The sequence below is a fragment of the Leguminivora glycinivorella genome, chromosome 26, assembly GCF_023078275.1.
Source record: "Leguminivora glycinivorella isolate SPB_JAAS2020 chromosome 26, LegGlyc_1.1, whole genome shotgun sequence".
Classification (NCBI taxonomy): Eukaryota; Metazoa; Arthropoda; class Insecta; order Lepidoptera; family Tortricidae; genus Leguminivora; species Leguminivora glycinivorella.
The window spans coordinates 9,518,775-9,577,065 of record NC_062996.1 but is presented as its reverse complement, the minus strand read 5'-3'; the positions used below and the strand labels follow the sequence as shown (position 1 = coordinate 9,577,065).

Genomic DNA, 58,291 nt, shown 5'->3' with positions numbered 1-58,291 from the left:
AATCAATCAAAATCAATCAATCAATTTCCAGGGCACAAAATTTTCCACATTAAAATTTATTTCAGGCTAAGTAATCAATCTACTCAACAGTCACACCATGTGGAGATTTATGAGAGATGTTAGGCTAAAGTTAATTTACACAATTTTTGAATTATTTTAAGAATTTAAACGTGTGATAATTTTCGCCGACTTTATTTTTGTGTGTACCCTTGTGGTGACGGGTTAAGAATTTCACCACCCCCTTTTTTCCCGTGGGTGTCGTAGATTGTGGGACATGGGCTAAATTGTAGCGTAGGCGAGCGCTGGCAACCTGTCACTGCAATGTTACAATTTCGTTTACTTTCAACCCCTTATTTTGCCAAGAGTGGCACTGAAACTTTTGTAGTTTCGTGTGCTCTGCCTACCCTTTTATGGGATACAGACGTGATTGTATGTATCTATTTTTGTGAAAGTAGAAGAAATGTTTTATGCCGAGAAGCTATGCGCAATGGTGACGTCACATCTGTCAGTATCGAGCCGCATTTTGTGTATGAGAAATCGCTCTTTAGTCGTACGCATGATTTCTTTCCGATGCGTAAGCGTCTTCATTTTCTCATACATAAAATGCGGCTCGATTCTGATAGATGTGACTTTACCCTAACTTTTAACATTTGACTTGTTTAGCTTAGGAACGTCTACCATCTCCAATTCTCCTTTAACTGCTCTAAGGTTAACTGGAAGAAATCCCTTAATGGGATAAGTTCGCCTTTGTACAAATGATGTGTGTGTTCTTTTTTTCTTTACTGTGTGTGTTCTTACCTTTGTACAATAAAGTGTATTACTACGACTACTACTTGCAAGACTGCACGTGTTATTTTTGGCATCTCCACTATCTTCTTTACTCCGTGGCGAAGACTGAAACGATTCACTTTTCAAGTGAACTTTTGTGCCAAGTTTCATTAAACTCTAGTTATTCTTCCAATGTAGATTACGAATTATAACTGCCCACATTCTGCAGGTAAACAGAGAGAACCAGAGACTAAGAAATAGTGAAGACTGACAACCATGTCTCCGTGTGACTCATTATTGTGGTAGGGGGCGCTGTTTTCAATTGTATGAAATTTCGTTAGTGATGCAAACTTATTTCCACATCGATAATAAATGTGGCCTAGCGGTAAGAGCGTGCGACTTTAGATCCGGAGGTCGCGGGTTCGAACCCCGGCTGGCCAGGCAGCCAGCGCGCGCGCAGCACGGAGGTTGGTAGTTCCGTCGTATACACTAGAAGTTTTGTAAGAAGGTTGAAACTCTTGTATATTTACTAGCAACTGGTTTAACTAAAGAAGAGTTTTCCGAATATTCCTATATTTAAAAAGTGGGTCGTTATGTATTTAAGAAGGGATGTTTACCGAGTGGCTGCAAAGTAATAAAAATACAAGTCTATTGACCCTTACAGGGATATAAAATAAAAGTTTTCACCACACCAACTGGTAAAGGCTTTCTTTGCTATTTGAAAACAGATAGCAAAATTGCATTTTATCCACAAGGGGGCAAAGTAATTTCATACAAATTTTAACTCGATGTCTTAATCTGGCTGCTAGATTTTACCTATAAATGATGATTTTGAATCGTAAATATTGAATAAATTGATGGATTTGATTTATTTTGATGTTTTATAGTTAGTATTTTGTTCGTATCGCTGTGGTGAAAAACCTTGTGTTTTACTCGATGGCAAAGTTTGTTTAACCTCGTGCCTCGAAACCATCGCAACGCTCAAGATTCCACTTTTTGAACCACTCGCTACGCTCGCGGTTCAATATTGGAATCTTTCGCTTGCTCAGGTATCAATATTGGCAGATTGGCACGTGCGGTTAAACAACAACTTTGCCCCCTTGTAAAACTAATAACTATTTCCCCTTACCTCACTAGCTCGGAAACACGTGTTTTGTCCTTTAATACCAGCGTGTAAAAACGCATTTTATCCACTAGTGGATATAGTAATTTGACCTTGAATATAGTAAAATTTTCTGCTTTAAAACTGATAAAAGTGGATGTATTTAGACTATTTAATGATGAAGATGATTTACCACCTGTGGAATTACTGGAAGCAGTGATAAACGCGTTTATTGTGTTGTAATTTCCTCGCTATAGTGAGGGGAAAAGTTTTGTGTTATACACGGGTGCAAATGTATTTTACTTCACGAGTGTTAAAAAACTCGCAAGTTCAATTCCACACTCGGTGTTAAAATACAACTTTGCACCCTTGTATAACAAATAACTATTATAACGTCAGCGTTAAACGCAACGAGAAACGCAATGGTGTTAAGTGTGTGCAACTACTAAAATTAATGTGTTATTGTTTGTACCAGGCGGCATAACCGAAGCACATTATAATAAAGAGTACTATCGTAGCTCAGGGTGGCTAGCCGAATGGCACAATCGCTCACGAAACGCTCACGAAACGAAGCGCTAGTAGATATCTATCTCTATCGCGCTTGCGTATTGGCGCGACAGAGCCAGCGGCGTATCGCTTTCGTTTGGCGTCGGAGAAATGCCATTCGGCTACGGGGCCAGGCCTTGTAGCCGAATGGCATTTCTGTGATGCCAAACCCCACCGAAACGCCGCAGAAATGTAATCTGGCTGTGACGCGCCAATGCGCAAGAGAGCATTTCTTTTTTTTTTGCCACTTTTAGGAAATATGATATTTTTTTGAAAATTTGTGCTATTTCTACTCAGAATCACTAGCTTTTTCAATCGTAGTAGTAAAAAAAATTGTACTATACGTTTTTTTTCTTATTTTGTTACCATTTTCCGTACATGTTATGTGGGGTAACAAAAGAGGAAAGTAACAAAAGTGTATGGAAATTTTGGGACACTTTTTGTCTCCCAGTGAGATTGAAAGTACTCGTGATTCTGAGTACAATTGACCTAAAATTCCCTAAAAAAAAAAAAAAAAAAAAAAAAAAAAAAAAAAAAAATTGCAGAAAAAAGATGCTCAAGAGCGATAGAGATAGATAGCTATAAAAGAGATATTATTGTGAGCGTTTGTGTATTTGGCTACGCACACAGGTAACAAGAACGCGTAGACAAGAAGTCAATCGTTCACGCTACGCGGAATATCGTAGTTGGTTATGGTCAGTCAGCTTGAAATTATGGGGCACTTTACACCTGAGTATTATTATGAATGTTATTGGTATTTTTAAGTACCTGTCACGGTGTTGATAGGAAACTATATTTATCTTTTGACGACCAGTCTGGCTCACGCCGTGGCTTGCGTGGGCGACGGTCGCGCGATGGTCGCGCGACGGCGATGCGACGCATACGAAATCAAACCTTTTCGATATGGAAGTATGAGACGCGACGGTGACGGTCGCGCGACCGTCGGTAGTGACCCTGCCTGCTGAGCCGCGGTCCTGGGTTCGAATCCCGGTAAGGGCATTTATTTGTGTGATGTGAACAGATATTTGTTCTTGAGTCATGGATGTTTTCTATGTATATAAGTATGTATTTATCTATTTAAGTATGTATATCGTCGCTTAGCACCCATAGTACAAGCTTTGCTTAGTTTGAGGCTAAGTTGATCTGTGTAACGCCGTGTCTTGCGTGGGCGTCGGTCGCGCGACCGTCGCGCGACTGTCGCCATCGCATCGTCTACTTCCATATTGATAAGGTTTGATTTCGTATGCGTCGCATCGCCGTCGCGCGACCATCGCGCGACCGTCGCCCACGCAAGCCACGGCGTAAGGTGTCCCCAATATTTATTATTTATTATCTTATTTATAGCAATTTATAATAAGAAAAGTTATTTGTTATTCGCTTCTCTTAAATGTATTAACCTATAAATAATCGAAGGCTAATACGTTCAGTCTAAGAACGGAATCCAAAAAAGGTATGTGACGTACGTTCGTACAGATAGACACACGAGTGATCCTATAAGGGCTCTCTTTTAGGGTTCCTTACCAATAAGACCGCAAGGCCTTACCTGTTTAAGGCCTTACAGAAGACCGCAGCCAAATAGCACTAGACCCTACTCATAGTGTTGTGTTCCTGCCGGTGAGTAAGGCTGCCAGAGCTCAAAGAGGGTGCGGTGTGCTGATGACGGGAGGACTTACGGAACTAACTTGTTCCTTCTATTGTCCTTTGAGTCGTCGGCAACCCGAACCCTCCTTAGAACTTGTTCACTCCTTTTTGCTGCGTACTTAACACAGCAAAAGGGAATGAACAAGTTTCTAATAGGGTGGCAACGCGCATGTGACACTGTTTGAGTTGCAGGCGTCCATAGGTTACGGTGACCGCTTTTCATCAGGCGGGCCGTATGCTTGTTTGCCACCGACGTAGTATAAAAAAAAAAGGTACAGTCAGCTGCAGAGAAAAGTAGACCCACTTGCATACTAATTTGTATGCAGGGGGATCTACTTTTCTCTGCAGCTGACTGTACGAAAGTAACCCGACTCTGCCCGTCTGTCTGTCTGACCGTCACATACTACTACTAAATATCACAAGAACGACGAGTATCTGTTTGAAATTTGGAATAGTTGTAAACATTATCTAACTTCTACGAATAGCGTTTATTTTATTTTCCCCTCACTAGCTCGGAAACACGTGTTTTGTCCTTTAATACCAGCGGGTAAAAACGCATTTTATCCACTAGTGGGTAAAGTAATTTGACCTTGAATAAAGTCAAATTAACTGCTTTAAAATTGATAAAAGTAGGTGAATCTAGTAATAAAGATGATTTACCACCTGTGGAACTACTGGAAGCAGTGATAAACGCATTTTTTGCGTTGTAGTTTCCTCGCTATAGTGAGGGGAAAAGTTTTGTGTTACACTTGGGTGCAAATGTATTTTACTTCTCGTGTGTTAAAAAACTCGCAAGTTCAGGATTCTATTCTCGAACCACTCGCTTCGCTCGTGGTTCAACTATAGAATCCTTTCACTTGCTCGTTTTTCAATTCCACACTCGGCGTTAAAAAACAAAAACCTAAAAACAAACAGGGAAATGTTTCCTGAAATATTTATATCCAATTTTACCAGCAGATTTAATAATCGTAAATAATATTTGGGTGAAATTTGAACCTGAGTTTTGTGGGGTGTACGGGAAGTTTGAAGTTTTTTGTTTGTTTTATTTTCTAAGGTTTTCGGATGATGTTACGTATAAATATATAATTTTAGGCCACTTACTGTTTTTCAAATGTAAGTTTTGATCAATAATAGTACATTACGATACAAGTGCGTAAAAAAGGAAGTTCGAATTTCCTTTTCGCACGTGTATTGTACGACGTTTTTCAGTACAGATGAGCCTCCGAAGTTTCGACCTGACATATTTATAATGAACCACTTCTCGCACTAGTGCGTAAAAAAAACACCATCTGTACTGAAAATAAATATTATAGACAGATTAAACCGATATACAATACTTAAACTCATAGAAAACATCCATGACTCAGGACAGGAACAAATACGTCATCTCATCATACAATGCCCTTGCTGGAATTTGAACTCAGAACCATCCGCTTACAGGGTCACTACTCATTACCAACTACGAAAGACCGATCGCTGATCAAGATATACCTTTTGTTTAATTTGGCACGCACGTTTTTAAAAACTCCATAATTCATCAAAATTGTTGAAAACTACTTTTTTTTTATGAGGAACAGGTAAACCAAGACCACAATCTCACCTGATGGAAAGTGCCGATGCAGACTAGGATGAAGCATGTTTACCCAAAAAATGTCTATTCACTCTTGATTTAAAAAGATCCAAATTATAGTGGGTTGGAAATAGACATGCAGGAAGTGAGTTCCACTCCTTAGCCGTTCGCATGATAAAGCTAGATGCAAATCGTTTAGTGCGAATCAGTGGTAAAGAAACGACGTAAGGGTGAAACGCAAGTCCGCGCCTAGTCCCGCGTTGACAGAAAGGAGACGGGGGATTAGATTGTGTAAGTCCATCGCACACTCCCCAAAATGTATCCTGTAGAAAACCGATAAGCATGCCACCTTCCTACGATGACTATCATCTTTTTGGAGGATTTATTCAAAATATTTGAACCTATTTTTTTTTTAATTAATCTTTTATATAAGTAGTTCTAAGTAGTTAGGTTTAGAATTTAATCACTTTTGCGGTGAGTGCACCAGAAGCTAGGAAAATGCTATTTTCTTAAACGGGATCATTAGTTTGAAATTTATTTAATGGTCATAATAATGAGGTTGCACGCTCGTGTTAGTCATCATTATCATCAGATTTTTATCACCAACTACTGAGCAGTATGTCAGACATTTAGGGCCTTTTTACCGTCCGTCCATACCTCAAAATAAAAACCGGCCAAGAGCGTGTCGGGCCACGCTCAGTGTAGGGTTCCGTAGTTTTCCGTATTTTTCTCAAAAATTACTGAACCTATCAAGTTCAAAACAATTTTCCTAGAAAGTCTTTATAAAGTTCTACATTTGTGATTTTTTTCATATTTTTTAAACATATGGTTCAAAAGTTAGAGGGGGGGGACGCATTTTTTTTTCCTTTAGGAGCGATTATTTCCGAAAATATTAATAGTATCAAAAAACGATCTTAAGAAACCTTTATTTATTTTTAAATACCTATCCAAAGATATATCACACGTAGGGGTTAGATTGAAAAAAAAATATCAGCCCCCACTTTACATGTAGGGGGGGTACCCTAATAAAACATTTTTTTCCAATTTTTATTTTTGCACTTTGTTGGCGTGTCTGATATACATATTGGTACCACATGTCAGCTTTCTAGTGCTAACGGTTACTGAGATTATCCGCGGACGGACGGACGGACGGACAGACAGACATGGCGAAACTATAAGGGTTCCTAGTTGACTACGGAACCCTAAAAACGGAACACTTACAGTCAAAGCCGATTCTTTCCCAATCATCATCATCATAGAAGAATTTAAAAAATAAACACAAGAGATCAAAGTAAAAATGTATTTAGTTTTGATTATTATAATTTATTGCAAATTACAAATTGAGTCTTACATTTAAATGACATATTTATGAAACTAAGCAAAAAATTTGCTCAGTCAACATAATGAAAACACTTTAGCATAGAAAACGACATAGACACTTTCTTAGTTTGCAAAATATTTTTGTATTCTGAGAAAATAAAAATAATACTTTCAATTTGTAGAGGTTAATAATTTCAAATCGATAGCATAAGTAGTTCTCGAGATATTTAGGAATGTGACAGACGGACCGACAGACAGACGGACAAAACGGCACCATAAGGGTTCCTTTTGTACCTTTTTGGTACGGAACCCTAAGGGAGAAGGTGCGACTTAGTTTTTAACGTGTCATTTATAATCATTATGGATCTGTCAGTTACAAATCAAGCCAAAAATAATAATATACTTATAAGTTACAACTGTAAAAACATTAAACGTAGTGCAGATTGTGTGCGGTCATTATGTAAAACAGCTGATGTGATAGCACTACAGGAAACTTGGCTGATGCCGCATGACCTAGCGTTTCTTGGCAGCATTGACACAGACTTTAACTATACGGGTAAATCAGCAATAGATATGACGTCGGGTATCATTCGCGGTCGTCCTCATGGTGGTGTGGCGTTACTATGGCGTAGTAGTGTACTCCGGAACGTATCAGTGATTAAGTGCTGTAGTGATCGAATCTGTGCGATAAGAGCGGTAACGGCGGGTCTGAGTGAAATCTTAATAATGTGTGTGTATATGCCTACAGACCAGTGGGACAACTTGCCTTTGTTTACACAATGTTTGGGCGAATTGTATGCGTTAGTACAGGACAGTGGTATTGAATCTGTGTATATACTGGGTGACTTAAATGCGCATCCCACAGCGCCCTTCGGAGTGGAGCTACTCAATTTTTGTAGTGAAAATGAATGGGTCTGTGCAGACCTTATGAAATTAGGTATCTCGTCCGATACTTATACTTATGTAAGCGAAGCGCACGGCTGTGAGAGATGGCTCGACCACTGTATAGTGAGTAAATCAGCCTGTAAGACTATTAAAAATATTGAAATATTGTATGACGTATATTGGTCGGACCATTTCCCATTGAGAGTTGAGTGTGATTTGGGTCATATTAAAAGTAAAATACAGATAAGCACTGACAGTTGTAATAATGGGGTTATTTGGGGACAAAGAAGCCCCGCGGAAATAGAAACTTATACAAGTATATGTAATAATAAACTAAAATTAATAGATTTTCCATCTGAGTTTCAATTGTGTGCCGATAAATTTTGTAAAAATGACTCACATAAGAATAATATAGAAATATATTACAAAAATATTATTAATTGTCTAAGACAGGCATCTATTGAGGCATGTACTAAGAAACCTGTAAGTGGAGTGAATAGAAACAGGTGTCTGCGGGGCTGGAATAGGCATGTGTCGGCTGCGCATAAGCAGGCTAGATTAGATTTTCGCACATATATCTTACATAATAAACCTAGGAGCGGCCCCATTTATGAGGCTATGTGCCATAGTAGAAGAATTTTTAAATCTAGACTTAAGTTTTGTCAAGCCAATCAGGAACAAATTGACATGGATATTCTTGCCTCGCAGCATGCGTCTAAGCAGTTCAGTAAGTTTTGGAAAAGCACAAAAAAGTTAAATGGTAAGATATCTTTGCCGGTTAATGTTGAAGGTATTTCTGATCCTGTAAATATTGCTAATATGTTTGGGCAGTGTTTTAAAGTAGACTCACCCCTAAATTCATGTGCTATGTTTAATCCAGTAGACACTACAATGACTCCTGTCTTTGAAATAACTCCTACCATGGTGGGTAGCGCTATTAAGGGCATGAAAAGGGGTAAGTCTCCTGGACATGATGGGCTAAGTATAGAACATCTGCAACACGCAGGTCCGCATTTGAATAGAGTATTGGCTATGTTTTTCACCTTTTGTTTACGCCACTCATACTTACCTTGCGACCTTATGAAAACTGTTGTGATACCGCTGATAAAAGACTCGACAGGGGACATTTCAGATAAAGCGAACTATCGCCCCATCTCGCTTGCTACAGTTGTTGCGAAAGTGTTAGATAAAATACTGGATGTGCATCTTAGTCAACATATAAACCTGTGTGATGCACAGTTTGGATTTCAGGAAGGTTTAGGTACTGAGAGTGCCATTCTAACACTGAAGCATACTGTTGATTACTATATCAAGAGAAAATCGCCAATATACGCATGCTTCCTAGACTTGTCCAAAGCATTTGATCTTGTGTCCTACGATCTGCTTTGGGACAAGTTGGGGGCTACGGGCGTAGCACCTGAGGTGGTCAGTCTCTTTTCATATTGGTACAGTAATCAAAAAAACAAGGTTAGGTGGGCAAATGTCTATTCTGACGAGTTTTCACTCAGCTGTGGGGTCAGACAGGGCGGTTTGACATCTCCAAGATTATTTAACTTGTATATTGATCAGCTGATTGGCGAGCTGAGTAGCACATATATCGGTTGCCGGCTAGATAATATAAGTGTTAATAATATAAGCTATGCGGACGATATGGTGCTGCTGAGTCCGTCGTTCTATGGATTGCAACAACTAATAAAAATATGTGAAAGGTATGCGGTTACACATGGCTTAAGGTATAATGTCAAAAAAGTGAGTTCATGATTTTCAAAGGTAAAAACAAGTTGCCCCTGTACATTCCACCACTTCTTCTAAACAATATGCCTCTAAAGAGGGTATCAGAATTTAAATATCTGGGCCATGTACTAACCGAGGACCTTAAAGATGACAGGGATATAGAACGTGAGCGAAGGTCACTGTCCGTTCGTGGCAATATGCTGGCCCATAGATTTACTCGTTGTAGTGTTCCTGTAAAGCTTACTCTTTTTAGAGCCTATTGCCAAAGCTTCTACTCGTGTGGTCTATGGGTCGGTTTTACGCAGCGGGCGTACAGTGCACTTAGAGTGCAGTATAATAATGCATTCAGGGCATTGTTGAGGCTCCCTCGCCATTGTAGCGCGTCGGGCATGTTTGCGGACGCCGCTGTCGATGATTTTTATGCGATAATGCGCAAAAAGTCGGCGTCCGTAATAAGACGTGTGCGAGAGAGCGGCAACAGCATCCTGCGGATGATAGCAGACAGGCTGGACTCGCCCGTCCTTGGCCGGTTCGTGGATCTGCACGTGAGGGATCCGTGAAAGTATTGTTTTATTGTTTATTGTTTGTGTTGTGTTAATATTTTATTTTATTTGTACTAAATTAGTCTAACATAGTTATTAAGTTTTAGAGCTACTAACCATATTATGGAACCTGTCTTCTGAAATAAATGATTTTTTATTTTATTTTTTATTTTTTTTATTTTTTAAAAAGTAATATGTATAGCCACGGTATGTTAGTCTGCCGCCAAGTTACTTTTTTAAATATCGTGGTAAGACATATAACTCCGTATAGACAGATAAAGTCTAAGAAAAAAACGTACCTCAGTACCATACAGAAAAAGGTACGGTGGCCTAGACGGCATTACACCTTTGGGGTACGCTGAGCTAGATGGCGCTAATATTAATATTTGACATTTTAACACATATGAAGCTAAGAATATGGGCCGAATTGTCAAAATTGAGGTTCAAAAGTTCTAAGCCTGTGTCAAGAGATGGCAGTCTATGCACTGTGATTACACATTTTACTTCGGCAGTAACTAATAAGTGATGGTTTTCAATGCGACTAAAACAGATTGGTGACAAACTTAGAGGCACGGTAGTGCTCCCGCCAAGTCATACAGACTTACAACTTTCTCTAGTTCTCATGATAGGAATATTTTTTATCGAAAGTATTTTAACCTTTTTCTCCTCTAAAATATTTTAGTTACAGCTGTTACAAGATGTGTTTATAAACAAACACAAAAACTCGAAGTAAAAATGCATGATTTTTTTTTATTACAAATTACAAATTGAGTCTTACATTTAAATTACATATTTATCAAGCAAACACTATGCTCTCAATCCAATCGACATAGTGAGATACTTTAGTATAGATCCCCGGGTCCCCGACGGTGCCACAGCCTTTACCGAAGGACGTTACTCCTACCACGGTGTACATGCAATGGACCTGACGGTTTTGTATGGTGAGGGGGCCGCCGCTGTCTCCCTGACAAAAAAAAACATTATAAACACTGTTTTAAATAATAAAATAAAATGTATCAATACCAACTTGAAAAACTAATTCAGAATACTGAAAATAAAATGCTTGTTTTATCAACGTTTCGTTGATTAGACTGAGTGAAGTAATTTTTTTTTGTGATTTTGCAACCGTGTTAGCTTAATAGTCTCTAAAAATTATTCAATTTATGTGACTAAAGTGTACTTTAGTCAGAATTCTTTAGTCCGAACCCCGGCTCGTACCAATGAATTTTTCGGAACTTATGTGCGAAATTTCATTTGATACTTGCCAGTCGCTTTTCAGTGAAGGAAAACATAGTGAGATTCGTGAGGAAACCCGGCTAAGTAATCCCAATAAGGCCTTCGGGTTAGAAGGTCAGATGGCAGTCGCTTTCGTAAAACTGGTGCCTACACCAAATCTTGGTATAGCAAAGCTTGGGACATGGCTAATGCTGGGATAATTAATGCAAGGAGGAGGATGATGATGGTTCAGAATTCTTTCAGCTTCTAAAATTTTGTTTCAAAATCTCGTAAGATAATTTGTGAGTGTGTTTAGTAAAACGTCCCACTTTGTCGGTTACCATTAAGGCGAGATTTACTTGTATCTTTATATGAATAAACTGACAAAGCGACTTTATAGCAATCGACAAAGTGGGACGTTTTCCCGTGCACACTCACATTTGATTTGATTGAGTCTTTAAAAAGTTTGAAAAGTTTAGCTATCGACCGGTAGCAGATTAACTACTATGTAAAGCATACCTAAACTCATGATTTTTTAATTTCTATCCATAAAAAGCATTTGAATGTGTAGGAAAAGAATGCGATGGATGACAATAGAGAGTACTCTCTAGGGCCAAAGCCCGTAGAGAGAGAGATTGACAGAAGTTCTATATATGCGACTGACTTTCGAAGCTCTGTAAGTGTGTTTGTAGGATTGATAGAACTATCCGCACTTGCATACTAGCAGGCGTTAAGCGCCATCTATTAGATTACTGTGGCACGATTTTGGCATTGACAGAAGAGACGCCCCAAGTGTAATATTACCTGGCAAGTATCCTTCGATTGTTCGTAGTCTCCGTAGCAGACCTGTGTCTCCGGATCGAACCCGTTCCGAATGTTCCGGCTCGGTCGGAACTTGGCTCGACACTCTTCCTCTTTGAACTTGTTCAGAGTCACCTGCAAAAGTTTAATTTACTTATTCTGAAAAATTCTAGGGCCACTTGCATCAACGAAAATGGAAGGTTAACTCGAGGGTTAACCCACCATTTTATATGGAATTTGACAGATGACAGCCCACTAACTGTTGGAAAAATTAGCATGCTTTGTAAACCAAAGAAAATGTTAGGTAACCACATAAACGCACTTAGAACATGATTTAAATGTTTGAATAAAAAGTCAGATGAATGTTCTGGTGCGTTGGGAATTCATTCTTGTTTCGATCCTACTACTATTAACATCCTAAATTGTATCAGTGTCTTCCGTTCTCCGTTCATGTAATAAACCATCTTCATAACCAAGTCATCGTTTCCTTCTATCACTAACCCCGAGTTAAATGTTTGGTGCAAGTGGGCCTTAGTGTTGTACATCAGGCCATGGGGCACCGCATACTACTAACAGATCTAGAACGTTAGACTTATATTGACCGGGATATAGACCGTGATTGATTTTTGATTTTTGTCGAGCTCCCGATATTTCGACGCAGTTTTCCGTGATCATGATGCATGCAACTGCGTCGAAATATCGGGAGCTCGACAAAAATCAAAAAGGTATTCACGGTCTATATCCCGGTCAATATAAGTCTAATGAAAATAACCGTGAATCATTCAAAAACTCTTAGATCTAGAACGGTTTGACAAGAGCGCTGATTATATATCCCTTTCTAGCGACATGTATTACCTTTTGCAGATAGTCAGCGTTGCTTCCCATCCACACTGTGGCACCCAGTGGCCACGGCTTTAGAACGGTCTCCACCGAACACGTCAGGCTGTCGTGGTGAAGTATAAGATGTTACCTTCTGCAGATAATCAGCGTTACTTCTCATCCACACTGTGGTACCCCACCCAGTGAACACGGCCTTAGAACGGTCTCCACCGAACAAGTCAGGCTACCGTGGTGAAGTATAAGATATTACCTTCTGCAGATAGTCAGCGTTGCTTCCCATCCATACTGTGGCGTCCAGTGGCCACGGTCTTAGAACGGTCTCCACCGAACACGTCAGGCTACCGTGGTGAAGTATAGGATGTTACCTTCTGCAGATAGTCAGCGTTGCTTCCCATCCACACTGTGGCACCCAGTGGCCACGGCTTTAGAACGGTCTCCACCGAACACGGTTAGACAGGCTGGTACCGTCGTGAAGTATTAAGCCCCCATTCAAGGTAGTGTATATCTGTACCATCCGTCGCAACAGATTAATCGAAACGACCGATCGACAGTGTATGTCAATATCGTTAACGATTTACTTGATCGCGTACGATATCGCAATTCACAACAAAATCCCGTGCAAGCATGAATATCGCAATGATGGATCGAAAGTGTGTTGCCCCAGCCCTTCCCTCCAACGATTCTATTTTTATCTCATACTTACTTACCTACAGACTTTATTATTCCTTTTCATTCGAGTATCTACTGGGTGCGTAGCCGAATGGCACAAACGCTCACGAAATGAAACGCTAGTATTTAGATATCTATCTAATAGAATAGCATATAATAGAATTTTTTTTTTCGAAAGCACACAGATAATAAACAATTTTACACTGAGAGAAATTTGCATTGTGAATTTAACAAGTTCGAGTTGTTGCGGTTTATCCGTTTGAATCAGCCAAACGTATGTTTAAAACAATATGTGTCAGGTTGTTTTTATAAAATCGACTTGTTGATTCAAATATATTGCCGATTCAAATGACAAGTAGCTTCTTGTTTGAACCAAAGAGCACGTAGGCGCTATTTTAACCAAAAAACTTGTTGAACGAACATGAAAACTGGTTGTATTTTCTCTTAGTGTACACTGACATAGAATAATAATAAAGTGCCACGAAATGGCCTCACCTCAGCATATTGCTGGCGACTTCCAGCGCTGGTCTTCCGGTGAGACCATTAAGTGAGATATCTCTATTGCTCTTGCGTATTGGCGCGACAGAGCCAGGCTAACTTTCGCAGCGTTTCGTCTTCGTTTCGCGTCGGAGAAATGCCATTCGGCTATGGGGCCTGATCTCATTTACGACCGATCGTAAACGATCAATCGCTTCTGTATGGCTGGAACTTTCGATGCACCCAGTGGGCAGGCTGGTGCCGTGGTGAAGTATAAGATGTTACCTTCTGCAGATAATCGGCGTTGCTCCCCATCCAGGCCGTGGCGCCCCAGCCAGTGGCCACAGCTTTACCACGGTCTCCGCCGAACACGTCCAGACAGGCTGGTACCGTGGTGAAGTCCAGTTTAATCCTGGGGATATCAAGTCTGATTAAGTTGAAAGAATATTGTTTACCTTATCAGTGTAAAGCATCGTGAGGAAACCGGGCTTATTCCAATAAGGCCTATTTACCCTTCAGGTTGGAAGGTACCAGCAGCGGCTGGTCCATACAAGCCGATTCCCACCGGCTTGCCTAAAATTGATTACTAGTAAAGTACCTAATGTTAAGGTAGGTTTCTTTTTGCTTTGGTGTTGCCTAGCAGAAATTTTCACCAGCCGCCACTGGAAGGTACAGACTTTTTCACCACACTAAGGGCCTCTTGCAGCAACGAAAATGGAGGGTTAACCCGAGGGTTATCCACCATTTTATATAGAATTTGACAGATGACAGCCCAGTAACCCCGAGTTAAATGTTTGGTGCAAGTGGGCCAAACTGTAAAGGCGCTCTTGATTCTCCAAAAATGGATGAAAAAGCTGCAATTCATCCACAAGAGTGCAAAGTAATTTTGGACCAATTTTAACTTGATTTCCAATCCTAGCTGATAGACTTGTAAATTTTTTTTATATACTACGTCGGTGGCAAACAAGCATACGGCCCGCCTGATGCAAAGCGGTCACCGTAGCCTATGGACGCCTGCAACTCAAACAGTGTCACATGCGCGTTGCCACCGTAAATAAGCCGTAAATGGTTAATTTGAACCATAAATGTTTATTCAATTAATAGATCTGGTATAATTTCAGGTTTTAAAGCTGTACCTACTTTCCTTTAGTTGGTGTGGTGAAAAATTATATGTTTCGTGCCTCGAAACAGAACTTCAATATTTCTTGCGCTTGCTCGGGTATCAATAAAGGTATGTATGTGCGGTTAAACAACAACTTTGCCCCCTTGTAAAACAAAAAAAAACAGTGCTTGGAGTCCCTCCGCGCGGGAGAAGTGAAACTTCCTAACATAACCTCAAAAACATTTTGTCAAGTGACCATCACGTTTTTGCGTTTAGTTACGTCCATCCATACTAATATTATAAATGGGAAAGTGTGTGTGTCTGTTTGTTTGTCCGTATTTCGGAGTGACGAATTAACGTGATTTTTTAAGTGGAGATAGTTGAAGGGATGGAGACTTGGAGAGTGGCATAGGCTACTTTTTGTCTCTTTCTAACGCGAGCGAAGTCGCGAGAAAAAGCTAGTCTTTTTATAAAACACACACATTCAAACTAACCCTTCCACCATTCAAAATCATTCTGGGCATTCTGTTTTGTCACCGACTGAGTGAATAAGTGAATGAATAGAATGAGTGAGTCGCATTGAGACAGAATGTTACGCGCTGAGTGAGCGGCATTCCACGCAAAGTACAAAGACTGAGTGTTACGCGCTGTCAGTTGGAAGTCGCATTAGAAGTTTCACTTCAATAACTTAAATGGTGATTATAATGGAAATTAAGACACACTTACGGATTCTCAACTTCTAGCAGAGCGATGTCATGGTACTTAGAAGGGGCCTTGTAAAGCGGGTGCCTAATTATCCGTCGTATTCTGTGCACTTGAGAGGCAGACACGTCGTCAGTCCGCTTCAAAGTGCCGGTGATGGCGTAGGCTACAGGACCCCTGGAACGCAAGTTCGAATATCATATCCGTCACATAGTTGCAAAATAATTTTCCCTAAGCTCATCAGCCACTGTGGTCCATTTCTCGAAGCTACAAGTTACAATTTACAAGTGGTTGTCACTGTCTAATATGACAAGTTGAAAAGAGACTTCCGCTTGTAACTTGTAACTTTCAGCTTTGAGAAATGGGCACATAATTATATTATAATCCCTCACTACGCTCAGGATTCAGCTATACAACGTGTTTCCGGTATCACTCAAAACCTCAGACACCCCAACTGATTTTTATTTTTTTAAACTCATCTAGAGTATTCATCTTTTAATCTGATGGTTACTTTTTTTAAAATTGAATTTTTAATTTTCTGTACAGCTCTACTTGACTTTTAGCTCTACACTTAATAAAATAATTGCTAACTACCATCATAAACCATAAAACTATTTATTTGTGTACGTTACTGCAACGACATAAGGTTTACCAATAGACAGCTAAGATGTCACTGTAAAACACTTTAAAGCTTTGTCACAGTAAACTTCAAATTGGACAGGTAATCGCAGTAAGCAAATTTAAACCCAATATTCAAAATGACAAGGTTGTAATTAGGTACGAGCTCAATTTGTTATGACTTATGATAAACATTAAGATTAAACTGACAAACAACGTCAAACTTGCAGCGGAAAAAATAATCGTCCAAGTAACCAGCCAGTATTAATACCCCCAAATACTGAAAAAGGTATACAACCTCTAGCAATGCGATATACACAATGTTGTATTACGAATACAATAGAATAGGCACATAAAAAATAACTAATAATACTAATTTAAATAAAAATATTACCCCCATCAAGATGTAGCTCAATCGATTCTACTCTCGATTCTGAACAAACGGTTTTCAGGTTTTTAGTGTTAAGTGAAACACGGTGTAGAGTTCTTTGCTTCGTTCAAGATTAAAATGTCCTATGTCCTTTCACGATAGTGCTGGGTCCATTGAAGCTTGTTCCACTAAATTACCGTCTCAATAGAATAGTACTAGTAGAATCATCAGAGACAGTAAAGCCTCCGCCACACATAAAGCGTTTTGATAGCGTAGCGTTAGCGAAGCGCAATGATAGCGGTGCGCGCGCATTCCGCTCGTAATCCGCGCTCGTTAGTTCCCGCCAGCGGCCGCTGGGCGCAACGCCAGCGTTCGTCTGGCGCACCGCTATCGTTGCGCTCCGCTGACGCTCCGCTACCCCTCCGCCTACGCTATCAAAACGCGCATGTGAGATAAGTGTACTAGGTACAGTAAAGGTAGAATAATTCTATTTACTTAGTGGCTTACAGATTCAGTAAAGGAAAATATCGTCAGGAAACCGGACCAATCCCAATAGGATCCAGTTTACCCTCTGGGTTGGAAGGTCAGATGGAAGTCGCTTTCGTAAAAAAAGTTAGTGCCTGCTTCAAATCCTAGGATTAATTGCCAAAACGGGCCGCCTGGGTGGCTAGCCGAATGGCACAATCGCTCACGAAACGCTCACGAAACGAAGCGCTAGTAGATATCTATCTCTATCGCGCTTGCGTATTGGCGCGACAGAGCCAGCGGCGTATCGCTTTCGTTTGGCGTCGGAGAAATGCCATTCGGCTAGCCACCCTGTTATTATCTGTGGCGAAGGTCTGGGATAACGCTAAGAAGAAGAATATCTTACAGATCTCTGGCTGAAGTGCAGTGTCCTGCTGTAAGTATGAACCTGTCGCTCAAAAGTGTACCGCCGCACTGCCACACCGCTGAGCCATTCGACTGTCCATAGCCAAGCAGCACCTGAAAAAGACAGAATTACGGCTCAGCCACGACATTGGTCTAAGCGCGATAGCGGTGAGCGGCGGCCATACATTGGAGCGAGACAACGATGGGACTTTTCATTCGCACATGGCTGCCGCTCACCGCTGTCGCGCTTAGACCAATGTCGTAGCTGGGCCGTTAGTGCTTCGAACGATGAGTTCGTCAACGTTGTAGTTGGGCCATTTTTTTTTCAAAGTTGTCCACCCCACTTTTTTTGTAACATGGGTATTTTTTACGCGATTAATACTCAGAATCGCGAGCTCTTTCGATCCTGATAGGAGAAAAAAAAAGTCCCAAGATTTCCATACATTTTTTCGAACCTTCCATTCCGTTACCGCCATACAAAATGTATGAAAAAATGGTAACGGAATGGAAAAAAACTTTGGGACACTTTTTTTCTCCTATAAGAATTGAAAGAGCTCGCGATTCTGAGTGGAAATCACATAAAAATTTCTAAATCCAAATAAAAGGTGGGGTGGACAACTTTGAAAAAAAAAAAATGGCCCACAGGTTACAGTGGTTAGCGCGGCTCGTACTGACAGAGAGGGAGATATGGATAGAAAGAGAAAGGTAATGTTTACCATATGAGGGAACTCAGTTCTCTTAGCATTTAGTGTCTCCAACGATGAGTTCATCCACATTGTGATTGCAGTTAGCGCGGCCCGTACTGACAGAGAGATAGATATAGATAGAAAGAGAAAGATAATGTTTACCATATGAGGGCACTCAGTTCTCTTAGCATTAGTGTCTCCAACGATGAGTTCATCCACATTGTGATTGCAGTTAGCGCGGCCCATACTGACAGAGAGATAGATACAGATAGAAAGAGAAAGATAATGTTTACCATATGAGGGAACTCAGTTCTCTTAGCATTAGTGCCTCCAACGATGAGTTCATCCACATTGTGATTGCAGTTAGCGCGGCCCATACTGACAGAGAGGGAGATATAGACAGAAAGAGAAAGAAAGATAAACTGAAATAGGTACCATACAGTAAAGAAAAAGTGATCAAGCCCACTGGTGGCGAAGCCGGGAATCGAACCCGGGTCTCCACCTAACGCGGCTGATGTGTTGGACCGCTACACCACCCCGACCAAAGTACCCGTCGAAATTTCTCTAGTGTATGTTATCTTTGACGGCTAGGCGCCTTTGACCAACTCTAAGGGCGAGCAATTTGTGCTTGCACCTCCTATATGAATCCTTTTGCAGGATTACGATATAGCGAGAGAGATGGTGTTGCCATCTATCGATGTAGGGAACAAACCAAGTTATTTTATTAAATATTTTTTTGATTTGTTTTTTAAGTTTTCTGAAATATTTAATAGAATAATTTGGTTTGTTCCCTACATAGAAAGAAAGATGTTTACCATATGAGGGAACTCAGTTCTCTTAGCATTAGTGCCTCCAACGATTAGTTCATCCACATGGTGGTTGCAGCGGTTAGCACGGCCCATGCTACCTGAGAGGGCTGTTTGCTCGCAGGGGTAAACCAGCTCGTGTTGGTAGTCTATGCATTCTGGAACAAAATAGAAAGAATGTTTCAATTTGATGAATGACGAAGTGGAGATCAATACAGCACCACCGTCGCCCACGAAAGCCACGGCATCAAGCTTGCTCCGGGCCTTCGGTCCTACGTGGAGCTCGGCCTGCAGCCTTCGCCGGGTCTCGAACCTCGCCGTATCTACCTTCAGGGCTTGGATACCGGGCGCCATGGTGAATGACATGATGAACATACATCGATCCCATCGCGCCCGGCAGGGCAGAGAGGATGAAACGCCGGAGTGGGTTTAGTGGGTAGGGCCAAGTTTCCCCCCCTCGCTAGGGGAGGGGAAAGAAACGGCGAGTCCCACACATTGTGCGTAACTGCATTTCCACTCCGTAAAAAAAAGGGCTCGGATACCGGTAAAATTTTCAAACCGTTATCATGTACTTGCGGACAAACCTTTAAATTTCGTTTTCGCACGAAAAACCGCTATTTTTAAACCGGTTTTTAGGAGAACTATTTCATAAAGGTTTCGTTCGATTAATCGCTTTAGAACAAAATAAACCGGTTTATTCCGCAGTATGATAGGTAATACTGTTCTACCCAAACAAAAAACTCGCTGCGTGAACGTAGGTATTTAGGTGCGTCTCGCCGGCCTCGCCGCTCGTCGAATAAATCGGTTTATTTCGGTAATATAAAGTTCTCATAACGTTCGCGTTCTTTAAAAAGTTCGGAGTAAAATCTAAATAAACCGTTTTTAACCGGTAAAAGATTAACCGGTTCCAAGCCTTGTCTACCTCGCTTATTCGTACAACTAAAGGAATAGTATACTTACTATCCCAAGCTTTTCGTCCAGTTTTCGCCGCAGTTCTATCTGGGTCGACATCAGAACAGGCGGCGACTATAGGCGTGTTCGGACTATAGTCGTATACCGGCACGTAGAACTCTGTCGTTGTTGTCCTGTATGATAAAAACAGATTAGAGTTAGTTTTTAGGGTTCTGTAGTCAACTAACCTTATAGTTTCGCCATGTCTGTCCGTCCGTTAGTAGTAGGGTACCCCCGTTACCAGCCCGGGTCTGGGGCCTGCTCCCAGGACCCCACCACCGCCCATCCATGGTCTTGCTAAACCTAAAAAAAAAAAAAAAAAAAAAAAAAAAAAAAAAAAAAAAAAAAGGACCCTACTCACCGCCCATCCATGTCTTAAGCAACCTAAAAAAAAAAAAAAAAAAAAAAAAGTAATAGCCCCCCATTTAGATTCATTGCGCTGGGTCCCGACGCTCTCAGAAGCCTCCTTCTAGTATTTACAGAATACGTTCTTTACACAATACACCTTGTGCACGACGGTTACAAAAGGATTACCGACCCTTTCTATTGTTCGATCTGGACTCGGCGCTAGACCATTGTTACCCTACCCAGCTACCTGGCAGTGTCATGCACACCTTTTCCTTGTGTCTCATACTGATCGGTATTTTATAATTAATTTTTAGTATAACTTTGTAATCATATGGATTGCGATTCTAACCTAACCTAACCTAATTAAAATACCTAACTTTTCCATTCGTAACCTAACCAAATTTAATTAAAACTTACTCTTAGTTAACCTAAGTAGTCTAGACTTACCTTTATGAAACCTAACTGAGTTTCACCTATTTTTACTTTTATTTCTATAAATGTAGGTATTTATGAAATGTATTATAATTACGTTTTAACTTAAGAACTTCTGAGTTACATTTAAGTTTATCCAAATACCTAAACTTAACGATCCTATCTAGCGTATCTTTCTTTTTCTCGAATATTTATGATATCTTATACCTATTTCTATCATACATCTCTTTGTTGTATTACCAAATTTGTACATATGATTAATAAGTCAATTTTTTGATTACGTCTTAATAAAAGTTAATTTCCCATCTTATCAAACTTTTTTTTTTTACATATATTTCAATGTTTTGTATCTGAATAAACCTCGGTAATTTTGTGAAGTTGCGTTTTTGCTTAATTGCTTTATTTATTGTACCTTCTTTGAATAATTTACTTACCTATGTCTATTATTATTTTTTATGACTTGTGTATTGTTTAAGAGAATGCATACTTTCAATAAACTTGTTACGACGTGAGAAACTGAGAACCGGTTAAAACATGTTTAAGGCTAATTCTATGTGAATAAAAATGTCTTTTGTGTATTTTTAAAGATAATATATATTTATTGTTTCCGTTTATTTGAATAATTCGGGTTTTGGGTAAAGAGATCCTTCGACGAACATGTCAAGGCATGATACTTTCTATTCATATTTAACAAAGAGCATTAACTGGTGTAAACATGTTTTAGACTAACGCACCGGTAATTCTTGTGACTTGAATTTATTATTGTAACAACTTAGTTGCTTTATTATAGATGTTTATTGTATTGTAAAATGACAAAAAGTTTATTGTTTGCGTTCAGGTATAAGATGAACTGGTTGAAACAAGATTTATGGTACGTTCCCCTGCTCTCTACCATATTACGAGTATAAAAGCCAAAGAGAGTCGAGGCTGAATAAGTATTCCTGTAGAGGCAGCCTTCTGTACCAGAGCTCCTTGTATCTAGTGTGGTATATAGAGAAGTGGAGTGTGCGTTCAAAAGTGAAGTGTTTATAGACAGATCCAACAATGGACGTGAGTATGTTTTTCTTTTTAAATTACTGTAACCCATATTGCCTTTTTATAATATTGTTTCGTCTAGTGTTCTTTGTATTTAATTAATAGAATTGTTAATAGTGTTTAAAATATTGTCTTTCATTGTTTCAGTTCTCTGAAAATACTTTCAAGAACTATTACTACCCGGAAAATCAGGGTGATTCAACCGATGAGGAAGGTACAGCTGGTTTCAAAGTTAAGCAAGCCCTCGCAAAGAAACGTCCTGGAAATAATATTGACAGCTTCTTTGAACGACCTAAAAAGCAGTGTAAAACCTTGAAACGGTCTTCGAATGTAAGCAAAAGTTCGCCAGAAGGCGTGGCTAATTTATCATCTGGACAAGATGATGGGGCGTATTCATCTCACTTAATTAAAATAGAGATATATGATATGCAAACAATCAAAAACATCCCATCCACGGAACACTGGAAGCACGCGGACGTCAGACTGAAGTATTTTGCGTTGGAAGACGACTTGGAATTACACAATACGCGAAATATTGTATATAATATTACAAAACAATTAGCTTCTAAGGACACATGTGTAAAATATTTTATAGATAATAAGAAACAGTGATAAATATAATTTTTAACGATAGCAGTAGGATAGTGTTAAAGTGTTTCACATTTCTTATCTTTCCTTTTTATGATTTAAGTAAATTTCCTTGTAAGATATTCTTTTGCATTGTTTCACATTAAAAATGACGAAAAGTGTTAAGTCGGTCCACTACATTTGTTAATATGTAATAACCCTCTTTGTTTTATAAAATGTATACTCTTTATTGAATTACTTAACGCAGAAACTCAATGTGGGGAGGCGGCTTCGTTTGACAATGGATTCTCTGAACTGTGATGTTTATGATGCGGAACTTATAAGACTCTGTGAAGTAATCGAACTAGATGAAGAGTTATATGAAGCCGCCCGACTTGTGAGCCAATGTCACGGAGAGACGTAAGTTATTTCCACTTAAAATATTCATGTTCCTGCATGTTCAAACCATTTAACGAATACCTGCTTCATGTTGAGTTTTAACTTGTTATGACCGGATCTTGTTTCTACTTGTAGCGATTATTCCATTACCTGCTGAACAATAGGATAGTTTTTTAACGAGGCGATACTTGATCTTATTGTTACGTTGATGGTGAGGTGGGAGAGCCCACATATATAAACGGGGTATCTGAGATTGTTATCATTCAGTGTTTTACCACCGTGCTTCAATAATTGTAATACTTATTTGTGACGTTCATTTCCAAAATGGTTTTTACTTACTATCATATTGGTCCCACTTTACCTCGTGACAAGATTGCACAATTAAGTAAAGAATTTATTTTAAAATGTTTCCATAACAGTATAAGGCTCTGGTACACAGAAAATAAGTTACCTTCTACATTAGTGGAAGATTTTGATATTAAACCATACTTTACACCATGTAGTGGTCATTATATCAACGATTCCAAGAAGAAAACTGTATCTGAAGATGTAATTGACGGTGTTTTAATGATGCAAGCCTATTGTCAGCAGTGTCGAAAAGATTTGAGTTAGTATAAATGAAGTAACATTTAAATATTTTTAATTATATCTCGCATCAGAGTATTTATAAATGTATATGTTTTCGTTGTTTTAGATCTTCTCAAATAGGAGGTGGATTGAAAAGGTCGGCTACAGTTTTAGAGACAGAAGAAGAAGTATCTGTTAAGAAAAGTCGCCTAGCTGTTGAGCCTACATCATCAACGTCATCTAAACCAACCCCTTCTGTCATTGTAAGTACAAATAATAATGCTGAAATTGAATGTTCTGTATGTAAAAAGTTAGTGTCTAAAAGATATTTTAAAAATCATTTAAACAGTAATCTTCATAAAAATAATGTTATAAGATCTGACTTAGAATGGATTGATGTTCAATTAATTGAGAATGCGTTTAAGAATAGGGTGGCCACTTATAGAATACTACTTAATGAAAAAGTTTACCAACCTTTTACACCTGAAACTATTTTACAAAAGAATAGAGATAAAATCTTTGCATTATTGGATCGTTCCCTTAGTAATCATTTTGCATTGAAAGTTAACTTTATTCTAAATGCCGATTTTACACAAGAGAGCAAACAAATCAATAATACTTTTGATTTCCAATTATGTAACAATATTATTGATACTAGTAGCGACAAGGATGAAATTTTCGAGTCCGTGGTTAAGGATATATTAACAAAATTATCTAACTTTGAAAGAAAAGACAGTGGGTGGGGTTTAGTAAAATTTAACTATCTAGATGTTAATGTTAACAAATTTAATCCGTTGCGCGGTTCTTCTTATATTGAGTTACCACGAGATATTCAAAATAAAAAAGCAGTTATTAATGTAAAAAATAGTGATCAAGAATGTTTTAGATGGGCAGTATTGTCAGGATTATACCCCCAACAAACCATCGTTCAAACTGTACTAAATCGTATATTGTTCATAAAAATAAATTGAATTTTAGAGATTTAACTTTTCCAATAAAATTGGGGGATATTCCAAAATTTGAAAATAATAATGATATGAGCATAAACGTTTTTGGAATTGAATACAATTCTCAAAATAAAAAACATGATATAGTAGGACCATTGCATTTAACAAAGTGTAGAAAAGATATCCATTTGAACTTATTGTATATATCCAAAAATAGTAACGGACATTATTGCTTTATCAAAAACTTATCTAGATTAGTATCTAAGCAATTATCAAATACACAGCATGCTGTTCATATTTGCGATGGATGCTTATCCAACTTCACAACTCACGAAAATTTAATGAAACATCAAAAAAACGATTGTTTCCATGTTTGCACACATTTACCTTCAGAACAAGATAAAAAGAAAAACTGGTTCAATGAAAACGTTCCCACCAATGAAGTTACCTTCGATAATTACGAACGTAAATTAAGGGTGCCTTTTGTTGTTTATGCTGATTTTGAAGCCTTTTTAAACCCAATAGCAACACAGTCAAATAACCCTACAACATCTTCTACTACAAATATTCAAAAACATGAGGTATATAGTTTTGGATATTATATTAAGTGTTCTTATAATGATAAATTGTCTGTGTATAGAACATACAAAGGTAAAGATTGCACCCAGGTATTTATGAAGTACATAGAAAAAGATTTAAAAAGCATTTGTAAGAGGAATACTTTCGGAAAAACTCCATTGCCTTTATCCATTGAAAATAATAAACATATTGCTCAGAGTAGGACATGTTACATTTGTGATAGAAATTTAAATAGTGATTCTATCATTTCCTACAATTTCCATACTGGTCTTTACGAAGGCGTAGCACATACATTTTGTTCTGAAAAATACAAAGCACCTCAATTTATACCTGTATTTTTTCATAATTTGAGTAACTATGATAGTCATTTCATAGTACATGGACTTGGTTTGGTGGAAGGGGACATTGAATTAATTCCACAGAACAAAGAAAAATACATTTCATTTTCTAAGAAGTTACAAATAAATAATCGCACAATCAAATTGAGGTTTGTAGATTCACTTAAATTTATGCCCAGCAGTCTTGATAAACTAGCAAAAAACTTGTTTCCTAAACAATTTCATGAATTAAAATTGAATTTCACTTGTGAGGACGATTTTAAACGCTTATTACGAAAGGGTGTGTATCCGTATGAATACATGACATCATACGATTCTTTAAAGTTAACTGATCTTCCCTCTAAAGACAATTTTTTTAGTTCTTTGACTGATAGTCACATCTCAGAAGATGATTATAATCATGCAAAAGATGTTTGGTCCCATTTTCGTTGCAAAAATATGGGCGATTACTCCGATTTATACCTAAAAACAGATGTTTTGTTACTGGCTGACGTATTTGAAAATTTTAGAAACCTTTGTCTTAAGACGTATGGTTTAGATCCCGCTCATTATTATACTGCTCCAGGATTAAGTTGGGATGCAATGTTATTTACTACAAAAATAAAATTAGAACTCCTAACTGATATAGATAAAATATCATTCATTGCAAAAAATATTCGAGGTGGCATATCGCAATGTAGTAACAGATATGCGAAAGCTAATAATAAATTTATGGGTGATTTTGATTCAAACATACCATCGTCCTATCTTATGTATTTTGATGCAAACAACCTTTACGGATGGGCTATGTCTCAATGTCTCCCTACAGGTAAATTTGAATGGGTTCATGTAGATACAGACTTCAATATAGCCGATGACGCTGATCATGGTTTCATATTAGAAGTTGACCTCGAATACCCTAACGAAATTCATGACTCACATTCAGATTTACCATTCTGTCCTGAAAACGTTTGTTTGGGTAATTGTAAAGAAAAAAAACTGATTCCTAATTTAAATAGAAAAACTAATTATGTAATTCATTATCGAAATCTAAAACAGTGTTTGAAGAATGGTTTGGTATTAAGTAAAATACATCGCATTCTTAAATTTCAGCAGTCTATGTGGTTAAGAGCGTTATAACATTTCGGCGTCGGGCGAAAATAGGTATTTTACCCGCCGCGCGAGCCCAATATGCCGACCCTTTCTAGCACGTCTTTCCACTCGCTCGCAGTACAATAATGGACAAAACAATCTTGATCCTTCCTATGGAATTTTGATAACAACCACAATCTACTATCTCGATACAAACTTTTGATTTCTAATAAACATTATTTTGCACGAAAATACTAGAATATAGCGCAAAATAATATTAATTATGTTAAAATTTATTTAAAAATTAGTAATAATTATAAACTATGATCATATTTAAGTAGATCCCATCCCAAGTAATTGATTTTGTTATATGATAAGTATTATTATAAGTATTAGAGCAAAGTATATATTAATAATACATGATGATAAAATAAGTCAAATACAATTCTAATTACATCAAGGTGGTACTCAGGGTCTGATGATGGAGCCAGATGGTGGTCACCAGTACCAATGAACCATATGACTAAACCGCTTCGTGTTTAGGCTCATTGGGTTCGTCTCAACAAGACCTTTGACAAGAGGTGGTACTCAGGGTCTGATGATGGAGCCAGATGGTGGTCACCAGTACCAATGAACCATATGACTAAACAACTTCGTGTTTAGGCTCATTGGGTTCGTCTCAACAAGACCTTTGACAAGAGGTGGTACTCAGGGTCTGATGATGGAGCCAGATGGTGGTCACCAGTACCAATGAACCATATGACTAAACCGCTTCGTGTTTAGGCTCATTGGGTTCGTCTCAACAAGACCTTTGACAAGAGGTGGTACTCAGGGTCTGATGATGGAGCCAGATGGTGGTCACCAGTACCAATGAATCATATGACTAAACCGCTTCGTGTTTAGGCTCATTGGGTTCGTCTCAACAAGACCTTTGACAAGAGGTGGTACTCAGGGTCTGATGATGGAGCCAGATGGTGGTCACCAGTACCAATGAACCATATGACTAAACCGCTTCGTGTTTAGGCTCATTGGATGTTCGTCTCAACAAGACCTTTGACAAGAGGTGGTACTCAGGGTCTGATGATGGAGCCAGATGGTGGTCACCAATGAACCATGTAACTAAACTACTTCGTGTTTAGGCTCATTGGGTTCGTTTTAACAAGACCTTTGATAAGAGGTGGTACTCAGGGTCGACAGGGTCTGATGATGGAGCCAGATGGTGGTCACTGGTATCAGTGAACCATGTAACAAACCACTTAGTGTTTAGGCTCGTTAGGTTCGTCTCAAAGATATAACGGATAAGTGGTATTCAGAAAGAAGCAAGACAGAGAAAAACCAGATTTATATTTTGTAAAACTACACATTTATTGCTTTATTATTTATATTTTTTCAAAGCTTGTTTATAAAATAATATTGCGCAAGGGCATTGATCGAGCTTTTCTGGAATCAATGATTTCAGGTAGCACGCATTTTTCATAAAAAGCTTGGAGTTTTGGCAACATATTTCGCTCCCAAAATTGTTCGTCTTTTTTGATTTTTATTACTTTCACTGGGTAATCTGAGCCAGTCCAGATAGCAAGCAGGCAAACATTTTTATTTGATATGTTTAGCTGACCCTGGATTTGGTAGAACCAGTCATTATTTTGGTTGATTGTCACGCCTGCAGAAGCACTATATTTAAACCCTCTGACTTTTTTAGTTCGGACAGCTGTGTCAAAGTCCATTCCAAAAGCAGAAATTGGACACTTGACTTCAATAAGCCCATCGCTAAACAAGCCGTCAGGTGAAGCTCCCAAATAACAATGGTCTGGATCAATGAATAAACCACATTTCTCTATAGAAATGTTTTCCTGCGCGCTCAGTTGTTCCAGTGCTGTAGATTCATTGTCCTTTCCGTGCTTAATGGAGGCAACGTTATTTAAGTTATAACTATAAAGAACAGTTTTAACCAATGGGGCTGAATTTTGATTGGCTCTTCTTTTGCAAACCTTTGCAAATATAGATGCCGTCAGAATGCACCGACGGAGCTCCAGCCACAAAGCACTTTCAGCCTGTAATATTGTCGCACGTTCTATATCATGCCGGTTTGCTGCTTGGTCACTGAGATTCTTAAGGAATAACGCTTTCCCTTGTTCGTAATCTTCTGGGCTCATATCAGGGCGCTGACATTGTTTGCCGTAGTCCTCTTGACCGAAATTAACGATCCTTCGAGCGCGATTAACCTTCTTCCCACACCTACGGATATTATTGGCATGTCTTGCATCTTCTAGCCGTTTTAGCGTTTTACTCGGACTTTTTTTGCACACCGATTTATAAAATGTATACTGAGGTTTCCCAGTATTGAATGCTACAACAGCCGCATAACATCGTGTCGCGTACGAGTTCTTCAGCGAAAAGTTGATGCGTTTTCCTCCTACTAGTTTAGCTACGATGCTATTGAACTGCTCTGCTCGATTATTTGTGGAACAGTGTAATAAACTTCGTGAGTTATTTGCAAGTTGTGCGGCATTTTTTTGGAGTTTCAGAAATAGGGTAGATATTTGAGGAATTAGATTTCTTTCCCTTTTTCTTTCGTCAGTACAATAATAGTTGTCACATTCTTTGTGATCTCCGAAGATATGTCGAGGGCTGTTTAATATATCTTTCTGAAGATCTAGTATTTTTTGGTCGACTGTAGAGGCCTGCGCATTTCTGTGCTTCACGGCAGCACGAATTGCTTTTCGCAACCTTTTTTGTCGATCTTCGTTTAGTAACTTTCGTTCAGAGTGCGGTATGGAGGTGTCTGTCAAAAGTTTTAAATTTTTTCCGTTGTAATTTCTCAGCAAATGGTTAGTACATTCTATTTTTTGGATGGGAACATCAGGATACGGTCTGCTCTCAAGAATATTTTTATATGTGCTAGAATCCCCATCTGCTATCAGAGTTTTATATATAAGGTTCCTATTCTTTATTGATTGTTTGAAACCTTCGACTAGTATGGCCTGTTCCATACTTGTGGAAGATCCAAAGTGGTTCTTTGTGCATTTATGTACCCTGGGAACAACGCCTTTTTTTTTGCCCTAGCACAGACCACGCAATATTTATTGCGAACGCCTATATGAAGAACCTTTCCTGATCGTTCTCCAATGATAGCCGCAACTCCAGATAATGCGGAATAGTTTGATTTATACGACCGTTTGCTCCAACATGCATCGGCTTGTACTGCAATTTTGGGAACACCTGCTGAATTAATATCGTTACGCAATTTTGCAGCTTCAGCTTCTTCTTGTCCAGCTCTTTGCATAGTTTCTTCTGCAGTATTTTTCCACATATCTTCAACTATGTCATGACATTTACTGTATAAACGGAAAGGTATAGTCGGCAAATCTACAGATGCAGCAAGTTCGTTAAGATTGGAGAGGCCAATACCAGTCATGATAGTTCCAGAAACTGCGGATGAATTAACGTTAACTGTATCTCTGTCATCCGATGTTTTAATAGCAAACATTGATCCACACATAGCACATTTTGCATGAAACGTTGACGAGAAACCAGCCTGTTTTTCTTTTAATATTTTAATGTGACTGAATCTGCAGCCAAATCTTTCACTATGCTCATCTATGGTGTATAACTGCTCCATGAAGAAACGAAAATCGATTATCCTCCTCCCTTGAATTTCAGGGTTTATCTGTAAAAAAAAAACTTGCTAGTATTTTGTGTCGCTCTCCAAGCTATACAATGACATACTTAGGCTCTAGAGCAAACCATACAACCTGTTTTTATGATTTCCGCTAACTTTATTGAAAAGTTAGTTAGATCCGATGCAATCAATTTCTCTGAGAAACTAGTGCCTTAATTTTACTCTTGTTAAATAAATGACTGAACAAGTGAATCGCAACCTTAAGTACATCCTAATGTTATTTATTTGGACATATGCCGTCAGATATTTGATATTAACTTTAATGTTGTAAAAAAATAACATGTAACCTTATTTTCATCACATGAAGCAGAATTTTCAACCTGTATTGTATACGCATCGTTTGATTCATCAGATGCAATATTTATGCCGGTCTCACAAAAGGCGTTTTCATTATTAAGTTTCTGAAAAAGAATAAGTTATAACACAGAATTTTAGTAAATCTTATGACGTAGCAGTAGGCACGTATAAAATACTAGTAAAGAGTTTATACTGAGCTAAGGGATGAAAAGCACCGGACACCTGCCTATTTTGGATAAAAATTATAATTAGTCGAAAAAAACAATTCACCTCATTTTCATCACATGAAGCAGGAGAGCCTTCAAATTGTATCGTTAAAACTTCATCGGTTGCAACAGATGCATCATTCCTGCCAATCTGACAATAGATGTTTTCTTTATTAGCTTCCTGAAAAATAATAGTCAAGTTACAAGTTAATAACAATTAATAACGCAGTTGACGCAGTATTTAAGTATAGGCACAGATTACTAAAAAGTTACTAACGTAAGAGATCCTTCACTTGCCCGCAAAACGACAAATACCTACGCTTTATTTAACTAATACTAATAAAACTCAGATGAATAGTAGGTACATGCCACGCGACTATATACACAGGCGGGCGCGTGGCGCCTCTTGACTACTTGTTCAAGTGTAGGTACTTAACGCGCGACCGCGAGCGAGTGACGTAGGCCTGGTAAAGGTTTAAATAAGTCTTACAATTACAACATACCAGCAGGCACGCGGAAAATACCTTACGGATAAAAATTACAATCAGCGTCAAAAATTACGATTTACCTTATTTTCGTCACAAGAAGCAGGAGAACCTTCAACTTGTATCGTAAAATCATCATTTGATTCAACAAATCCATCATTCTTGCCGGTGTCAAAATAGGTGTTTTCTTTATTAACTTCCTGAAAAATAACGGTCAAATCATAAAGTATAACGCAGTACTTAAATAAAGACTATAAATAAGTCCTATGACATAACAGAAGGCGCGTGGAAAATAAGTAGCAAAGCTGGCCAAGAGGAAAACAGTTACCTATTGTATTCTGACAATGTTAATAGCTAATAGACAATTCTGGAATAAGTATTCTTGAGAGCGGTGCAGCGAAAAAGTGAAAATATTTTCTTAGCGCTTAACGAAACAAGGAAAACGATTCACTAACGAATTAAAATTAGTAATAAACATCAATAATTGATGTTTTTGATCTTACTTTATCAAATGTACCGATTTTTTCCATGTTAGTCCCTGAAGTAGAAGCATCATTGTTAAGTAATTTCGATAGCTCTTTTCTGAAAAAATTAAAATGATGATTATGTTATGACTAGCTCGACATTAACTAAACTAAAAGCTACCTTGGCAATACCATTTAATGAACAAATCAAATCATGAAATTGTTTGATTTATGTACCTACTGTTTTTTAATACATGAATACCTGCGAGCAGCAAGAGCTTCTCGTGCTTTTTGAACGGCTATCTCATTCCGTCTCTTACGTTTCCTGAGACAAGGGTACCTGTTTTTTACTTTGGCCATATCTCGCAATAGTGTAACACTGCAATAAAAATAATTAGTGACATAAAAAAACAACTCGCATATGTGTGTAACATTAAAAAACACGAAGTGGTTTAGTTACATGGATCACTGGTACCGGTGACCACCATCTGGCTCCATCATCAGACCCTGAGTACCACTTCTTGTCAAAGGTCTTGTTGAGACGAACCTAATGAGCCTAAACACGAAGTGGTTTAGTCATATGGTTCATTGGTACTGGTGACCACCATCTGGCTCCATCATCAGACCCTGAGTACCACCTCTTGTCAAAGGTCTTGTTGAGACGAACCCAATGAGCCTAAACACGAAGTTGTTTAGTCATATGGTTCATTGGTACTGGTGAACACCATCTGGCTCCATCATCAGACCCTGAGTATCACCTCTTGTCAAAGGTCTTGTTGAGACGAACCCAATGAGCCTAAACACGAAGCGGTTTAGTCATATGGTTCATTGGTACTGGTGACCACCATCTGGCTCCATCATCAGACCCTGAGTACCACCTCTTGTCAAAGGTCTTGTTGAGACGAACCCAATGAGCCTAAACACGAAGTTGTTTAGTCATATGGTTCATTGGTACTGGTGACCACCATCTGGCTCCATCATCAGACCCTGAGTACCACCTCTTGTCAAAGGTCTTGTTGAGACGAACCCAATGAGCCTAAACACGAAGCGGTTTAGTCATATGGTTCATTGGTACTGGTGACCACCATCTGGCTCCATCATCAGACCCTGAGTACCACCTCTTGTCAAAGGTCTTGTTGAGACGAACCCAATGAGCCTAAACACGAAGTTGTTTAGTCATATGGTTCATTGGTACTGGTGACCACCATCTGGCTCCATCATCAGACCCTGAGTACCACCTCTTGTCAAAGGTCTTGTTGAGACGAACCCAATGAGCCTAAACACGAAGTTGTTTAGTCATATGGTTCATTGGTACTGGTGACCACCACCTGGCTCCATCATCAGACCCTGAGTACCACCTCTTGTCAAAGGTATTGTTGAGACGAACCCAATGAGCCTAAACACGAAGCGGTTTAGTCATATGGTTCATTGGTACTGGTGACCACCATCTGGCTCCATCATCAGACCCTGAGTACCACCTCTTGTCAAAGGTCTTGTTGAGACGAACCCAATGAGCCTAAACACGAAGCGGTTTAGTCATATGGTTCATTGGTACTGGTGACCACCATCTGGCTCCATCATCAGACCCTGAGTACCACCTCTTGTCAAAGGTCTTGTTGAGACGAACCCAATAAGCCTAAACACGAAGTTGTTTAGTCATATGGTTCATTGGTACTGGTGACCACCATCTGGCTCCATCATCAGACCCTGAGTACCACCTCTTGTCAAAGGTCTTGTTGAGACGAACCCAATGAGCCTAAACACGAAGCGGTTTAGTCATATGGTTCATTGGTACTGGTGACCACCATCTGGCTCCATCATCAGACCCTGAGTACCACCTCTTGTCAAAGGTCTTGTTGAGACGAACCCAGTGAGCCTAAACACGAAGCGGTTTAGTCATATGGTTCATTGGTACTGGTGACCACCATCTGGCTCCATCATCAGACCCTGAGTACCACCTCTTGTCAAAGGTCTTGTTGAGACGAACCCAATGAGCCTAAACACGAAGCGGTTTAGTCATATGGTTCATTGGTACTGGTGACCACCATCTGGCTCCATCATCAGACCCTGAGTACCACCTCTTGTCAAAGGTCTTGTTGAGACGAACCCAATGAGCCTAAACACGAAGCGGTTTAGTCATATGGTTCATTGGTACTGGTGACCACCATCTGGCTCCATCATCAGACCCTGAGTACCACCTCCTGTCAAAGGTCTTGTTGAGACGAACCCAATGAGTCTAAACACGAAGTTGTTTAGTCATACGGTTCATTAGTACTGGTGACCACCATCTGTCTCCATCATCAGATCCCGAGTACCATCTTGTTGTGTCTTAGACCGTATTGTAATTTTAACATATTTGTCATCACAACGTTCTAAATGTTCTAATACTTTAACATTCAAACATAACAAAATATTACAAAAGCAAATACTTACGGATCTAGGATCAAATTTTTGGTCGCTGTATACACACACACAATGCGGGGTTAGCCCGTGTATAAACAAGGCGTCCGACCCACACAACGATAAAATATTCTCGTTGTTTGCAATGAAAACTCGGAGAGCAAAGTGACATACGTCTTACCTTCACGAGCTCCGACGCGGCACTGAAATCGCGGGCGTTCGTCACCGGTAATATAGCGACGGGAGGGCTAGTTTTCAAAAAATTGGCAAAAAATCATTATAAAATATTATAACGACTAATGGATAGCAGCAATTTAAGCAGATTGTGCAGATTATTTATATACTAAAATAACTTCGATAACATGTAGATTTTCGGAGAAATGATCACTTGTTTCGATGTATTCTCAAGACAAAATTGAGTTCGTTTTACTTTCAATTTCTCAATTTGAAAAGGATTAAATGATAAATATTGTTTAATGGGCCTAAGGTACAAGATATTAGGAACTTAAATTTACCACATTTATGAGAGTGAGCTTATCAAATTGTACACAATAAGAGCTCCGAAATCAGTGCTTCACGCGGTTTTTCCTAAACGAGCATCAGAAAAAAAATCATTACTAATTGAATAAGCTTTTTCTTCCATATGTTTTTTAATTAACCGACAGTTAATAAGATGTTCTAACTGAAACAAGTACTTTTACTGTCTTTTGGTAGGGGTAAAGTGTACAATTTTATCGATGAATATTGTGTATTTTACAATATATCGCCTTTTTTGTCATAGCGCTCTTAAAATTTCAAAACATGTTTATTTAACAAAAATGTGCAACGTGCTCAAATGCTAAGATTTAAATCTATAAAACATGTAATATTCACTCAAAAAATTAATAAAATATCATTATCTCATGATGATACAAAACGTTACTTATTAGAAAACACTTGTGACACCCTTGCGTGGGGACATTGTAAAATAAAAAAATAATTTAAATTTTGTCATGTAAATGACAGAACATTCAAATTCGAATTATTGTTTGTAATATATATTTTGTATGTAAATTTGAATAGTTAACTTAAATTTAATTGTAAATTATATTTTAATTAATTGTTTAATTTAACATTTATTCGTGTTTTGGCATAAGAATATTGTAAACATAGATTTATTGTTTTTTATGTTTAAATTTAAATTGGTGGTTGGGTATATAAAATGTAACAATATATTATAAAGAAAAGTGTTAATATCAGAATAAATATACATATTTTTTATCAGTTTTTTTTTTACTCTACTTTAGTTTAAATAGTAATATGTTTATTGAATAGCACCATTTAATGTCTATCCGCATTCATATCAACACTGTTAAACATATTACAGCATTCAAAGATGATTCATTTTTATCATCCTTTCACTACCATTGTCGCAGGTCCCAGTGGGTGTGGCAAAACTCAATTTGTTACAAATTTTTTGAATAATACTAAAGAGATATGTAACATAGAATTTGATGAAATTATTTGGTGTTATGATGAAATGCAACCTCTTTATAATCTAGAAAATGTAAATTATAGTCAAGGAATACCAGATTTTTCAACTTTCGATGGGAAAAAACCTAAACTTCTAATAATAGATGATTTAATGAGAGAATCAGATGGACGAGTTGTTGATATTTTTACTAAAGGAAGTCATCATAGAAATTTAAGTGTTTTTTATATAACACAAAACATATTTCATCAAGGAAGAGGTCAACGTGATATTTCACTGAACACAAGCTACATTGTATTTTTTAAGAACCCTAGAGATAAAACTCAAATACGATACCTGTCACGACAAGTTTGTCCTGAAAACTCAAAATTCGTGGATGAAGCCTACAAAGATGCTACAAAGGATGCTCATGGTTACCTTATGATTGATCTGAAACAAAATACAAATGACATATGTCGTTTTAAAACAAAAATATTTCCATTTGATGGACATTGCACAGTGTATGTACCCAAAAAAGGATTTAAATATGATAAAAATCAACAAATTTTAGTCAGTTCTACATGATGCATGCAAGAGTAAACACATATAAACATTTATTAGAAGCATTGCACTTGCTTAAACCCAAATATCGTACTGCATTACTTAAATCTTGTGATGATGAAGAGATCAACATTATATGCGAGTGCATTTATAACGTTCTGAATGGGAAAATTCCTTTAGAAAAAAGGAAAAACAAAGTTAAAAAAGTACAAAGACATATTAAGGAAATTAGTTTCAAAAGGTAAACATAAATTAAGAAAAACGGTTATAATTCAAAAAGGAGGTGCCTTTTTACCTATTATTTTAGGAGCAGTTCTAAGTGCCTTAGTTAACTCTTTATCATAAATAAACAAAATGGAAAACACGAAAAAAATGTTATTAGTTGAATCGGACTTTATTGAAAAGTTGAAACGCAATGAGAACCCTCCTGAAAATTCCTCATCTCGGCTAGATGAAGAGATGCAAAAAATTCTCAAAAGTAAAATGAACGATCGTGAAAAATGGATGCTTTATTCTCAAGCATTGCAGCGGTTTCTACATTTTATTGAAACAGATCGAAAACCGTTTAAGATACCTATAGTAATGGAGGGGTTCGATCAATTCAACAAAGAAAGTAATGATATCATAAATTCAAAGATACCCAAAAAGGAGGAGACAGAATATAAGGAATCAGCGAAAGGTGATGTAACTGAGATAGCTGCACCATCTTTGTTTAACACGACACCTGGTGAAATAAATCAAGAATCAATGCCGATCAGTCCATCAAAAATAATAGAGATATTACCTAAATCTTATGAAAAAAAGCTAGAACGCTATTAGATTACATTGTTTTAAGTAAACCTAAAATTTGGTGGAAGCAGACTGGTGAAGTTGTTATAAACAACCAGACTATTCAAAATAGCAATATTACTGATTTGGTGAGCGACACGGTTAGATGTCTTAAACGTCCTAAACCAATTGGTTGGGAAGTGTTTGCTTTACTTTTAAAAGATATCAAAGTTCCTAAGTCATGCATAGGTAATCCTACAAATTTAGCATTTATTAATGACACTCCTTTGATTGAGCCCTTTACCCCCTCTACTTCTATAAGAACACGAGCCTCGTTAGATAAAGAAAACAACACATCTACTCCTCTTACTACACGAGTACAAAAATCATCTGCAAAAACTATAAATTGGGAAAGATGGACTCCTTATTAGATATTAACAGAATCTACTATGATATCTCTCATCCCGCTGGTTATAGCAGTTTAAATAATTTAACAAAGGAAATGAAAGGTCAAATGAATAAAGAAGATGTAAAAAAATGGTTACAATCTCAAGACACGTATACACTACATAAACCTGTTCATAGGCGGTTTACTAGAAATAGATACATTCTATCTAACTTTAATGAACTTTGGCAAGCTGATTTGAGTGACATGAGTACATATAGTCAATTTAATGATGGTTACAAATATATTCTTTGTGTTATCGATGTATTCAGTAAATATGCTTTTGCAAGAGCCATGAAGAAGAAGGATTCAGCAACAGTTAAACATTGTTTTGAAAGCATATTTACTGAAGCCAACTCAGTTCCTCGTCATATCCAATCTGATAAAGGTACGGAATTCGTTTCAAAGGTGGTAAGAGATTATTTCAAAAGTAAAAATATTAATTATCTATATAATATAAAGCTACAACCCGACTGACATTTTTCCAAAAATGGGCAGAAGGGGGATTTGAAGGTGGCAGTGTTTGGTGTGGTCGTATAGAGTTTGGTCCTGCGACCCCGGATAGATCAGACCGTCGGTCTACCGGTTCCGGGTAAAAAAATGTTGGACGGCCTGGCCAAACGGCTGGAGTTAGCCGGGGAGTGTTCGACCAAATGTCATAGAGGACCCTGGGCAGTTTTTGACGCCGCCATTTTTTTTTCAAAATGGCCGACTTTTTTTTTTGACGATTTTTCAAGTTTGTCGTTGAGAGCTCAAATTTTGGTCATAGAATCTCCAAGTGGCCTTGATTCGAATGAAATAAAAAAAAATTGAAAAGTGCTACAAATGTGGGAAAACTGGCCACTTTTATTTTGTATGGTAACTTTTAAACCGTAAGAGATAGCCGGGGGGTGCTCGACCAAATGTCATACAGGTATCCGAGTAGAAAAAAGTTGCATTAAAAAAAAATCAAAATGGCCGACTTTTTTTTTTGAAAATTTTCAAAATGGTCCTAGCGCGCTGAGATTTGGCACACGGGTGGACGGTCGCGCTAAGATTAGTATTCAAAAAGAAAATTTTGAAAAATTCAAAATGGCGGCCTTTGAGGGCCAATTGAAATTTGAATGGAGGTTTTTCTTTTAATTACCATAGCTCCGTAACGGTACAAAGAAGTGAAAAATGCTTAAACAAATGTTATACAGTCACCCGAGGTCCATCGAATGGAATTAAAAAAAAATCAAAATGGCCGACTTTTTTTTTTTTTAAATTTCAAAATGGTCCGAGCGCGCTGAAATTTTGCACACGGGTAGACAGCCACCCCAAGATTAGTATACAAAAAGAAAATTTTGAAAAATTCAAAATGGCGCCCTTTGAAGGCCAATTGAAATTTGTATGGAGGTCCTTTTTTTAAATCCCCATAGCTCCGTAACGGTAGGGAAAAGGTTAATAGTGCTTGAACTAATATTGTACAGTTATCTGAGGTCCATCGAATGGCATTTACAAAATTTCAAAATGGCCGACTTTGAAATTTTTTTTTTTTATTTTCGGTCCGAGCGCGTTCAAATTTGGCACGTGGTAAGAACGGGGGCCAAAAATAGAAATGAGAAAAAAATTTTGGAAAAGTCAAAAACGGTGGTGAGAGGGGACAAAGTCAAATTTCCCTACCAGTTTGTATGGAGATTTTTTTAAATCCCCATAGCTCCGTAACGGTAGAAAAAAGGTTGATAATGCTTAAACTAATGTTGTACAGTTATCTGAGGTCCATCGAATGGCATTTACAAAATTTCAAAATGGCCGACTTTGAAATTTTTTTTTTTTCGGTCCGAGCGCGTTCAAATTTGGCACGTGGTAAGAGCGGGGGCCAAAAATAGAAATGAGAAAAAAATTTTTGGAAAAGTCAAAAACGGCGGCGAGAGGGGACAAAGTCAAATTTCCCTACCAGCCTGAGGAAGCGTTCTACAGCCCGACGGTCATTGCTCCGGTCCAAGTTCCGAGCTGCGTACAGACAGTGCTCCCAAGCAAGAAAATATAAGTAAAAGTGTCTAAAAAGCGACGCGGCGGGCCGGAGGCCGCAGGCCGGAGGTCCAACTTCCCTACAAATCCTACAATCCCCACAGTAACTACGCGGAGGGCCCGGAGGAGGCCCGGAGCGTGTCTGACAGGCTCCCAAGTACGCGAAGGCCGCAGGCCGAGCTGCGGGCAGAGTGCTCCCAAGCACGCGAAGGCCGCAGGCCGAGCTGCGTGCAGACTGTGCTCCCAAGAAAACAATAACAAAAAGTATCTAAATAAGCGAAGCGGCGGGCCAAAGGCCCGACGCGGAGCTTCGAAACCCAGCGAAGGCCGAAGGCCGAGCTCCGCGTAGGGCCGAAGGCCCGGAGCGTCCCTGATCGGCTCTCTGGCGGACCGGGAAGTTGGAGCTTAAACACGACCCAATAGTAAAAGTGTCTTAGAGAAGCGAAACGACGGGCCGGAGGCCGCAGGCCGTAGGCCCGTCGTGAGCTTCTCAAGACACTTTTACTATTGGGTCGTGTTTAAGCTCCAACTTCCCTACAACCCCCACAGTAACTACGCGGAGGGCCGAAGGCCCGGAGCGTGTCTCAGAGGCTCCCAAGCACGCGAAGGCCGCAGGCCGAGCTGCGGGCAGAGTGCTCCCAAGCACGCGAAGGCCGCAGGCCGAGCTGCGTACAGACTGTGCTCCCAAGCAAAACAATAAGAAAAGGTATCTAAATAAGCGAAGCGGCGGGCCGAAGGCCCGACGCGGAGCTTCGAAACCAAGCGAAGGCCGAAGGCCGAGCTCCGCGTAGGGCCGAAGGCCCGGAGCGTCCCTGATCGGCTCGCCGGCGGACCGGGAAGTTGGAGCTTAAACACGACCCAATAGTAAAAGTGTCTTAGAGAAGCGAAACGACGGGCCGGAGGCCGCAGGCCGCAGGCCCGTCGTGAGCTTCTCAAGACACTTTTACTATTGGGTCGTGTTTAAGCTCCAACTTCCCTACAACACCCACAGTAACTACGCGGAGGGCCGAAGGCCCGGAGCGTGTCTGACAGGCTCCCAAGCACGCAAGGCCGCAGGCCGAGCTGCGGGCAGAGAGTGCTCCCAAGCACGCAAAGGCTAAAGCAAAAAAGCAAACAAGCAAAGCAATAAATCAAACAAGCAAAGGACAAAAACAAAAAAGCATAGCTCAAAACCAAAAACAAAAAGTAAAAGCATAAGCAAAGCACAAAAGCAAAACAAAAAAAGAACACCGCGGGGCCCTCGGGCCCCGCGCACCTTTAAAAAACTAGTCTATATAATATAAAGCTACAACCCGACTGACATTTTTCAAAAAATGGGCAGAAGGAGTTTTTGCAGGTGGCAGTGTTTGGTGTGGTCGTATAGAGTTTGGTCCTGCGACCCCGGATGGATCAGACCGTCGGTCTACCGGTTCCGGGTAAAAAAATGTCGGACGGCCTGGCCAAACGGCTGGAGTTAGCCGGGGAGTGTTCGACCAAATGTCATAGAGGACCCTGGGCAGTTTTTGACGCCGCCATTTTTTTTTCAAAATGGCCGACTTTTTTTTTTGACGATTTTTCAAGTTTGTCGTAGAGATCTCAAATTTTGGTCATAGAATCTCCAAGTGGCCTTGATTCGAATGAAATAGAAAAAAATTGAAAAATGCTACAAATGTGGGAAAACTGGCCACTTTTATTTTGTATGGCAACTTTTAAACCGTAAGAGATAGCCGGGGGGTGCTCGACCAAATGTCATACAGGTATCCGAGTAGAAAAACGTTGCATTAAAAAAAATTCAAAATGGCCGACTTTTTTTTTTGAAAAATTTCAAAATGGTCCTAGCGCGCTGAGATTTGGCACACGGGTGGAAGGTGGCCCCAAGATTTATATTCAAATAGAAAATTTTGAAAAATTCTAAATGGCGGCCTTTGAGGGCCAATTGAAATTTGAGTTGAGGTTTTTCTTTTAATTACCATAGCTCCGTAACGGTACAAAGAAGTGAAAAGTGCTCGAACAAATGTTATACCGTCACCCGAGGTCCATCGCATGGCATTTAAAAAAAATCAAAATGGCCGACTTTTTTTTTTGAAAAATTTCAAAACGGTCCGAGCGCGCTGAAATTTTGCACACGGGTCGACAGCCGTCCTTAGATTAGTATACAAAAAGAAAATTTTGAAAAATTCAAAATGGCGCCCTTTGAAGGCCAATTGAAATTTGTATGGAGGTCTTTTTTTTTAATCCCCATAGCTCCGTAACGGTAGGAAAAAGGTTAAAAGTGCTTAAACTAATGTTGTACAGTTCTCTGAGGTCCATTGAATGGCATTTACAAAATTTCAAAATGGCCAACTTTGAAATTTTTTTTTTTTATTTTCGGTCCGAGCGCGTTCAAATTTGGCACGTGGTAAGAACGGGGGCCAAAAATAAAAATGAGAAAAAAAATTTTTTGAAAAGTCAAAAACGGCGGCGAGAGGGGACAAAGTCAAATTTCCCTACCAGTTTGTATGGAGTTTTTTTTTAAATCCCCATAGCTCCGTAACGGTAGGAGAAAGGTTAATAGTGCTTAAACTAATGTTATACAGTTATTTGTGGTCCATCGAATGGCATTTACAAAATTTCAAAATGGCCGACTTTGAAATTTTTTTTTTTATTTTCGGTCCGAGCGCGTTCCAATTTGGGACTTGGTAAGAACGGGGGCCGAAAATAGAAATGAGAAAAAAATTTTTTTGGAAAAGTCAAAAACGGCGGCGAGAGGGGACAAAGTCAAATTTCCCTACCAGCCTGAGGGAGCGTTCCACAGCCCAACGGTCATTGCTCCGGTCCAAGTTCCGAGCTGCGTACAGACAGTGCTCCCAAGCAAGAAAATATAAGTAAAAAGTGTCTAAAAAGCGACGCGGCGGGCCGGAGGTCCAATTTCCCTACAAATCCTACAATCCCCACAGTAACTACGCGGAGGACCGAAGGCCCGGAGCGTGTCTGACAGGCTCCCAAGTACGCGAAGGCCGCAGGCCGAGCTGCGGGCAGAGTGCTCCCAAGCACGCGAAGGCCGCAGGCCGAGCTGCGTGCAGACTGTGCTCCCAAGAAAACAATAACAAAAAGTATCTAAATAAGCGAAGCGGCGGGCCAAAGGCCCGACGCGGAGCTTCGAAACCCAGCGAAGGCCGAAGGCCGAGCTCCGCGTAGGGCCGAAGGCCCGGAGCGTCCCTGATCGGCTCGCCGGCGGACCGGGAAGTTGGAGCTTAAACACGACCCAATAGTAAAAGTGTCTTAGAGAAGCGAAACGACGGGCCGGAGGCCGCAGGCCGCAGGCCCGTCGTGAGCTTCTCAAGACACTTTTACTATTGGGTCGTGTTTAAGCTCCAACTTCCCTACAACCCGCACAGTAACTACGCGGAGGGCTGAAGGCCCGGAGCGTTTACGAGAGGCTCCCAAGCACGCGAAGGCCGCAGGCCGAGCTGCGGGCAGAGTGCTCCCAAGCACGCGAAGGCCGCAGGCCGAGCTGCGTACAGACTGTGCTCCCAAGCAAATCAATAACAAAAAGTATCTTAACAAGCGAAGCGGCGGGCCGAAGGCCCGACGCGGAGCTTCGAAACCCAGCGAAGGCCGAAGGCCGAGCTCCGCGTAGGGCCGAAGGCCCGGAGCGTCCCTGACCGGCTCGCCGGCGGACCGGGAAGTTGGAGCTTAAACACGACCCAATAGTAAAAGTGTCTTAGAGAAGCGAAACGACGGGCCGGAGGCCGCAGGCCGTAGGCCCGTCGTGAGCTTCTCAAGACACTTTTACTATTGGGTCGTGTTTAAGCTCCAACTTCCTACAACCCCACAGTAACAACGCGGAGGGCCGAAGGCCCGGGCGTGTCTGACAGGCTCCCAAGCACGCGAGGCCGCAGGCCGAGCTGCGGGCAGAGAGTGCTCTCAAGCAATTAATCAAACAAGCAAAGCAAAAAAACAAAAAAGCATAGCTCAAAAACAAAAAGCATAAGCATAGCTCTAAAACAAAAAGCAAAAGCATAAGCAAAGCACAAAAACAAAAAGCATAAGCAAAGCACAAAAGCAAAACAAAAAAAGAACACCGCGGGGCCCTCGGGCCCCGCGCACCTTTAAAAAACTAGTTATACCACTAATAACCCTGATATTAAAGCAAGTATAGTAGAAAGGTTCCAGAGAACTCTTAAAACGAAAATGTGGCGTTACTTCACTCATAAGAATACATATAATTACATAAATGTTCTACAAGATCTTCTTTATTCTTACAACCACAGCTATCATTCAAGCATAAAAATGTGTCCAGTTGATGTTAACTCTAATAATATTATGACTGTTTGGTGTAATTTATATGATCGCAATACAGATAGACAAATCTCACCAGAAACTGCAAAACTAAACGTAGGAGATCATGTTAGAATCACTAAATACAAACATATATTTCAAAAAGGTTACGAAAGTAATTGGAGTGATGAAATATTTATAATTAATTCAATTATTAAAAGATCTCCTCGGATTGTTTATACACTAAGGGATTTGGAAGGCGAACGCATAATTGGGACGTTTTATTCAAAAGAAATACAAAAAGTAACTTACCTCCCCTCCAACGAGTATAAAATTGATAAAATATTACGTTCACGTCGAGTTGCTGGCAGAAAGGAAATACTAGTGAAGTGGCAAGGTTATCCTAATAAATTTAATTCTTGGATACCTGAATCAAGCTTAAAGAAAATATGAGTGATAATAGCTTTTATTTAACTTTGTTAAGTAATAGTTCATCCGATTATTACACAGATAATACGACTGCACATTTTTTAACAAAATTACCAAAGACCATTAAATTGGATGGAGAATGGGTAGTTGGTTTGGTGGAATTTCAATACCCTTGTTCTATGTATAATGTACAAGAGCATGAAAACATAATTTATATAAAGAAAAAAGTGTTTTCGCCTGCTGACAAGACTTCAAAAATTGTGGATATAAAAGCTCATATACCAGCCACTACTTACGATAATATAGATCACTTTCTTCAAGCGTTTAATGAAAACCCTCAGTTAAAAAATAATGTTAAATTTCGTTATGATGAACTAACAAAAATGATAGGAGTAACAACATCAAATAAAGATATCACTTCTATCATAACAACTCCAATACTAAGTCTTCAAATGGGTTTTAAACCAAGAACAAATTTGAAACAAATCACATTGGGAAAAAACCCAGCAAATTTATATTTAGGTTTACCATCTCAAATATTTGTTTATACAGATATCATTCATCCACAAGTAGTTGGAGATGTTATAACATCGTTACTTAGAATAATACCTTTAGATCCAACTAAGTTCATTTATGGAGCTTATAAAACACATATTTTCTCACCTGCTCACTATGTACCAGTTTTACGAAGAGAGTTTGATACAATTGAAATAGATATAAGAACAACAACCGGTGTCAGAGTACCATTTCAATTTGGGTCTTCTTGCGTGAAACTACACTTTCAACGTGTAAAATGATGTATAACAGATCATCAACCTCTTGTCCTTACGAACATTATTATTCACACCAAGCCGGCTCTGGTGTAGGAATTGTCTATAAGGGAGTTCCATATCAAAGAGGACATGGTATAGGCAGTTTTTTGGGAGGACTATTTAGATCCGTACTCCCTTTATTATCTAGTGGTTTAAGAACCATTGGAAAAGAAACTTTAGGAGCAGGAGTTGGACTCTTATCTGATATGGTAAATGCTCGCCCTATAGACAGTTCCATACGATCACGATTCAAGGAAGCAAGTGCAAACCTGAAAAGAAAGGCCGATGAAAAAATTGATTCCCTTATGTCAGGATCTGGGTATAAAATGTCCAATAAAAGAAGGGAACCGCTCATTGCTCTAAAAGCATCGCGACGAAGAGGAAGTAAAAAAAATAAAAAAGATATAAATAACGATATATTTTCAAACTAAATAATGTCATTTTTACATAATCATTCATGTGAGTGTGCGAAATCTGAATTAGATATATTTGCCCTTCCATCAACTCAAACAAGCATTGGAAGCGGACAGTGGATTCATTATAAACCAATTTCATCTTTAAGCGATGACGGTCCAATCGAATTTCAAGTACCTGGATCAGGTGATGACTACATAGATCTATCACACACAATGATACACATTACTGCTAAAGTGTTGAACCAAGATGGTACTAAATTAAAAGCAGATGCTGCAGTTGGACCCACCAATAACTGGTTACATTCTCTTTTTAATCAACTTGATGTATATTTAAATCAAAAACTCATATCACCACCAAACAATACATATGCCTACCGTGCTTATATGGAAAATCTTCTCAACTACGGACCAGCAGCCAAAACAACTCATCTTACTTGTGGATTGTGGTATGAAGATACGCCGGGCTATATGGATACTGTTGACGTTAACAACAAAGGGTTTAACAAAAGGCTGGAATTTATCAAGGAGAGTAAGGAAGTAGAAATGATTGGTCATTTACATGGTGATATATTTAATCAAGAGAAATTCTTAATAAATGGTGTAGAACTACGTATTAAGTTAGTTCGCTCAAAAGAATCATTCAATCTTATTTGCCACCAAGATAAAAAATTCAAAGTACAAATAATGGATGCCAGCCTCATTGTAAGGAGAACGAGAATCAATCCTAGTGTTTTGTTAGCCCATCAAAAAGTATTAGCCACAACAACTGCGAAGTACCCCATTACGAGGGCAGAAGTTAAGGTTCTCACAATACCAACGGGGGTTCAGGGTAAAACATTAGATAATATATTTCTCGGACAAATTCCTAAAAGATGTATTATTGGATTTGTATCAAATTCAGGTTTTAATGGTAATTTAGCATTAAATCCGTTTAATTTTCAACATTATAATATGAATTCATTTAGTTTGTTCGTAGATGGTCATGAAGTTCCTTCTAAAACATTACAACCTTCATTTAGTTCTGGTACAATAGCAGCAGCATATCACACTCTATTTTCTGGAACTGGTATTCATTTCCATAACGAGGGTAATGGAATAAGCAGAACCGATTTTGGTCAAGGTTATTGTTTATTGTGTTTTGATTTAACTCCTGATTTATCTGCTAATTCAACTTCACACTGGAATCTTGTTAGACATGGTAGCGTTCGGATAGAAGTACGTTTTGATTCCGCTCTAACTAGTACCATTAATTGTATTGTGTATGCAGAATTTGATAATATAATTGAAATAAATAAAAATCGTGATGTATCTGTAGATTACAATAGTTAAGAAACATATAAATACCCCGTTCTCTTTAATTTATTTTATTTGGAATTCATCATTGTTTGCATGATCATCAATAATTTGTATATGTTACTTAACTATGGATACTAAAGAAATTCAATTTTGTATGAGGAAACTAAACCCATTGTTTAATTCAAATGTTTTTGCTGCCAACAAAATACCTATTCGGGTTAATCTACCTACCTTTATTGTCAGTAATTTGGACCCTGATTCAAAACCGGGTTCCCATTGGGTTGCTATACACATTGATGTAAATGGTGTAGGTGAATATTTTGACTCCTTTGGCAGGAAACCTTCCGGTTATCATAAGTCATTTCTAGATAGAAATACGAGACGGTGGTTTTACAATAATAAATCACTTCAAAACCATTTCACTTCTGTTTGTGGTGAATATTGTTTAGTTTATTTGTATTTTAAGTTTCATGGAAAATCTATGAAACATATGCTTAACTTGTTTTCTGATAATTCTTTATGTAATGATCTAGTATTACGAAATATGTTTAAGACCTTTTTTGTGAAATAAATAAAAATACGTGTACTGGTAATAATGATTTTTATTTTGAATTCTCACATAGTAACCTTTATAAAACTACAGACATTTGACACCATTTTATTTCTTATTTATTTTGTTTGGAATGTGAAACAATGCAAAAGAATATCTTACAAGGAAATTTACTTAAATCATAAAAAGGAAAGATAAGAAATGTGAAACACTTTAACACTATCCTACTGCTATCGTTAAAAATTATATTTTTCACTGTTTCTTATTATCTATAAAATATTTTACACATGTGTCCTTAGAAGCTAATTGTTTTGTAATATTATATACAATATTTCGCGTATTTTGTAATTCCAAGTCGTCTTCCAACGCAAAATACTTCAGTCTGACGTCCGCGTGCTTCCAGTGTTCCGTGGATGGGATGTTTTTGATTGTTTGCATATCATATATCTCTATTTTAATTAAGTGAGATGAATACGCCCCATCATCTTGTCCAGATGATAAATTAGCCACGCCTTCTGGCGAACTTTTGCTTACATTCGAAGACCGTTTCAAGGTTTTACACTGCTTTTTAGGTCGTTCAAAGAAGCTGTCAATATTATTTCCAGGACGTTTCTTTGCGAGGGCTTGCTTAACTTTGAAACCAGCTGTACCTTCCTCATCGGTTGAATCACCCTGATTTTCCGGGTAGTAATAGTTCTTGAAAGTATTTTCAGAGAACTGAAACAATGAAAGACAATATTTTAAACACTATTAACAATTCTATTAATTAAATACAAAGAACACTAGACGAAACAATATTATAAAAAGGCAATATGGGTTACAGTAATTTAAAAAGAAAAACATACTCACGTCCATTGTTGGATCTGTCTATAAACACTTCACTTTTGAACGCACACTCCACTTCTCTATATACCACACTAGATACAAGGAGCTCTGGTACAGAAGGCTGCCTCTACAGGAATACTTATTCAGCCTCGACTCTCTTTGGCTTTTATACTCGTAATATGGTAGAGAGCAGGGGAACGTACCATAAATCTTGTTTCAACCAGTTCATCTTATACCTGAACGCAAACAATAAACTTTTTGTCATTTTACAATACAATAAACATCTATAATAAAGCAACTAAGTTGTTACAATAATAAATTCAAGTCACAAGAATTACCGGTGCGTTAGTCTAAAACATGTTTACACCAGTTAATGCTCTTTGTTAAATATGAATAGAAAGTATCATGCCTTGACATGTTCGTCGAAGGATCTCTTTACCCAAAACCCGAATTATTCAAATAAACGGAAACAATAAATATATATTATCTTTAAAAATACACAAAAGACATTTTTATTCACATAGAATTAGCCTTAAACATGTTTTAACCGGTTCTCAGTTTCTCACGTCGTAACAAGTTTATTGAAAGTATGCATTCTCTTAAACAATACACAAGTCATAAAAAATAATAATAGACATAGGTAAGTAAATTATTCAAAGAAGGTACAATAAATAAAGCAATTAAGCAAAAACGCAACTTCACAAAATTACCGAGGTTTATTCAGATACAAAACATTGAAATATATGTAAAAAAAAAAAAGTTTGATAAGATGGGAAATTAACTTTTATTAAGACGTAATCAAAAAATTGACTTATTAATCATATGTACAAATTTGGTAATACAACAAAGAGATGTATGATAGAAATAGGTATAAGATATCATAAATATTCGAGAAAAAGAAAGATACGCTAGATAGGATCGTTAAGTTTAGGTATTTGGATAAACTTAAATGTAACTCAGAAGTTCTTAAGTTAAAACGTAATTATAATACATTTCATAAATACCTACATTTATAGAAATAAAAGTAAAAATAGGTGAAACTCAGTTAGGTTTCATAAAGGTAAGTCTAGACTACTTAGGTTAACTAAGAGTAAGTTTTAATTAAATTTGGTTAGGTTACGAATGGAAAAGTTAGGTATTTTAATTAGGTTAGGTTAGGTTAGAATCGCAATCCATATGATTACAAAGTTATACTAAAAATTAATTATAAAATACCGATCAGTATGAGACACAAGGAAAAGGTGTGCATGACACTGCCAGGTAGCTGGGTAGGGTAACAATGGTCTAGCGCCGAGTCCAGATCGAACAATAGAAAGGGTCGGTAATCCTTTTGTAACCGTCGTGCACAAGGTGTATTGTGTAAAGAACGTATTCTGTAAATACTAGAAGGAGGCTTCTGAGAGCGTCGGGACCCAGCGCAATGAATCTAAATGGGGGGCTATTACTTTTTTTTTTTTTTTTTTTTTTTTAGGTTTAGCAAGACCATGGATGGGCGGTGGTGGGGTCCTGGGAGCAGGCCCCAGACCCGGGCTGGTAACGGGGGTACCCTACTAAGAGAGCAGGGGAACGTACCATAAATCTTGTTTCAACCAGTTCATCTTATACCTGAACGCAAACAATAAACTTTTTGTCATTTTACAATACAATAAACATCTATAATAAAGCAACTAAGTTGTTACAATAATAAATTCAAGTCACAAGAATTACCGGTGCGTTAGTCTAAAACATGTTTACACCAGTTAATGCTCTTTGTTAAATATGAATAGAAAGTATCATGCCTTGACATGTTCGTCGAAGGATCTCTTTACCCAAAACCCGAATTATTCAAATAAACGGAAACAATAAATATATATTATCTTTAAAAATGCACAAAAGACATTTTTATTCACATAGAATTAGCCTTAAACATGTTTTAACCGGTTCTCAGTTTCTCACGTCGTAACAAGTTTATTGAAAGTATGCATTCTCTTAAACAATACACAAGTCATAAAAAATAATAATAGACATAGGTAAGTAAATTATTCAAAGAAGGTACAATAAATAAAGCAATTAAGCAAAAACGCAACTTCACAAAATTACCGAGGTTTATTCAGATACAAAACATTGAAATATATGTAAAAAAAAAAAGTTTGATAAGATGGGAAATTAACTTTTATTAAGACGTAATCAAAAAATTGACTTATTAATCATATGTACAAATTTGGTAATACAACAAAGAGATGTATGATAGAAATAGGTATAAGATATCATAAATATTCGAGAAAAAGAAAGATACGCTAGATAGGATCGTTAAGTTTAGGTATTTGGATAAACTTAAATGTAACTCAGAAGTTCTTAAGTTAAAACGTAATTATAATACATTTCATAAATACCTACATTTATAGAAATAAAAGTAAAAATAGGTGAAACTCAGTTAGGTTTCATAAAGGTAAGTCTAGACTACTTAGGTTAACTAAGAGTAAGTTTTAATTAAATTTGGTTAGGTTACGAATGGAAAAGTTAGGTATTTTAATTAGGTTAGGTTAGGTTAGAATCGCAATCCATATGATTACAAAGTTATACTAAAAATTAATTATAAAATACCGATCAGTATGAGACACAAGGAAAAGGTGTGCATGACACTGCCAGGTAGCTGGGTAGGGTAACAATGGTCTAGCGCCGAGTCCAGATCGAACAATAGAAAGGGTCGGTAATCCTTTTGTAACCGTCGTGCACAAGGTGTATTGTGTAAAGAACGTATTCTGTAAATACTAGAAGGAGGCTTCTGAGAGCGTCGGGACCCAGCGCAATGAATCTAAATGGGGGCTATTACTTTTTTTTTTTTTTTTTTTTTTTTTTTTTTTTTTTTTTTAGGTTTAGCAAGACCATGGATGGGCGGTGGTGGGGTCCTGGGAGCAGGCCCCAGACCCGGGCTGGTAACGGGGGTACCCTACTACTTCCGTTCGCGGATAATCTCAACCGTTAGCACTAGAAAGCTGAAATTTGGAAAAATTGAAAAAAATGTTTTTTAGTGTGAATGCGACCAGTGGTAACGCTGAAAGTGAACGCAGCCAACGCGCGCGTAGGAGGGTAGATGGCGCGCTGTCTACGCAACTTTGACATCCACCCGCCTTCGTCAGTTTTCCGTGATCATGATGCATGCAACTGCGTCGAAAAGGTCATCACGGTCTATATCCCGGTCAATATAACTCTAATAATAAGGGGTACTTACCCAGGCCGAGGCGTAGTGGCAACGGGTCTCGCGGAAGTCGTTCTGGGTGCTTCCACGCAGCAGATTATCACGTCGAAGCCCTCGAAACCGCATCTCTGAGGAACAACGTTACAATTAAGCTAGGAACATACTACGCGGACGTCCGCCGTCCAGCGTCCGCGATCGATCAGTGTGCACGGTCTTCGGGACGTGGCTTCGGCTGACCAAAACATCCAGCGAGCCAGATTTCGATCGGACGTCCATGCGCTCAAGGCCACGTCCACGACCGTCGACCGATAGTTTGCACGGTTAAGTGTATATTCATTGTCCAGATCCCCGTCCGCGGTCGCGCGACGACGGACGTCCGCGTAGTATGTTCCTAAGCTTTAATCTTATGACAGGACAGTGTGGCCACACCTAGGACAATGGCGGTCAAAATAAATAAATGAAAGAAGCGTGTTACTACGCACACAGTCAAAGCTCGTGTATAGTATGAATTTTTTTAACTTCTGATTAGCAGAAACGTCTGCAATCGATGCCACTAGGCTTAGAATAAATTTAAAAGTGGAAAATGTCTGCCTTGGGTGAGACTTGAACTCACGGCCTCTGGATCGATACTCCAGCGCTCTGCCAACTGAGCCACCAAGACTTCAACCAGGCCAGCGAAATTTTCCACTACTAAGGTTAATGGGACCCGTAGCGACATCTACCGTAAGAGTGTTAAACTTCTTAAACGGCAACCGGAGTTCCAAGTCATATTGGAAATTCACCAGTTACGATGCGCTAACCATGCTAAATTTATTCTAAGCCTAGTATGAATTTTCTCGTGTATAGGTGATTATTTGGCTTTTGCCGTAATCTGTTAAACAAAAGCCTTTGTTTCTATTATTCACGGCGGCTAGCTCCCGTTTAAACGGCACGTGCTAAAGTCTCAGTGTAGTTAAAAAGCAACTATCATGATAGTACCTAATAAGCTTCAAATCCATAAAAAGCCATTTCGGAGATAACACGTTTTGTCATCGAAAAAAGTTACCTGCATACTGCGACCTGTTTCATAAATTTCAACCTTATTACTATCATGATAGTTGCTTTTTAACTACACTGAGACTTTAGCGCGTGCCGTTTAAACGGGAGCTAGCCGCCGTGAATAATAGAAACAAAGGCTTTTGTTTAACATACATACAATCACGCCTGTTTCCCATAAAGGGGTAGGCAGAGCACATGAAACTGCTAAAGTTACAGTGCCACTCTTGGCAAATAAGGGGTTGAAAGAAAACGAAACTGCGACATTGTAGTGACAGGTTGCCAGCCTCTCGCCTACGCCACAATTTAACCCATATCCCACAGTCGATTTCTACGACACCCACGGGAAGAAAGGGGGTGGTGAAATTCTTAACCCGTCACCACACGGTAACATATTACGGCAAAAACCAATAAACCATCTCAGAAAATTCATACTATAGGCCAACGCGTATCCTGCTTGTATGAGTGAGATCAGATCGACTGGTCGCGTTCTTGACAGGCGGTGACTGAGGTAACCGAGAGCGGGTGGGCGTAACTTTCAGCGGGAAGCAGGGAGTAGCCATACTGTACGATATTACTCTTCATTAAGCCTGGCGTTCACTAAGGCGGAATCGAACCCCGTCGAATTGAGTTCTCATACATTTGAATACGATTCGACGCGTCACCAATGGACGCAGTCTCATAGGAAGTGCAAAAGCGAATTAACGAGGCTAGACTCGATGAGCCTTAGTGGACGCCAGGCTTTATACTGTGGCAGGCCTGTCCCACTCGCGCGTGTAAGTATCGAACTATAAGTAGCCCTCACGAGGGGCAAAATGTATTCAAGAAGAAGAGGACAACACCCCCACACCACACTGAACACCAACATCACCACCACCACCACGCCCACGCTAGCCCGAGCTGCCGGTCGCCTTCACTGCGGTCCCGAACCTGGCCCCGCTCAAACGGTATCACCAGGCTAGGGGTCGCGGGGTTGGATAACGGCCGGTAGCGGACACCGATGACCGACCAATCACCGGATCGCCAAGTCGTCCACAAACAGACGCCCCACGCGGATGGGGCGCGCCCCGACACAGCCCCCACAGCGCACAGCGCGGAAGGGGCCACTCACACCCCAGCAGGGGTGTCGAAAGAAGACACACCACCACCAAAATGTATTCTGTGACTGTGGTACTTATAGGTAAAGTGTAGCTTACAGGTAGTTTCCACCATTCACTCTTCGGGTTATCCGTGACAGCTTGACAGTCGCGTAGTGCTCTGCATACCCCAGCGACGCCATTTTGAGAACACCTCTCACCTGGAGCTGAAAATGACCGAGCGTTAGCGAAGATTTTTGTTTTTACTTGGACAAATTGCTTTTGTATATTGTGTTGCATTACTGATGGGGCAGTAAAAAACAAGTTCCCTCCAGAGATTATTGAAATGAAATGAAATGAAATAAAATAAAAAATGAAATGAAATAAAATTTATTCGAAACAACACGTTACATCTTGGCAGTTGCATAAGTGGTAAATTAAATGTACGGATTGTTGTTCCAAAAAGGATACCACTCAGTGTGTCGGAGCACACAGTGCCACGACGCTGATTTTCAGTGGACCCTTTAGACCAACCTTAGACTTATATGATATTATTCACTAATAGTTATTTGTTTTACAAGGGGGCAAAGTTGTTGTTAACCGCACGTGCCAATATTGATACCCGAGCAAGCGAAAGATTCCAATATTATATAACGTAGAATCTTGAGCGTTGCGAGGGTTTCAAGGCATGAAGGTTAACAAACTTTGCCACCGAGTGAAAACACGTGAAACACAAATTTTCTCAACACACCAACCCGAACAAAATAATGTCTATAAAACATCAAAGTAAATGATATAAATCAATTAATTCAATATTTATGATTCAAACTATAGACATAACTATAAGTAGAAATTTAAAAAAAAATTACCTTGAGAAACCACTTCATAGACGAGACACAGCACCAAAACACTTGACAGTTTTTTATTCATTTTTCTTATTAAATATTTCAGTCTTATTTTTGATTCTTTAAATAACTATTAAGTACTTATTATATTAGGTCATCACTCATAACACTTGAAGTTCTTTTGGGATGAACCATATCTATGAACGAATGAAATATAAAATAAAATAAAAAGATATACCACTCATAGTGTTATGTTCCTGCCGGTGAGTAAGGCTGCCAGAGCTCAACGAGGGTGCGGTGTGCTGACGACGGGAGGACTTACGGAACTAATTTGTTCCGTCTATTGTCCTTTGAGTCGTCGGCAACCCGAACCCTCCTTTGAACTTGTACACTCCTTTTTGCTGTGTAACTTATACTTAACACAGCAAAAGGGAGTGTACAAGTTTCTAATGGGGTGGCAACGCGCATGTGACACTCTTTGAGTTGCAGGCGTCCATAGGTTACGATGACCGCTTTCCATCAGGCGGGCCGTACGCTTGTTTGCCACCGACATAGTATAAAAAAGATATTTATTTACCAACACAGCACGATATAAATAATTTTATCAAGCATTTACCACAGCGAGTTGAAAGCGAGTGTTTTTAACTTGCTAGGGGCCGTTCATGTATTAGGTAAGCGGGTTTATTACAATTATTTACTCCCTCCTCCGCCCGCTCAAAAGTACGCAATAACTCTTTATCTTATCCCCTATTATGCTTTGAAAACATTTTCCTATGAATAAATTGCTTTTATGGTTGTTTAAAAAATTATATAACTACGGATGACGTAATTATCATCTATTTACATACCCCCCGTCCCCCATGTCATCAAAATAAGCAAAACAAAGAACCCCCTACAATGATTACGTAATACGTGAACGGTCCCCTAATGTGACAGAGCACAGTACAATTTTAAATGACTATCTCTGCCTACTTAGTTTGGTCTAACTCCAAATCAATTGTAAATAAATCTTGGATTCCGACTGTAGACCAAAATATAAGGAAAACTGGATATAAAATACAGGAAACTGTTAACGATGTTAATTTAAATATCATTATCATTAAGATGCAAACCATGTAAACAATTAAATAATGTTAGAACAAAACGGGACTTAATCGCGTAAACACTTACATTTATATTTGGCACTATTTTGTTCTAAAATTATGAGTGCAAATCGTGTTAGTCTAAATCAATATAATTAAATAATGTGTTGCCTTTAAAATATACTTAGCAAACAATAACCAAAAACAAAATATTGATCGAACTAGCTTGTCCTTAAAATATAGTTATTTGATTTACAAGAGGGGCAAAGTCGTTGTTTAACTGAGCCATTTTTTTCAAAGTTGTCCACCCCACTTGTTTTGTAACATGGGTAATTTTTACGCGATTAATACTCAGAATCGCGAGCTCTTCCGATCCTGATAGGAGAAAAAAAATAAACAAGATTTCCATACATTTTTTCGAACCTTCCATTCCGTTACCGCCATACAAAATGTATGACAAAATGGTAACGGAATGGGAAAAAACCTTAAGACACTTTTTTCTCCTATTAGAATTGAAAGAGCTCGCGATTCTGAGCGGAAACCACATAAAAAAATCCAAATCCAAACAAAAAGTGGGTGGACAACTTTGAAAAAAAAAAATGGCCCAACTGCACAATCAAGTCATCATCATCCCCGAGTTATCCCGGTATTTTTTTTAAATTAAATAAGTTCGTCATGATAAATGAAATACAGGGCGTACCTATAAAATTTTTCAACAACTTTAGTAAAAAATGATACTTAACACTTTCGAAACCGGGCTCTACGCGGCGCTACGACATTTTCGCTACATACGGGGAAACCCATGTAATCGGCTACGCTTCTACGAGCGGTGTACCCGACAGTCGGGTTCTTGGTAGCGAAAGTGTTAAATCGAAACAAAACAAAAACATGGAGGTACTAAAACGTGACATTCTCTAGTATAAGGTATCATATTGTCGCTAAACATAAGGGTGAAACCTTCTCGTAACTAAATGCGAATAATTAAACCCTTAAAGCATTAAGTCCGCCTTTTGTAGCTACAGTAAGATTTTTCTTTTGTGCATTAAAAAACCTGTTAGTGCGTCCTTAGTGAGTATTATGGTACCTTTTGCTCGAGAACTCCACAAACAACAAAACTAGTTTGAACTCTTCGTTTTTTAAACTGTTTATTTGTAAGTATGTACTAAAAAGGTCTAACCTTCTAAATAAACCCAATAAAATCATACAAAAACCTGAACATGTAAACAAATCAGATTTTTATACAATAACTAAGTTTATGCACTGACCGCAAACTCTTTGTATTAAAACTGTTTTTAATTCTTAGATTCTCAGTGTCATTAAACTTCATTAATTATTAAAAAACCTAAATTAACGCACTATCTTACAGAAAACACTAAATATTATGCATTGTCCACAAAGGTCAGGGCCTCAGCAAAACAAGTGAATCACGGACAGAAACAATTGAATCGCGATGCGCGCGACGGTTCGGCGCTCGCGCAGAATCTCAACTGTCATGGCGGACGGGACATTAGTGGGTAATTAAATCTGAGCCATCTTGAAGTTTAAGTAGATCTGTCAGTTTTTTTGTTGGTAGTTTCTATAAAGACAAACACAATTTTTGTTTTTGTGATTAATTTTTATACTTTTGTCATTTAGCAAATCGTGTTCACTAATAGGCAAGTTATAAAGTCTTGGAAGTTTTTTTAGTTCTTTTAGATTTTTTCTTGGCATCAACCTAGTCTTATCAGAACCCAACAAAATTTTACTTGACTAATCAACGATATAATTTTTGTTTATGTTTGACCAAAAACTTTACTGCAAAAAAATCAAGGTACCTACAAAGTGCAGGCTTACTGCCTAAAGACATTCTCTACCAATCAACCTTAGGACAAAATATAAACTCGCAAATGTGGGTCTGGTGAAAAAAATATATTATGTAAAAATTAAACGTAAAATCGATGGTTCGACAATCTCGACATGTTTCGCTCCGTAACGAGGAGCGTTTCATTGAGCACGCGATGCCGTCTCTCGGTAGTATTATAATAAAATAAATAAATAAATAAAATATTTTATTGAGCAAATGTACAGTACAGCCAGATGTGTAGGTCCCTGACTTCTGAGCTAGGTAGAACCTGTGTTACAGAAGTCAGTGTCCTCTCCCAGATTTAGTTTTCATATAAATCTAATCTTACACTAATTTTGCTTAACAGCTAACAATTTTTTTGCAAGTATACAATTTACTTTGTATTAGTGATATAGTTTACATTTTACATTTATTCTTTATTCACTAAATTAATTTTAATTTTTAATTTTTTAGGCTTGTTTTAAAATAGTAAAAACAGTGCCAATATTTAAGATTAATACAGAGCAAAAATTTTTAAATGAATGTGTGTGTGTGTGTGTGTGTGTGTGTGTATATACGTGTGCATCTATTAAGGTAAGATACTCTCGGTTTGTTCATAATCTAATGACAACAACCAGGACTTAAGTTTTTTCTTGCACTCATATGTGCATAGGGGGTAAATATTTAGAGTTTTGTTAATATTGTTGTACAAAAATATGCCCATATATCTTTGTTGTCGTTTAGCGGTAGCTAATCTACATTTATATTATAATTAAAATTTGCATGTTCAAAAAATTCGGGCTCTTATTTTTAATACTTAATATATTCCTTGGTACTTGGTTTCATTCTATTCTTATTATAACTAGATCCATGTACCTAGTGGTTAATAAAATTCTGGAGAATTAGTGGGCATACCGTAAAACGGCATGCTTGTACAGTGAGCCATTTTTTTCAAAGTTGTTCACCCCACTTTTTTCTAGATTTGGAAATTTTTATGTGTTTTCTACTCAGAATCGCGAGCTCTTTCAATCCTAATAGGAGAAAAAAGTGTCCATAGGTTTTTTCCCCATTCCGTTACCACGTTTTCATACATTTTGTATGGCGGTAACGGAATGGAAGGTTCGAAAAAATGTATGGAAATCTTGGGACATTTTTTTTCTCCTATCAGGATCGAAAGAGCTCTCGATTCTGAGTATGAATCGCGTAAAAAATACCCATGTTACAAAAAAGGTGGGGTGGACAACTTTGAAAAAAATTGCCTGTGTGCGGACCGGTATAATTCTTGAGGAAAATCTAATAAAAATCCCAAAAAACCGGACAAACAGGCGCGGGGAGCGGTTTCACCCTTAGGGACCATCCACACTCATAAGACGCATGTCTTGCGGCGCGCAACGGACGTCTCCGCACGCCGCCTGAATTCAAAAAACGTCTCTTCCGTCCA

At 38.6% G+C, this 58,291-nt stretch overlaps 2 protein-coding genes across 7 annotated transcripts; both read right to left on the bottom strand.

The window, feature by feature from the left end:
• Positions 1 to 10,832: 10,832 nt before the first annotated feature.
• Positions 10,833 to 56,515, bottom strand: LOC125239799 (trypsin-1-like). 4 transcript variants are annotated; one of them, XM_048147494.1, is made up of 11 exons: positions 56,385 to 56,515; positions 53,971 to 54,143; positions 53,222 to 53,328; positions 51,024 to 51,118; positions 20,225 to 20,349; positions 19,274 to 19,422; positions 17,774 to 17,886; positions 15,939 to 16,091; positions 14,396 to 14,522; positions 12,128 to 12,259; positions 10,833 to 11,072 (listed from the first exon to the last, which is right to left on the bottom strand). In XM_048147494.1, the coding sequence occupies exons 2-11, from the start codon at positions 54,029 to 54,031 to the stop codon at positions 10,905 to 10,907; spliced, it is 1,230 nt and encodes a 409-aa protein (XP_048003451.1). In that variant the 5' UTR covers positions 54,032 to 54,143; positions 56,385 to 56,515; the 3' UTR covers positions 10,833 to 10,904. The 4 variants fall into 4 exon arrangements, with proteins under 4 accessions (XP_048003451.1, XP_048003450.1, XP_048003452.1 ...); XM_048147493.1 differs by having other exon boundaries at positions 56,393 to 56,515; XM_048147495.1 differs by having other exon boundaries at positions 53,971 to 54,076; positions 56,393 to 56,505.
• Positions 29,516 to 32,144, bottom strand: LOC125239800. Of its 3 annotated transcripts, none has more exons than XR_007178561.1 (5): positions 31,892 to 32,144; positions 31,669 to 31,747; positions 30,745 to 31,365; positions 30,465 to 30,578; positions 29,516 to 30,165 (listed from the first exon to the last, which is right to left on the bottom strand). XR_007178561.1 is itself a non-coding variant. In XM_048147496.1 (5 exons), the coding sequence occupies exons 1-5, from the start codon at positions 31,987 to 31,989 to the stop codon at positions 30,417 to 30,419; spliced, it is 573 nt and encodes a 190-aa protein (XP_048003453.1). In that variant the 5' UTR covers positions 31,990 to 32,144; the 3' UTR covers positions 29,516 to 30,416. The 3 variants fall into 3 exon arrangements, 1 of the variants encoding a protein (XP_048003453.1); XR_007178560.1 differs by having other exon boundaries at positions 30,465 to 30,861; positions 31,249 to 31,365; XM_048147496.1 differs by having other exon boundaries at positions 29,516 to 30,578; positions 30,745 to 30,861; positions 31,249 to 31,365.
• Positions 56,516 to 58,291: the final 1,776 nt, after the last annotated feature.

Excerpts from the sequence above, each read along its gene's own strand:
- LOC125239800 (XM_048147496.1), bottom strand. The coding sequence starts at position 31,989 with ATGGCCAAAGTAAAAAACAGGTACCCTTGTCTCAGGAAACGTAAGAGA. Across the intron at positions 31,748-31,891 it reads GAAGCTCTTGCTGCTCGCAG|AAAAGAGCTATCGAAATTAC; the intron begins GTATTCATGTAT and ends TAATTTTTTCAG. Across the intron at positions 31,366-31,668 it reads AAATCGGTACATTTGATAAA|GAAGTTAATAAAGAAAACAC; the intron begins GTAAGATCAAAA and ends GTTATTTTTCAG.
- LOC125239799 (XM_048147494.1), bottom strand. The coding sequence starts at position 54,031 with ATGAATAAAAAACTGTCAAGTGTTTTGGTGCTGTGTCTCGTCTATGAA. Across the intron at positions 20,350-51,023 it reads GCCACTACGCCTCGGCCTGG|GACAACAACGACAGAGTTCT; the intron begins GTAAGTACCCCT and ends TTTATCATACAG. Across the intron at positions 11,073-12,127 it reads AATCGAAGGATACTTGCCAG|GGAGACAGCGGCGGCCCCCT; the intron begins GTAATATTACAC and ends TTTTTTTGTCAG.